Source organism: Gopherus evgoodei, chromosome 14, assembly GCF_007399415.2.
Source record: "Gopherus evgoodei ecotype Sinaloan lineage chromosome 14, rGopEvg1_v1.p, whole genome shotgun sequence".
NCBI lineage: Eukaryota > Metazoa > Chordata > Testudines > Testudinidae > Gopherus > Gopherus evgoodei.
The window spans coordinates 5,058,507-5,129,455 of NC_044335.1; the positions used below are offsets into that span (position 1 = coordinate 5,058,507).

The following is a 70,949-nucleotide window of genomic DNA, read 5'->3' on the forward strand; positions in this document are numbered from 1 at the left end:
AAAAGAGGCTTTGGGTCACACGTGCTGGATGAATGAAGTTTGGGGCTGTAGGCAAAATAGCTATCCCCTGTTTTTGGTTCCTCCTGGTAAGCAGAACATTGTACATACCTTGTAAATAAACAGGATTGCATCAAAGAAAATACCAAACTCCATCGTCAATTTTTGCTTCCTACTGGAATAACCTACAAAGTGCTGACTAGCAACTCAGGTCAAAATGGGGTAACAGTATATAAATAATGAATTGTGTGTGTATGTATATAATGCACTATGTGTGCCTGTGTGTATGTACCACTGGGTGTGCATGTGCATATCACTGTATGCATGCATGGGTGATTACTGTGTGCAAATGCACATAACACACTGTGTATATATGTGTATATATGTAACACTCTGTGTGCATATGTAACGTGTTGTGCATATGTAACACCCTGTGTATTTGTCTATGTATGTAACACTGTGTGTGCATGCAACATACTCTATGTCTATGTATGTAATATTGTGTACGTCTGTGTATGTAACACAATGTCTGTAACACTGTGCATGTCTATGTGCATTTAAAACTGTGTGTTACACACCCTGTGGGTCTATGTGTATGTGTCTGTGTAACACACTGTATGTATGTGACACTCTGTGTGTATGTATGTGACACTCTGTATGTATGTGACATACACAGTGTGTGTGTATATAACACAATGCATGTGTCTGTGTATGTAACACACAGTGTGTATGTGTAATGTGGGTGTTTATCTATGCATGTAATGCACTGTGTGTGTTGTGTAACATTGTAGGTGTATGTCTGTATGTGAAACACACTGTGTGTGTATGTAACACACAGTGTATGTGTGTAACACACTGTGAGTGTATGTCTAGGTATGTGACACACACTCTGTGTGTGTATATGTAACACATGGTGTGTATGTGTAATACACAGTGTGTGTATGTGTAACACTCTGGATGTATGTCTATGAATGTGACACTTTGTGTGTGTGTATGTAACACATCGGGTATGTGTGTGTAACACACTGTGGGTGTATGTCTAGGAATGTGACACACAGGGTGTGTGTGAAACCACTGTGGGTGTATGTCTAGGTATGTGACACAGACACAGTGTGTGTGTAACACACGTGGTGTGTAACACACTGTGGGTGTATGTCTAGGTATGTGACACACACAGTGTGTATGTGTAACACACTGGGTGTGTGTGTAGATCTGTGACACTGTGTGTGTGTAACACACGGGGTGTGTGTAACACACTGTGGGTGTATGTCTAGGTATGTGACACACAGTATGTGTGTGTATGTAACACACGGGGGTGTGTGTAAGACACAGGGTGTATGTGCAGGTCTGTGACACACAATGTGTGTGTAACATACGGGGTGTATGTATAGGTCTGTGACACACAGTGTGTGTGTGTAACACACTCTGGGTGTATGCGTAGGTCTGTGACACTGTGTGTGTGTAACACATGGGTGTATGTGTAGGTCTGTGACACAGTGTGTGTGTATGTAACACATGGGGTGTGTGTAACAAACGGGGTGTATGTGTAGGTCTGTGACACACAGTGTGTGTGTGTAACACACTGGGTGTATGTGTAGGTCTGTGACACACTGTGTGTGTAACACATGGGGTGTATCTGTAGGTCTGTGACACACACAGTGTGTGTGTGTAACACACTCTGGGTGGATGCCTAGGTCTGTGACACACACAGTGTGTGTGTATGTAACACACGGAGTGTGTGTGTAACACACTCTGGGTGTATGCCTAGGTCTGTGACACACACACTGTGTGTGTGTGTGTAACACATTCTGGGTGTATGCCTAGGTATGTGACACACTGTGTGTGTAACACACTCTGGGTGTATGCCTAGGTCTGTGACACACAGTGTGTGTGTATGTAACACACGGTGTGTGTGTGTAACACACTCTGGGTGTATGCCTAGGTCTGTGACACACTGTGTGTGTGTGTGTGTAAACACACTCTGGGTGGATGCCTAGGTCTGTGACACACTGTGTGTGTGTGTAACACACTCTGGGTGGATACCTAGGTCTGTGACACACAGTGTGTGTGTGTGTGTAACGCACTCTGGGTGGATGCCTAGGTCTGTGACACAGTGTGTGTGTGTGTGTGTGTGTGTGTGTGTGTGTGTGAGACACACTCTGGGTGGATGCCTAGGTCTGTGACACAGTGTGTGTGTGTGTGTGTGTGTGTAACACACTGTGGGTGGATGCCTAGGTCTGTGACACAGTGTGTGTGTGTGTAACACACTCTGGGTGGATGCCTAGGTCTGTGACACAGTGTGTGTGTGTGTGTGTGTGTAACACACTCTGGGTGGATGCCTAGGTCTGTGACACAGTGTGTGTGTGTGTGTGTAACACACTCTGGGCGGACGGTCTGTGACACACACCCCGCCTGAGGGGCCCTAAAAGCCGCCTCGCCCGCCCCGCCGCCACCGGGCCCTTCCGGCCGCGCTGCTCGCCTGGGTAGCGCCGCCCTCTCGCTCGGCTCTCCAACATGGCGGCCAGCAGCGCCTCAGCCTCCGCTTCCGCCGCGGCGCCCCCCGCGGGCTCCAACCCGGCCGGGCCCGGCGGGGCCTCGGGCCTCACCGCCTCCATCACAGGCACCATGAACAAGAAGAAGAAGCCGTTCCTGGGCATGCCGGCGCCGCTGGGCTACGTGCCGGGCCTGGGCCGCGGGTGAGCGAGAGGCGGCCTGGCCCCCCCCGCCTGCGCCCTCCCCCCGTGAGGCCCGGCCTGGGCCCGGGCTTTGGAGAGCCGGGACTCCCCGGCGCTGCGGGCGCAGTGTCCCGCTTTCCCCCGCCCCCAGCTCCTGTGTATGTGCCCCCCTTCCTGGCCGTGCAGGCCCCCCCCCCGTTTGTGGGCGGGAGGGAGCGGGCGCTGGGGCTGCAGGGCCTGGAGCACAGTGGGGCCAAGGGGAGCCCCCCTCCTGGCACCTTAAGGCTTGGCCCTATGAGAACTTGCACCCCTGAGGTGAAGTTAAACGGATTTGAATGGTGTCAGTGCTCCCCTGCCCCCAGAGGCGGTGGCTGTGTCGCTGGGAGAAGTCCCCCCATTCTGAACCGGGGGTTGGGTTGGTGTAACTACCTCGCTCGGGGCGGGGAGGGGATTTGTGTCGGAAATGGCTGGGCTTGGTATACTACCTTGCTCAGGGGGGTTGAAAAATCCACACTCTTGAGTGATCCAGTTAAACTGGCAGTGGGGCTGCGCTTCTGTCAACCTAGGGGGAGGTGGATTGCCTAAATCGGGGGTTCTCAAACTGGGGGTCCTGAGGTTATTACGTGGGAGCTGTCAATCTCCACCTTAAACCCCGCTTTGCCTCTGGCATTTATAATGGTGTTAAATATATAAAACAATTTTAATTTATAAAGGGGGGGGGTCTCACTCAGAGGCTTGCTATGTGAAAGGGGTCAACAGTACAAAAGTTTGAGGGCCACTGACCTAAATCAATGTAGCTAGGGTCCTCACTGCAGTGTTTCAAGTGTAGACAAGCCTTAAATCTGTTTAAACTGACATCCGAGGTTAAACTGGTGCAACTTTCCCATGTGGGCAAAGCCTCAGGAGCTCAGTGTGAGACACTTTAACTGCATTAGAGTTTATTGGGAGAGGGGGAAAAGGCTAGAGACATGGGGACTTAGGGCTTCTGAGCAGCCAACAGCCTCCCCCTTGCAGGTGTCCTGTTACACAAGATGGGGGCTCTCTCTCTCTCTCTCCATGCTCCCTTGCCCTCAGTCTTACATATTTTTAAAAAAGAGGTGGACCTGGAGGAGTGGGAGTGTTGGTATAATAGCTGGTGGGGAAACAGGGAGCAGGGCTGTATAAAAGCTGGGTCCATCCTGCATAAAATTGTCTCTTTAAGAGGACACTTGTTCCTGCATGACATCACATCATTTAACTATGAGGGCCGGGTAACATACCTGTGAATTACAAGTTTGTTCTAAATGATCTGGACAAACTGGAGAAATGGTCTGAAGCCGATAGGATGAAATTCAATAAGGACAAATGCAAAGTACCCCAGCTAGGAAGGAACAATCAGTTGCACCCATACAAAATAGTAAATGACTGCCTAGGAAAGAGTACTGCGGAAAGGGATCTGGGGTCATAGTGGACCACAATCTAAATATGAGTCAACAGTGTAATGCTGTTGCAAAAAGGAAAAAAAAAAAAGCAAACATAATTCTGGGATGTATTAGCAAGTGTTGTAAGCAAGACACGAGAAGTAATTCTTCTGCTCTACTCCATGCCATTTAGGATTCAGCTGGAGTATTGTGTCCAGTTCTGGGTGCCACAGTTCTGGAAAAATGTGGACAAATTGAAGAAAGTCCAGAGAAGAGCAACAAAGATGATTAAAGGTCTAGAAAACATGACCTGTGAAGGAAGATTGAAAAAAATTGGGTTTGTTTAGTCTGGAAAAGAGAAGACAGAGAGGGGACATGATAATACTTTTCATGTATATAAAAGGTTACAAAGAGGAGAGAGAAAAATTGTTGTTGTTAACCTCTGAGGATAGGACTAGAAGTAATGGGCTTAAATTGCAGCAAGGGAGGTTTAGGTTTGACATCAGGAAAAACTTTCTAACTGTCAGGATAGTTAAGCACTGGAATTAATTGCTGAGGGAGGTTGTGGAATCTCCATCACTGGAGATTTTTAAGAGCAGATTAGACAAACACCTGTCAGGGATGGTCTAGATAATACTTAGTCCTGCCATGAGTGCGGGAAACTGGACTAGATGACCTCTTGAGGCTCTTCCAGTACTATGATTCTAAGATTTGTAATGCCTAACTTTCAGGGTGATTAAAACATCTGTATATTGTAGCACTGTTGTTACAGGCTAAATGGTGGCTACTGGTCTCTCAATATAGTGCCACGGGTTTTACCACCCGTTCTGATATTGGCCCAGCTCGAGATGCCAATGACCCAGTGGATGATCGTCATGCTCCGCCAGGGAAGAGAACTGTTGGGGACCAGATGAAGAAAAACCAGGCTGATGATGATGATGAAGATCTGAATGATACCAATTATGATGAGGTGATACAGCTGTAACATTCCTGTTAGCTTTTTCCTCCTGGCTGAAGGAGATGTCTGTAATTCTGCTACCCTCCACCTCTGCGGACACACACTAACCCAGTGGTCCCCCACGTGTTTGTCTGGCCAGTGCCAAATGAAGGACTGTGGCGGCGGTGCATCCACGGAAATGCCGCTGAATTTCTGCGGCTTTTCGGAGGCGACACCTCTCGATTATGTCACATGTCGGCGGCAAACAGCGTCATCGAGAGGCATCACCGCAGAAATTCGGCTGCATTTTGGCGGATGCTCCACTGCACACCGTGTAGGGGACCCCTATACTAACCAATCCCCTTCATCATGGCAGATCTCCAGTAGAGGAGACAAGGGCAGAGTTCCTTGTAGAGTCACATAACACTGTGTTTTGTTTGTATAGATGCCACAGCGTGTTTTGTGGTTTTTGTTTTGATGTTTGTATATTATGGTTTAATGGTCCATACCATGCCCTGAGTACCTTGGGAGGGATCTCTAAATAAAACATTAGTCTCAGTACTTTGTGGGATGCATCTTTCATCTGCCTCCAGAAATGAAATCTAAGCTCTGTTGCCCTTTGACATGTCATTGTCTTTATTTGGACTGTATAGTCTCTTGAGTTGAAGGAAATGGTTTTACCTTATGGGAATTTTTGTTTACTAAAAGGTTTTGCTGTTGAAATTCATACAGTATGGGCAAGGGAAGGGTTGCTTTTATTTAGGGTTTTGTTAGTTGGATGCTCTTATTAGAAGCGGCTTACTGAGGTCTTTTCCTTATCCCAAATGATGTTGATAACTGTGCTAGATATATAATAGCATCTTTAAACTGAAGTTACTGTTTTAAAAATTCTCAGTTTAACGGCTATGCTGGGAGCCTGTTCTCAAGTGGTCCATATGAAAAAGATGATGAGGAAGCTGATGCTATTTATGCAGCTTTGGATAAGAGAATGGATGAACGGAGAAAAGAGAGAAGGTATAATTATTGCACTGTCAAGAGAGGCATTATTGCTGATTTTAGTGGGGGGTGAGTCTGGGAGTCAGAACTTGTGACTTCTGTTTCCAGCTCTTCCACTCTCTCAATCTGTGTTCTCGGGCAAATCTCTAAAAGGCAAAATTTTCAAATGCCGGCATTGATTTTGGATAGCCAGTGTAAGAGATGCTGGGTCTGATTTTCAGAAGTGCTTGACTTTTTGCATGACAACTTGAACGAATGTTAATACTGACTAGCTTCTCTTACATATGGTTGAAGTGGCTGAGGTTTGGTGATTTAGAGAGATGCTAATCCAAAACTAATATAATTGAACTTAAATTCATCACGCAACAAGTGAGCTATTGTTAGAGAAGTCTTCTAATCTGGATATTTTGTATATTTGTTAACAAATATTACTAAAAACAGAGTATTTGATCAAATCCATAGAGCACTGGGGATTAAGACTAAACATGGATGCAAAATTCAATTTTTATTCTATAGTATTATTGCTTGAGGATCCTGAAATATGCCTTATTTGACTAGATATTTAATATTCTTCTGTAAATAGATAAATAACTTCAACTTGCTATATGCAGTATGTGTAACTGTTCTCTGATATAGGCTTATGCCTTAAGAGCTCTGACCAAACAGGTTTCTTCTATAATAATGGTACTGGATTTAGTGTTTCTGTGAGCTTGACTTGAGCACTCTTTATTTTCTAGAGAACAGCGGGAGAAAGAGGAGATTGAAAAGTACCGTATGGAACGTCCCAAAATTCAGCAGCAGTTCTCAGATTTAAAAGTAAGGCGATAACTGTCCTGCACATGAAGAAAATAGCCCATTTTAAGAGTGAAGAGATGGACATGACTTTGGGCATTTATTTGCACAGTTTCTATTCTATAGTATTTTCTATACAGGAATTTAAGAATGTTATGCATGTCCCCTGCCTTCAGACTAGAATTGATTTCCACTGAATAATAGACAAGAACAGGTATGAAAGTAGTAGCTAGTGATGCAGAAACCAGTTTTGGGCTGATAATGTCTTAAGTATTGTAGTATGATTTTCAGCAAATGGTTTTGGATTGGGGACACTGGTTGTTGTTTTTTTTCTGGTCAGTATTGATTTAAACCAAAGTACTGTTGGTATATGCTGTTAACAGTAAATCAGTATGATTGGTAGTTTGTGTGTGTGTACTTTCAGGACTGGTAGGATTAAATACTTACCAGCCGTTTAGTTGTAGGTATATGTGGTCACTGCCATTCCTTCCTCTCTGCCAAATGGGCATATTAGGGTATTGAAATATACACACATTTCGGTGTCAGATCTTTTTGGCTCCACAGGTGTAAACAGGCCCTGAACCCTGAGAGTTGGTTAATCTGGTCTCCCAGCTGAGAAGCTGTGTCGCAATTCTGTTTTTTTAAAATGTTCATGATTGACATAACTGATATGCAATTAGTCAGATTAAACTACATATTCATAATACCCTGTTAAAATTTAAAAACAATTGCTACCAATTAACAAGGCAAAAGTATAAAAATATCTGGTCAAGATCCCAGTCTGTACAAGGAGGGTTCCTATTAAAAGTATACAGCTCCCCTGTGTACTGAAATTCTTTAGTGTTGACCTTTTATTTCAAAATGGGACCCAACTGACCCTGAATTCTCTGAAACCAACAGATTGATAGTCCACTAAAAATTGTAAATTTTAAAAACAAAGTTTTCTAAAATCAGTAATGACAGTTTTTGTTTGTGTAGAGGAAGCTAGCGGAAGTCACAGAGGAAGAGTGGCTGAGTATTCCAGAAGTTGGTGATGCTAGGAACAAGCGTCAGAGGAACCCACGTTATGAGAAACTGACTCCTGTTCCTGATAGTTTCTTTGCTAAACACTTACAGACTGGGGAGAATCACACTTCTGTGGACCCCCGGCAAACGGTGAGCATGAAAACAAACAAACATGGAGAGGTTACCACTTTTACCCATGGTAAATTGGAGAAAATGATTAATAGTAGCTAGAGACAAGCACTTGCTGTGAAATGTGCCTTATTCTTAGCCTAGAACATGTCCTGCAGTTCCATTTAAAATAAAGACAAAGGCACAAGGCTTAACCCTTTCTTAAGTGAATAGCATATGGAAAGACCTCGTTAGTACAAGAGCCTTAGAAGAGGTCGCTGTGTATTGCAGTCCCAGGCTTATTGGGAACTTCTGTTTTATTCAGCAAACTCTGGACTGAGCAGAATCTGAGCAACAATAATCAGACAGCCTTTTGTTTTAACAATGGAAGATTCTAAAAACCCTTTTGTTTTAGCTCCATTTGGCTAAGGAATGTCCATAGTTAATTTTGGTCAATGAACCAACGTATTCTTATTGACTGAAACTTTTCCAAATATGTAACACGAAGTGGAATCTAATTTCCCACGGTGGCTGATGTATTCAGTTTCTTCTAGAATTAAGACATTTCCCTTTCAGTTGACAGGTCAGTGGTTGAAGTTTTTTGGATCATTATTAATTGTTTAAAAGGGCGCAGAGTACTGCGATTGGCTGATAGAAGAGAAAACTTATTGGACTTAAATTGACACCAAATGGTTATATGACTTTATTGCTAATATTCTTTCAGTTAATATTTTCATGATCATCTTTTGACACTTCTTAATGAAATAAATCTGAGAACATACCTATTCTCATGTTTTATTGTTGAATAGTACCACTTGATGAGCCATAGGAAGTTATTCAACTCCCAATATAAGAACCACTGTTCATACTGTGACTTGGGAGGCAATTGTTCAACTTGTACTGGCAATACTCTGGGGAAGATTTTCAGACTCATAAACATCTAGCATGGGTGGGCAAACATTCTGGCCTGAAGGGTGCACCTGTGCATGGAAATTGTATGGTGGGCCATGAATGCCCGTTGGGGGAGAGGGACTCTGTGGGGTGTACTTGGGGGGGCTCTATAAGGGATGTTACCAATGTGCGGGGAGGGGGGCTCTACAGGGTGGTACTGGGGACTCCTAGGAGCCCTGCCGGCAGTGACACCAAGGCTGTCATACCTGGCATGGTCACAGGCAGAGGCACCCTAGTTGGGAAAGGTGTGGCCCCTGGGTGGTTTCGAGGCTCTCGAGGGTGGGACCGTAGGAGACCGGGAGGGGATTGGGCTTGCTGCTGCATGGGTGTGGGGGGGAGCTGCTGCGTAGGGGTGGGTTTCCAATCCTGGAAACAGCACAGTGAAGTTGCGCCTGCTCAGTGTGGCTCTGTGTGCCAGAAGATGGTGCTCATCAATGGAATTGTGAGTCGGGGGCTGGAGAGTGCCAGGCGGTGGAGTGAGGCAATCCCCCAACCCTGCTCACCAACGTGAGCTCGAGGGCCAAATAAAAATATCTGATGGGCCGGAAGTGGCCCACGGGCTGTAGTTTCCCCACCCCGATCTAGCACCTATTGAAACTCCATAAGCACTGAGCATCTAACTCCCTTGAGTTCTGTTGAAAATCCCAGCATAAACCTTAATAATATGTCTCATTTTTTGGCAGCAATTTGGTGGTCTGAACACTCCGTATCCAGGGGGTTTGAACACTCCATATCCAGGAGGAATGACCCCAGGGCTAATGACACCTGGGACAGGTGAACTGGATATGAGGAAGATTGGGCAGGCCAGGAATACCTTGATGGATATGAGACTGAGCCAGGTAAGACCACAGGAACACAATAACCCTGAAAGGTGTACCTGTTTTGTAGTGAAGCCTGTTTGCAAAACTATTGTTTTATTCTCGTTGGATAGTAAATAGTGAAAAAACCATTGAAAAGCACGGCAGTAAGAATTAAAAGAATACCCTACAGCTCTTAGCTACAGGCCTGTTCCAGAGGAATTCTCTGGGAGATGGGTTAGTGCATTTTGGACCATCACAGAGGAGTTGAGCTTGCCAGTCATGGCAGAAATGGACATCAGACCTAAAGAGTCTGTTTTTAGTTTGGCGTGATGGTGGTTCCTCTTTTTTTAATTAGTGAACCATTCAGTACACAACACTTTTTCTGAAATGGTATCATGGAGTTCTATATTTATTTCAGTGTTTTCAAAAGCAAATTTTGCTCTGGTTCAGAAGTGAGAAGATGACCAGCACTACACTCTCCCATGGGATCTGAAAGTCAAGCTGTGCGCTTTTTGACTCTGTGGTGTATATTTGCAAATATTAAAGATTTGTCAGGCTAAATTGCACCCTTTGTTTCTGCTTGTCCAACCTATTATCTGAGAGGGATTGCTCAGTATAACTAAAGGCAAAATTTGGCCAGATGTTTGGAACTTAACTAACAGTCCTGTTGATTCAGGTGAGAGAACAGAATCGGTATTCCTTTCCTATATCTGTGTTAGTTCTGCAGTGCTGTCACAGAAGTAAAAAATGCACTGTCATTAACATAATTTATGATTAAATACATACACAGATTATTTGTTTTTACATAGTCATAGAATGTTGAATAAATAGCTACATTAAAGGCAAATGCCCATTAGAGACATACTCATGGGGATGTTTCTGCAGACAATATTACAAAATCTTTTTTCTTTCTCTGATTGTCCCTTCTCCCCAGTAAAATCAAATATTTAATTGTTACTTTACTCTTCAACTAAATTCCTTAGTTAATCCTTTCGGAGATTTCCTTAAGCAAGCCAGCTTCATGTTATCTTTAACTGCAAGTTGGTACCAGGGCCATTGCTTGTAAAATCAACAGTTCTTATGTGTTTGCCAAGTTTTTAAAACATAAAATTAGAGTGTATATATATTAACAAATGACAGTTCATAGACCGTTCATGACTGTCAGCGTTGTTAGTACCTGCAGCAAGTTATCGTGTCTTTGACAATTGTCTTGCCTGAAACCCAGTCAATAGGACAGGTGATGTCAGATGCCCTTAATGTCTCCAAACTGAAGTTCTTAATGTCTAATGTGATCAGCTCACTGAAGAAATTAATGGGATTTTTTTGTAAGTCAGCACGTACAGGCTAATTCTGCCTGCTTTTTCACATGTAGAGAGGTATTTTCTGATTGTAACAGGGTCTAGCTAAAAAGCATCCTCCGTGGACAGGCTCCATCCTGCTTCACAGATATTTTTTTTCTCTACTCAGTCCTCCCCTCCCTGCTCCTTTACAAAGTTACTAGTGTTGGTACAGAAGCTGTCTACTCTGCAGCTACCATTTGGAACACCCTTTTTGGATCTTTTTACTTCAGTAACTTTCTCTTTAATTTCTAATCTCATTTGCATACATTTTTCTCTTTTTGATTAAGCCTCTTAATTTCCCTCTCCGTTTTCTTAAACTCCGATAATGTGGCTTAATTGTGTAAATCATTTTGGGATACGTTGTGTAGGAAAGGTGCTCTGCATTGCCATTTGTTTTAGAAAAACAATCAAAAAACTGTGAGTATAATCAAAGTTTTCCAGTTTACTCCATTTTGGTTTTCATACCAGATGACCATGTAAGTTAAGAGAAAACAGTTTTTGTTTGTTTTCACTCTTAATGTATTTTTCATTGCCAAAACTGTAGTGCTCTGATGGGTAATTTCAGCAGCTTTGGATTTACCTTCCCAGGTGTCTGACTCTGTGAGTGGCCAGACTGTGGTGGACCCGAAGGGATATCTGACAGACTTGAATTCTATGATACCTACACATGGAGGAGATATCAAGTAAGTCTAGTTTGGGGTGAATTGGTTTGGCATTTATTAATGGTTGACCCTTCTGCATGTAAATGGAAGTTTATATTTCTAATGTATCTGGCCAGAATGGCTTCCAGGTGACCTTTGTACATGTCTGAAGGATTCCACTCATCTTTACTAATATGTTGTATTGTGAAAATTTGCTAGATTGATGGCATTGGAGACTGAAGTACCATAGGCCAGGTTCTGCAAGTTCTCCCTCACCAGCGTACCTAGATTCTGGGCCTGGATGAGCTGTCTCTGTGACTGAGGGAGTACAGTTTCTTTACACATTCAGTTCTTGTGTAGATTGCCAACAAGCATGCCAGATGTGCTGGCTGCTTTGTGATGCAGTTACTATCTGCTAGGAAATAACCCAATACATTTCACGCATGCTACTGATCAGTGACTGCCCTTAGTCAATACTGACCTCGATTTGGCCTGGTGACTTTGTGAAAATACCTGTAGCCCAGTCCTCTCTCACATCTGTATTTAGTCATTTAAAAAGACTTACTTAGAATTAAGGTAGCATAAGTCCATTTTCTGAGTGTCAGCACTAAAAATCCAGGAAGTTGCCAAGTGAAACCAACATTTACATGTGCAAGAACCTCAGCTCCTTTGCCTTAAATGTCCTAAGCCTTACTAACCAAAAATGCTTACACACTTGTCAATTCCACAACAAGCTTTCACTTTCAGCATGCAACAATCCACAGTGCACACGTGCAGCTCCTCAGAATGTCACTTAAATATACACAACCTTCATATTGACCTCAGTTACATTAAAATATATTCTCCATAGTGGTAGTATATAATGTATTATCTAAAAATGTCTGAGGTCCGAGTTAATGTGCATCTGAGTGTGATTGTGAGGAACTGGGTGTGGGGAGCTTATTGGTGAAGGAGAACTGTTCCTTAGCTTACTAAAAGCTTTGTTGTTTGTATTTTCACCTTTACCAGTGACATCAAGAAAGCTCGTTTACTTCTGAAGTCTGTGCGGGAGACCAACCCTCATCATCCACCAGCTTGGATAGCTTCAGCCCGACTGGAAGAGGTCACTGGCAAACTGCAAGTAGCTCGAAACCTCATCATGAAAGGGACAGAAATGTGCCCCAAGGTAAGAGTTGTTTTGCCTCCGTGTTGATTATTGCAAAAATTTGTGAAAAGAATGTAGCCAGTTCTCTTACTAAAAGCATATTTTCCTCCATTGAGCTGCTCAGTATAGATTAATACTGTATAACCTCTCCTGTAACATATCAGAGGAGCTGGAACAGTGTTTATCCAAAAGCTCTAGTTTAAGCTTGTTATGGGACTTTTGCCACTGTTTGCTCTGATGGAAAGGGTGTCAATTTCACTGTTTGCTGACCCACAGAGTGAAGATGTTTGGTTAGAAGCTGCCCGGCTGCAGCCTGGAGATACGGCTAAGGCTGTGGTGGCCCAGGCAGTCCGCCACCTTCCACAGTCTGTCCGGATTTATATCAGAGCAGCAGAACTGGAGACGGATATACGAGCAAAGAAACGTGTCCTTAGGAAAGGTGAGACCTTCTACAGGGTTATAACAACTAACCCTTCAATTTCCTGCAAGCGTTCTTCTAAAAAAATAATTGAACATAAACTCTTTAGGGCATGGCCTGGGGTTTTAAATGTTGTTCTTCTTGTCATCAGCAAGAACATATTCTTTCACACTATGTGTGATTAAATGGAGGAAATCATTCCTACAGGGACTTGTTGAGGCTAAGAACTTAACAGGATCAAAATGGGATTGGATATAGAGTTATAGTTTTGACAACAAAAAATTTGAAAGGGATATTAAGCCTTGTGCTTCAGGACTTAAGCCAGTCCCTAAGGGTACGTCTACACTACCCACCGGATCGGTGGGTCGTGATCAATCCCCGATTGCTCTGCTGTCGACTCCAGAACTCCAACTTGGCGAGAGGCGGAAAAGGAGTCGACGGAGCGGCAGCGGTCGACTCGCTGCTGTCCTCACAGCCAGGGAAATTGATCTAAGAAACGCCAACTTCAGGTACACTATTCGCATAGCTGAAGTTGCGTATCTCAGGTTGACCGCCCCTCCTCCCCCATGTAGACCTAGCCTAAGTATTAGGGGTTTACAGGCGGTGGGGTATTGTACTTTTCTCTGAAGGAGAGGATCCAGAGATTGGATTGGATAGATCTCCAGTATGGAAATTCCTATGTTCCTATGACAAATAGTTTTTCTCTACATTATTTACTCAAACGCTTGCATCTTTTATGCTGTTGCCATCACAGCTCTCGGCCATCTGAAGTGTACTGCCTCCTTCAAACTCATAATGCCTATTCATTAACTAGCACACAACAGCATGGTTGGCACTTCTGTCTCATGACTGATTTATCCTGGTGTGCTGAAATTAGAGGTCTTGCCCATGGCACCGCAACATTAATTCTTTGGCTGCTTGAAGTCAGTGTGCCAGTCCCATTTCAGAAGAGATTAAAACTACCTCCTTGTCAAGTTGCTGAATCCTAGCATTTTAATTCTATAATAAACACTTGGAGTTACTGTAGTTTTCAAGGTGTCTAGGGAAAAGGATAAGGATTTAATGTCTTTGAAGATCTTTAATATGCATCAATCCACAATATTAAATGACTGCATAGCATTTAGTATGATTACGGCAAGGATTAGGACCAAAGGAAGTAAATTGCCTCCTATCTGACTGTTGCAGCTTGGTTATCTGTGATGAAATGACACTTGTGTTGTACTTGTCAGCATTTGAATAAAAGATTTGCGCTTCAGCTTCAGTTGTTGTTCAGTTGTTGAACTTGCAAGAGTTCAGATATTTATTTTGTGTGTGGCTTTTTAATTATGGGTTAGATACGGCAAAAGAATTCTGCAATGTGATGCTAAGCACAGCTGCTGCTGTTAAACTGTGTGTGCCTATAAAAGTTGCAATAAGTATTAAATAGAAAAACAGATGTTGGTCATATGAGAAAGTGATAGATTTCTGGATGTGACTTGTAGCTGGATTATAATGATGATTTACAGCATGTTAAGTACAAAAGTTATTTTTTCCATCTGATGTTTAAATTATTAGAGATATTGTATGTTCTGTGGGCAGTTTTCAGTTCAGAATATTATCTGGTAAAAAGTTTGGTGTATAGCTGTTTATGTTGATGGAAAAGAATATAAATTTATCATGCTACTTCTAATTTCAACATGTTACTATCAACTTCATGATGTTCCTAGGCTACTGCTTCCTATGGTGCAGCACAAAACTGAGGCCTGGGGGCATTTGGATCAGGAATCATGTGAGGCCTTTCAATTTTAACCAGTATTTACCAGAAAATTATCAGGGCTAAGTGCCAAGTAGCAGCACTGAAATATGATCCTGTAATGTGCTTCTCTTTTGTTTTGGTGGGTTGTATGCTCCTATCACCCAGCAAACACTCTAGAGCTTCTAATGCTTTTATCCTCTCTAGTGAGGCAGCAAACTGAGTGCTGGAATCCATTTTGAGGTGTAGAAATTAATGCTGTGTCTGTGAAGACATGCTCTTTCCTGCCGCGTAGCACTTAAAGCTGTCAAAGGCTGACATTACTCATTTAGAACGCTTTAAGAAAAGCTCCTGCCACTATAAACTTAATGAAGAACAGTTAACGTCCAGCTAGTCAGAATAACATAATTTTCTGTATGTATTTCCTTCTGGTTTTGAGTCTGAGAGAAGCTCAGGATAACAATCTTTGTCTTCCCTGGACCTTTGTTGGAACAATTAAAGGGACACTATTAACTTGAAACCTGCTCAACTTCAAAAACTGAAGTTTTAAAAGTAATTTCAGATGTTACACTTTCCTTGGAATCATCTTTCATTTTTTTTGTGGTTTTACAATCACATTTTCCTGTTTTAAAAATGTTTCTCTTCCCTGTTGCTATAACATTCCCATAAAAGCACAGACTAATCAGATAGGCAAAACAATGAAACTGAATGTACACGAAGTGCATCAGGTAAAGAACACCTGAAAAGTAGAGAAATATTCTGTTGTAATCTTTTGGTGTTGCTTGTAATAATAAAAGAACACCCTCTGTCATATCCATTTTTGTGAGAATTAATCCCTATATGCCTGTTTTTATACCCGAGTGAAAGATGCAGTAACAAAATGCCTGTCCTAAGGAGCTAAAACATTTATAATGTTCTGAAATTGATTTGAATGCTACTTAGACCTGTAATATCTAACAGCTCTAAAATCTCAAACTGGGCACAGTCAAGATTAAGTGGAAAAGCCTTTAACTTGCACAACAGTTGTCTGAAAATCACTTTTGTTTGGCTTGGATTGGGGAAACAGTGCTTTATGGCTTCTTTGCTTTCCTGATTTTTGTGTTCTGACAACCGTTGAAGCAGTTTCTGAAAGAATTAACACAGATATTACCAGTTAAGACTTTTGCAGCCTGTGGAATTTTATTTTGCTTCAATTCTTCCATCGTGTACTGGCTGAAGAGAAACAAGAGGACCTTCTGATTTGGACAAACTACTTTTTCTCTCTCTCCAACTTCACTTTTATTTTTCAGTGAGCAAAACTGTTTTAATGATTTTTTTTTTAAGACTTCCTCAATGAAAGAAAAGCAATAGCTATGTTTGCAGAAGTGATTATTGGTAGTACAGCATTCTCTCTCTTGTAAAAGCCTTTACCAAGATTCATATTATTATTTCACCTTTCTAGCCCTTGAGCATGTTCCGAACTCAGTACGTTTGTGGAAGGCAGCAGTGGAGTTAGAAGAACCTGAAGATGCTAGGATAATGCTGAGCCGAGCAGTGGAATGCTGCCCAACCAGCGTGGAAGTAAGTTATCAAATCTCTCTCTGCTTCAGGTTAAGGATATTCCTATAGAAAGGGTCTGATGTTTACAAGGTTTGAAAAGCAAAATTGACAGTAAAGTGCAATGTGCAGATTTACCAGGCGTTTTAACTGACCAGCAAGACAGTTTGGCAGTATCTTTCTGGGTTAATTTGCATGCCTCAGGTGATGGTTTTCAGCATGTTTTTACATGTCATTTTGTTGTGTACTTGTTACTGTAATTGTACATCTAAATTGGGTAATTGTACCCATAAATGGCTAGTTACTTTGCTTGCATGGTTACTTAATTTGCACATGCATTTATGATAATTGCACAAACACACACACACTACTTAGGCCACTGTTTTATTCACTTTAAAAACATTGAACCATATATTGAGCTATAAATCCAACTGACAACACAACAGAAAATATTACTGCAGAATTCCAACAGACAACGTATTCACACATTTGGAGTAAAAGGTATTGAATTTTCAAGGCCAGTGGTAAACTGATTATTTTACTACTTATATATTGGCATCTCGAAGCCTACTTATAGTGTGAGATGGGCAGAGTCTACCAAAGAGTATATATCTGCATGGTGCAAAGCCTTCTCTCTCTCCTGTTGACTGGGCAGATACTGCTGTATGAAGTGTTGTCGTCTCCTTGTTTTAACATTTAACTTGTTGCTGTCCAGCTATGGCTTGCTTTGGCAAGGCTGGAGACTTATGAAAATGCTCGCAAAGTCTTAAACAAAGCCCGTGAGAACATTCCAACAGACCGTCACATTTGGATAACTGCTGCCAAACTGGAGGAAGCCAATGGAAACACTCAGATGGTGGAGAAAATCATTGACAGAGCTATCACGTCCCTCCGGGCAAATGGGGTAGAAATCAACAGGGAGCAGTGGATCCAGGTACTTGTGTGTGCTTCCCTTTTTAAAAAACCCTGCTATGCATGCTAGTATTGGACTACAGTCATACATTTCAGATTGTTCATTCTCTTCCCGCTCTGAAGCCTACTGATGCAAAATAATATGGAACTTAACATTTCTGATATCGTTTATCAACCAGTCTCCCATGTCTGAGTCACTTCTGATCAGTAACTATGTGAGCTAGAAGAAACCAGATTAGTGCCGTGATTAAGTGATATGTCTGGGAGTAACCTGCAATCTAGCTGGAGAACGTACTTTACTGTAGTCAGATTTACATCTTTTTTTTTTTTTTTTAAACTGTGCTACTTCAAGCAGCTGCTGTATGGGGGCGTTACGGGCACAAGCCTCAAGCTGTGCTTTTGGGTATTACCTACTCCTGGATTTATTGATTTAAAAGCCATCTGCTCACCAAAAGGAGGCCTTTTCCGACAACACATTACAAAAAATGGGTGTAATTGATTGCATGTGGACAGCAAAAAGTAGTGGGGTGATTTTGTGCAGTGTCCACATCTGACTGTTTTGGGTAACAATGATGCCTGCAAAGCCCCTGGATTGGCAGTAGGCTCTGCAATGTACCTCTCAATTGGTTTAATGTTCTAATCCTCTGTTTAAAAAGTTGGACTTGAAAGGCAGAAAATTATTTTAAAATAACGTATAAAATATTTTATTGGCCTAAGGCACTTGGTGGAGTGCATGAAGGCAGCAAAGTATTTTCATATGTTCTTGTTCTGAATGCAAATTAAAATTCAAGTAAGGCAGTGTCTGAGCCTATCCCTATTAACGTTAATCTCATGTATGCACTGAAACAAGGTGGGTGAGGTAATATATTTTATTGGATCAACTTCTGTTGGTGAAAGAGACAAGCTTTTGAGCTGCACAGAGCTTTTCTTCACATCTGCATTGCACAATTGGCACACCAGTAAAAAGAATATCAGTTAGGAAACTATATTTTTCAATTATAAAATTACCATTTTCATTAAAACCAGATACAACTTCATTTATAGCAATGGGAACCAATCTAATGAGGGTTGAAATTAAACTTCCATTATAAACCTTGCTGTCCTCCTTTCTCAAACTTCTGTAGTGCTGGAATTTTCCATGCTGGATATCCTGTCAGAAGTAGAATTTATTTTGCAGGTTTCAACAAAATCTTTTTTGAGTTGTGTATATTAAAACAAACCTTTTCCCCTGTGTATTCTGATAAATGTGCCAAATGTTCTTAACTTGGTGGTGGCTGATGGTTTTATTTAAACATTGAGATCTGAGAATCAAGCCAAACGTAAAGGAAGTTCAGTAATTTTGAGGTCATGAGCATTGATGCCACCATCCTCCATATGTGTATTTGTTTTCACACACAGGAATTTTGTTAGGTTTCATGGCTCAGTCTGTCTTGGAGCATTTCTTATCTTCTCATGCTCTCTCTCCCCACTTCCCTTCATAGTTTTCAGCATTTTATTTTGGAAAAATCCACAGGTGGCTCAGTCCAAAGGGAATCAGTGAAATGGAGAGAGGGGACCCTTCCAGGCTGGAGAGGTCATGCTTTGTCAGTCAGTCTCCTGCTCAAAGGATGCAATAGAATGTGCTGTCTCCTTTGCTGGCTTTTCACACTGGAATAACAGATTGTTTTAATGTTGTTCTTATTGTCTCTAGGATGCTGAGGAGTGTGATAAAGCTGGGAGTGTGGCTACATGTCAGGCTATTATGCGAGCCGTGATTGGGATTGGGATTGAAGAGGAAGATCGGAAACATACCTGGATGGAAGATGCAGATAGTGTATGTCTGATTAGGACCCTTCTGTTTTCTTTTAATTATAGTAGGGGAAAGGGACTGACAATTGGGAAGTTAGATCTGTTTTTTGTGAAAATAAAGGGTTGATATTACTGGCCAGATGCCAACAGACTCTGTGCAAGCTTGTCTCTGAGTTCTGTCAGCACTTCTCAGTTTTGAGTTGCTGCAACCTTCCTGTTCTAGAGATGTTCTAGAGACTGCTAGTTGCGCAGAAATTTTGCAGTTGTTTTTGTAATATGAGTAGATATTGTAGGCCAAGGTGGCAATTTTCAAAGGAGCCTAAGGGAATTAGGTGGCAGACTTCCTTAGGCTCCTTTGAAAATTCTAGCTCAAATGTTTACATAATCTAACTGGATTTCTTTGTCAATCTGGAACAGACCAAATATGCACTGACAACTAAATTACCAGTATTACTTTTATAAAACTTCCAAAGCTACATTTTCAATATGTTGACCTGGAATTGAGCCTACAGACCATAAGTGCATATGTAATCATGCTCACGAGTGAGTTCTGTAGGTAAGCAATGCATATGCAAGCATACAGGACCAATTTTAAAATCACCGGATTTTAAAAATCACCTAAATGACTTAAGAGTACAAGCCCAATTGAAAATCAATGGCATGCGTTTTCCTGAGACTCCTAGGTGCTTGTGAGAATCCCACCATTGCATTTTATTTAGAGTAAAACATTATTCCGAATCCACTATATATTTAATTTCTGCTAAGTGATTGCTATTCAGATGTTTGTCCTGTTGCTATTATATGTACTTGGTAAATACCACTCACCGGAATTCTTGTAAAACCTTGAGCTCTGTGTCACCATTGATACGTACATCATTCTAGTCTGCACTTTATATCTCTAGGCCCTGTACTGACTTTCTTTGGATTTTCTCCCCTCCTTTCATTTTTCTCTAGTGTGTTGCTCACAATGCCCTAGAGTGTGCTCGGGCAATTTATGCTTATGCCTTACAAGTTTTCCCAAGCAAGAAAAGTGTTTGGTTGCGAGCAGCCTACTTTGAAAAGAACCATGGAACCAGGTACATGTGCTGCATAATTCTCGCGCTACCAAAAGGGAGTTCTTACGGTTGTAAAGTGTGCGGGTTGGGGTTGGTGTAGGCAGAGAAGCTAATAAATTGACCATAAACTATTGAATAATAGGATTTAGAAAGTCTCTGAGCTGGTGAAAACCCATTGGTGTTTGTTTTTTTTTATGCAGAGCTGATTTTAATTTCTTATGGTGGTAGACAGCACCTACTACTCGTGTGATGTCATTAAAAATCCTCTTGGTGAATGGGGCTACTTGGTATGTGGGAGGGATATGGAGGTGGTGTTAAACCTCTTGGGAATGGGACATCCGAGAAATGGTGGGAAAGTAGGATGGTAAGTCACTGGTTTCATTTAAACTTCTCTAGGTACGCTGGTTCATCAGTCAGCCAGTGTGTGTGTAGGGAGGCCCTCAGTCAGGTTTTAATTAAAAATGTTACTAATTTATATCAGATAAATGTTCTGATTAAGATCACTCTTGAACTTAAGCTTGAAAACAAAAGAAAAGCCAAACTGCAGATTGTGTATCTTAAAGCTTGTGCTGTGTCACATGCATCTAATATTTTCTCCTTAGAAAGCTTGGAAGAGGGGCTAAACTTGTAAGGGCCTATGGCCGCAATCCTACAGACACACTTGCAAATAATCCTGTTAAAGCCAATGAGACTACTCAGATGTAATTGATGGTGAGATCTGGGACTTAGCTTGTAATGTTCGAGCACTTTCTCAACATGATTTTTTTTTTTTCCTCCACTGTTGTCAATAGCCTTTCAAGTTTCCTGGTGGTGACTGACTTTTAGCCCCTCATTTCACTTGTAAAATACATTTTTACTGAAAACACAGACTCTTATAGACTCATAGACTCTAGGACTGGAAGGGACCTTGAGAGGTCATCGAGTCCAGTCCCCTGCCCTCATGGCAGGACCAAATACTGTCTAGACCATCCCTAATAGACATTTATCTAACCTACTCTTAAATATCTCCAGAGATATTTATCAGTGTGATCCAGGCTACTTCAGCTGATAATGCTTGAAAAGACTTCTTCCACAGTTGCCACCATATCTAGTATGGTTTATTGTTCGGCTGAACAGCACTTTCCAAGACACACAAGCTGTATGTGAGGTCTCTCCATAAACACTTGTTTCACATGATGGTGTCTTAACAACGATTCACTTTTTGTAGAGCCCTTTTCAAAATTTGATTTTAGAAACTTCATGGAAAAAGAACCCACTCCCATCTCCTTATGACATGATTTATCAAAGTTTATAGCATTGGACTTTGCAACAATAACTATTTATAACATCGAGTAATAATGGAAATAGGGTTTAGCAGTTCAGATTCATAGATGTGCCTTCATGTTACCGTAGCTCACATTTTCTCATTTCAGGGAATCGCTGGAGGCTCTCTTGCAGAGAGCTGTGGCTCACTGTCCTAAAGCAGAAGTGCTGTGGCTCATGGGAGCCAAATCAAAGTGGCTGGCTGGAGATGTGCCTGCAGCCAGAAGCATTTTGGCCCTGGCTTTCCAGGTGGGTGTAGTCGTCATTTGAGAGACTTGAGCACATGGCAGATGCATAAATTAATTACTGCCAGGATGGAAGAGAGCAAAGCAAATGATGAGGTCCTTTCTAGAGAGAGCTCTGAGCTCCCACAGCAGCAAAGTTAGCCTTTCAAAATGGCAAAACTCCCATTCCTTTTTGGTTCTGTTTCCCAGATAGAATAGAGAAGCGGGCTGGAAGCAACCCTGTAGACTGCAACCTTTCAGAATTGCCACTCCCAGCCCAATTTCTCCAATTAGCAGTCTCCCCTCTATCAGCAGGTTCCTCTGGATGAATTAGTCTACTTCCTCTGTTCATTGAAACGTAGAGGTTTGGATTCCAGAACCAGGATCACACCCACACATAGTGCGGTGCCCTCCTGTTTGCCCCCTGTAATTGTCTGTAGCCTGGACCAGTATAATCCGCCTACTGCAAAATGAAGGAAGTGATATCCTCCAGACACTGAAAGGAGTGAGGAGCTCCATAATGCTGATGAGGAGGAGAGTGGGGCCTCCAAAGCAGAGTGGTAGTAAAACTGAATGACAGCAGAGACTCGTGCTTACTTCAGGTGACTGATTTTTGATTCCACAGCCAGGTTCTGGGAATTTTAAATTAAATTGTTCTTAGAGCTCTGAACCTTTCCCAGCATTAATGCCCTGAAGTTACTTGTATTGCAGGAGCACTTACAGACCCCAGTCGGGGATCAAGGGTTCATTTTGCCAAGCACTGTCTACAACGGTAATAAAACAGTCCCTGCCTCAGCTTCATAATCTTTTCACTACTTGAATTGACGGTTCAGAAGAGAGTTCAAGGACCAACTCTTCTGAGCAGTTTAGAAATGAAATGTCCAATTCCTAAACTGGCGTAGATCCTTGGATCCTGGGTCTGTTTGGGAGAACTCTGTGTAACCTTAAAAGGCCATGGATGATTGGGAAGAGCTTGACCTGAGATTGACAAGGGCCTGATTACAGTTTAAATCTGAACCAAACAAAGCATTAAATCTTCTGATGTATCAGAGTATATATTTGTCACTCTCTTCTCCTAGGCCAACCCCAACAGTGAAGAGATCTGGCTGGCTGCTGTGAAGCTGGAGTCCGAAAACAACGAATATGAAAGAGCGAGGAGATTACTGGCAAAAGCACGTAGCAGTGCCCCCACAGCCAGAGTAAGAACATGTGATGGGTGGTACGATAGTCTTCTTTTGGTGTGGGGGAGAGGGGAGGGAAGAAGAGGGAGTTCCTTCACTTTCATGGCCCAAGAGACTTTCCAGATGGCATCCTGCTATTTGTTTTTTGCAGGGTCATGGCTGATTTGTTAAAGTGCTTCCCCAGCGCATTGCAACATGAAGTAAATTATTATGGAGAAAAAAAGACTAGGATCAAATAAAACTTTAGATTGTTATACAGATGGGAAAAGTCAAGAAATTCCTAGTTCCAGCTGACAGTTTATGTAATAGTCATGTTACATAAAGCATGTCTTGCATTTAATTTCTCGCTTTTAAAAATGAAACTATCCTATTTGTAGGGAAGACTTTCTAATGCATATTTTTTTGAGTTCCTAGTACAGGCATGTTATCTCAAAGGTCAGACTCTTCTTGTTTGTGATATAAAACTACATTGGTGTGTCAATACGTAGGCTGTAGCTAGCAATATTATTTATAGTCAAAAGTTATTTTGCCAATTTTCAACTGGGCCATTTTAAAACACCCTCCCATCCTACCCCTCAAACAAAATAGATCTAGTCTACGTAATGGGGAAAATAAAGCAAAACTAATTAAAAAAATTTACCTCTCATCCTTGATCTTTTAAACATTCCTCTCTACCTGGCAGTCAGGGTTGTGACACTTCTGTATGTCAGATTCGATGCTGTTGCTCCTTGAATGGGCTATTGGGGGTGTTCAAAGATGTGGGAAGCTAATAGTATCTAAGTATCCTGCAATCTGTATTTGATTTTTGGTTTTAGTCTGTCACAATCTGGACCAGCAAGAAGCACATTATCTCTCAATAATGGCCTTTCTAAATAGTAAAGGAAAGAATTGAAAGCAGTATCTGGTAGTCCTTAGCCTTCTAGTTCAGAGCTTTGGAGTGTGGGGAAGGAGGAAAAGAGGTCCTGGGATCCACCTTTACAAGTGTAGTAGAGACCTGAAAAAGGAAAGTGGGGTGTGGTAGGAAAGCCAGTGAGCAAATTCATGTTCATGTGCTCTTGTACTACCTAAATATTTTTGCCTGGAGTACTTCTTTAATATCACTATCTGCACTCTGCTTATAGTTGGGGCAAAGGTTAAGTTTGGTCATGTTGTTCCAACTCCTGGATAATTTTGTGTTGATCTCTAGCTGTTGCTGACTCCCAGAATTTTTTTAGCCTCAATTGTCTTGTTTTCAGAAATCTGTTCCTAGTCTGCACATGTAATAGCTGTATATTTGTGGAACAAGGAATCCACTGCATTGATGTGTTACTGGATCAATAACTGCGAATGATAAAGCACTTTCTTGTCTGGTCTTAGGTCTTTATGAAATCTGTGAAATTGGAATGGGTGCTTGGGAACATTGCTGCTGCCCAGGAGCTCTGCGAGGAAGCCCTGAAGCACTATGAAGACTTCCCCAAGCTGTGGATGATGAAAGGGCAGATCGAGGAGCAAGATGAGCTAATAGAAAAAGCCCGGGAAGCCTATAATCAAGGGGTAAGGATGGAATGATTCCATCTCTGCTTCATGCCTTCAGTATAGGGAAATCATGTATTGACTGTCTTCCTCAAAGCAAAAGCCATAACTCATAGGAATCTGTCCCTGGCAGACTGGTAGGCTGGATGCTGGCATCTTGCTAAAAGGGTAGAATGATCACGTAGAAATGGCTAGGTGGTAAGGATGAACAAAGGATGAACATCTAAACTAGAGTCTCTGGATAGAATTTATCCTCCACTAGAGTAACATTCATTCCAAGTTACATATATTTGGTGCATTCAGATTTGTCTGCGTAAAATGAGAGGCTAATCTCCTCTTTGTCACGCATTCATGCTCTGTAGTATAAACATCAAACCACACATCCAAGTAGATTGAGTGTGGTTATGCTATAACCGAGTTACCTATTCTTTCGGTTGTATTGACAATGTTAAGAGGAAACTGGCCATATGCTTGTCTTGATTGAGGGGCCGGGAGGGGGGAGAATTCAAGCTCCCCTTTAAAATATTTACTTTTTCTATTTAATATTCTAATGGCTACCAAAGAAGAAAAAGTGCCCATTGGTAGGTTTTACGGGGAACAAAGTGCAAGGAGAGAGCTTATGTAATCCAAAGAGATAGATTAGCCACCAGAAAGGTGCATGCTGCCATATACTTCAAATATATTTGGGGCATGTCTTGGGAGTGATGTGGAATAAGAGAGTGAATGCTCTTAAAATTAGCCATGAAACTGACATGGAGACGTGTTAGTAATTGGAGGCTAAAAGTGGCTTAAAGTCCCTTAATGTCAAAGGAAACCTAAATTTGGATGCCATGTTCTCCTCTGCTGGTGCAGCGCTTTATGTTCCATCTCAAGGCAGCACAGATTTTAAATACACCCATTAGTCAAGGTGTGTTTCCTCATAACACTGAAGGGGCTCAGTAATACACAATGCATTGCGCTTTTTTCCCCTGGAACTTCAGGAGACAAGACAAAACTATTTTTCACAGGGATTCCTATCATAAAACTCACCAAAAAAGGTGTAAAAAATATCAAGTGACATCAGTGACTCCCATTTCCCCCTTCTTCACACACTCCACAGAGATAGAATTTCATTGGGGATTAGCGTCTCTGGAAGTTGCTCTGCAGCTTTAGTATAAAAAGCAGTCAGTATTATAAACTCCCTGTCATCATCTCTCCCTGTTGCTCCAAACCCTGGCTTGTTTGCTTTCTTTTGAACAGTTGAAGAAGTGCCCCCATTCCACACCCCTGTGGCTCTTGCTGTCCAGGCTGGAGGAAAAAGTTGGGCAACTGACCAGAGCAAGAGCCATCTTGGAGAAGTCTCGCTTGAAGAATCCAAAGAATCCAGACCTTTGGTGAGTAGTGTAGAGCTGAACTGAGTACACATGAACAATAAGGGCAATGTATTCTTTATGCTAACCACCTTGCACCCTTCCCCAACCTCCTGCCATCCGAGCATGGATTCTCTATTATCGCATATAGCCAGAAGGAAAATCCTGGGTATTTCACGCTTTGGGGACAACAATTCCCTTCTGAATACCTGCAGTCTCCTGGGGGGCTCTTCTAGGACACAGCTGCCATCATGTTAACTTGTTTTGGGAATGCAGTTGGTTGCCAACTGTTTTCTTGTAATGGAAACTGCAGATTAATCTAAACTACCTTTCTGAAACCAGGTCTTTCCATTTCCGTGTTAATTCAGTCTCCTCTAAATGCTTTTATCTAAGATGACTATTACAAAATAAAGGTCACAATTGTCTTTTAACCCATGGGATGGAAAAATTATAAAAGCCATTGATTCTTCCATGATTTCCTGCTGAACACATTTAGTCCAATGAGCTTATGAGAGTGAGCAAAATTAGTCTCCTGGAAGCTGTGCAGATAGCACTAGTAGCTGTGTTCTTAACAAGTCCCCTGTCCTTCAAATGAAACATCTCACAAGTTTCTTGCTTTCTTAGCTTCTGAATTGAGATGTTGACAATGGTGTCTTTTCCACACCAGGTTAGAGTCTGTGCGATTAGAATACAGAGCTGGACTAAAAAACATTGCTAATACGCTGATGGCCAAGGCATTGCAGGAATGTCCCAACTCGGGTAAGAAGTAGCTGATTTTTCTGAAATGCAGTTATTTTTGCTTGGTGGATAAGAGGGCTCCTCATCTCTCTAAGATGTTTCTGCTAGCCACGTCATCTTATGTACTGGATAGATTATGATATGCTGTAGGACAGTGGTTCTCAAACTGGGGGTCAGGACCCCTCAGGATGTTGTGAGGTTATTACATGGGGGGTCGCGAACTGTCAGCCTCCATCCCAAACCCCGCTTTGCCTCCAGCATTTATAATGGTGTTAAATATATTTTAAAGTGTTTTTAATTTATACGGTGGGGGTCACACTCAGAGGCTTGCTATGCGAAAGGGGTCACCGGTACAGAAGTTTGAGAACCATTGGTCTAGGAAGTGTTAATTTCCTTATGCAAAAGAAGTGCTGCAAATCTGTTAGAGGTCCTAGATGCTCTTGACTCTTGCCTGAAGAGAAGGGCATGGATTGTTCACAGGTGGTTCAGGTTTCCTGTAGAGTTGCTTGGATTGTGTTATCAGGCCTGTGCCTAGTATGTGGTTCCTGGTTTCCTGAGAGAGTATCTGGGTCATGGGTGACTTTTTTTTCTTCTCTGAGAACTAAACTGATGGCTTCTATTTAAAAGAAGTGATGGGTTCTGGGGTTGAATGAAAGCACTCTGGGTTAACAGAGATCATTTGTGAAATAGAACTGTTTAGCACGGTATGATTTAGTGGAAGAATTATGAGATTTCTTTGCATCTTCCATGACTAGATGTGCACTCTTAAGAATTCCTTATGTTGGAGCTTGTCGACACCTTGACAACACTTCCATGGGATAGGTAAATATTATCCCCGTTTTACAGATGGGGAAAACTGATTGTGCGCAAGTGACTTGCCCAGGATAACACAGCAGATCTGTGTTGGAGCCAGGACTAGAATGCAGGTGTTCCAGTTCCCACCCTCCCACTAGGTCAGGGGTTTCTAAACTTTTTTGTAGCATGAGCCACAAATAAATATTTCGTCCAGAACCTCCTTCCCTGCCATTCATGATTGCTGAGTTCCCCTCCTAGTCACAATTGTATAACAGGCTTGTAGCAACTACATAGCTAAATAATATTGAGAAAGAAAAGATTTTTATTTTAAGGATCTTTTTTTCCCCCTATTGTGGAATACCACAATAATCATAAAACACATGCTCAGGTCAGGTCATGGACTTTTCTACACTGGTACAAATATACCCTGCAAATAAAGAGAAGTCTTGAAAGACACAAAGGGAAAATTCTTGCTCTAAACTATCAGTGAAATCAGAACACAGAGAGAGAGAGAGAGTGTGTGTGCGTGTGTGCACGTGCGTACACACACACGGTTAAGGATACGATTATGTCACGGAGGTCGCGGAAGGCATGGAATCTCTGACTTCCAGACACCTCTGACATTGGGGGCCCTGCAGCTGATTAACCGCTGCCAGAAGCAGGGGACCCGCTGCAGCAGCCCAGCCTCTGCAGTCAGCAGTGGGACTCCCCACAGCTCCCAGCCACCATGGCGACCCCAGAGCTCCCCAGCCACTACTGCTGACGGGGACTCCTGCAGCTCCCGGGCAGGGGGCAGGGTGCTGGACCCTTCCCCCTCCCCATTTTGTCAGGGATGTTTTGAGTAAAAGTCAGAGACAGGTCACGGCTTCCATGAATTGTTGTTTGTTGCCCGTGACCTGTCCCTGACTTACTAAAAATATCTATGACCGAATCATAGCCTTACCTATGGTGCATACATGGCTGCTGCTTACAGGAAGCTATTGCTCTTACCCCGCTGATGGAATCCTTGCAGATATAAGACTGCTAAAGATTTCCACAGCTCTAGAGTGTTCCACAGGTGTGGCTGGCTGACAAGTGAAACAGAAGATGTCATGCTACTTTGAGCAGATTTCCTTTTCAGCTTTTTGGCAATGAAAAAAATTATCTGGAGATGTGTAACCTTAGACTTCTGTGGGCATTTAGAGCAGTTTTTCTGGGCCTCCTGTGACTGGCCTGTTTGGCAGCGGGGTACAGTAAGGATCATTGGGAGGACTCCAGTGTTCCTTATCAGACTCTTCCAACTGCTTCCAGGTGGTACGTTTTACAGCTTCTTAATGTTTTTCCTCTTGAGAGTAGTTTCCTGGCGTGTTCGCTTTGAAGAGATGAGAATTGATAGTTCTTAGATAGATGTAGTGTGTCCCGTACAATTAAAATTACACACCGAACAATTTCACTCCTGGCTATCTGAGAGATTTGGTTACCTTTTTGGTCCTGGTCGTTCTCTATGGGCTTGTCTAGCTATAGCGTAGCTATGCTGGCAGAGCCCTGTAGTGCAGATGCAGTATAAGCTGACAGTAGTTCTTCTGCAGGCATAGCTGCACCATCTCTCTTTCTTTTGTCAGCATAGTTGCATCTACACCAGGGTTTTGGTGGCATAACTGTGTTGGCTATTGAGTGTGATTTCCGCCCTCCCCCGGACTCCTAGCCAACAACTACGCTGGTAAAACTTTGTAGTATAGACCAGGCTCAAGTTTGTCTACCGCCAGTCTGTCAATAATGACCTTGGGTGGTCTATTATTTTCATACTAAGTGCCCCCTTCGTAGCAGGCTACTAGAAATGTATATATTTTCAAGGAATTTTAGCTTTGCTTCTAATAATTTGTTGGCAGTGATCTTGGGAACTATACTGGGCGCATGAGGAGAACTGTGGAAGTTTCACTAGACCATTTATCCCTTCATGCTAACCACTGGAGAGTTGATGAGTGTACCCCATCTTGTGGCACTCAAGAATGAACTGAATTAGTATGTAGGCAATGTGTGATATTTGTCTGTACAATTAAAACATTTACCTGCACTTGTGGGATAACAGTGTTCAAACATTGCTTACAGATGCATCCATAGATAGCCACCACATAACACCAGTCATTTGTGTTGCATGATGCAGAGTCTCCAGAAGAGGTTTGAGGATAGTTCTATATTGCAGTGTTCCCATTGTGTGATGGTCTTGGTTGAAAGTCTTTGGGTCGGCACACACCTAGTGTATGAAGTACCAAAAAAAAAAAAAAGGAAGTTAAGAGTGTGTATGGCTCAGACCAAGTGTAGAAGTGCCTCATAGCTGGAGTTTCAGTATTCAGGAAATAGCAGCTGATACTGCAGAGCACAAAACAAAGAAACATTCAGTACAAAGTTAGTGAGAGCTATTTGAGCATTAGGTTGGTCCATCACAGGATGATTATGAAGCACAAATATTATGCGACTGTGAAAGAGGATAATGCAATCCTAGGATGCATCCGGCAAGGTATTTCCAATAGAAATAGGGAAGCGTTATTACCATTATACAAGGCACTGGTGAGATCTCTTCTGGACTACTGTGTGCAGTTCTGGTCTCCCATCTTTAAGAAAGACTAATTTAAACTGAAACAGGTGCAGAAAAGGGCTGCTAAAATGATCAGAGGAATGAATAACCTATTTTACAAGAGGAGACTTAAGGAGCTTGGCTTGAGTATCTAACAAAACGAAGTAAAGGGGGAGATGATATTGATCTCTATAAATACATCAGAGGGATAAACACCAGGAAAGGAGAGGAACTATTTAAGTTAAGGGCCACCATTGGCACTAGAACAAATGAATATAAACTGGCCATCAATAAGTTCAGGCTTGAAATTAGATGAAGATTTCTAACCATCAGAAGAGTGAAGTTCTGGCACAGCCTTCCACGGGAAATAGTGGGAGCAAAAAAAACTAACTTATTTTAAGACTGAACTTGCTAAGTTTATGGAGGGGATGGTATGATTGCCTGCAATGGTCTCTGGCCCATCCGTGATTACTATTAGCAAATATCTCTACTGGCCAAAGATGAGACACTAGAGGGGGAGGACTCTGAGTTAGAAAGAATTCTTTCCCAGGTGTCTGGCTGGTGGTTCTTGCCCACATGCTCAGTGTTTCATTTAGTGCCATATGTGAGGTCAGGAAAGAATTTTTCCCCAGGTCAGATTGGCATAGACTCTGAGGGAGTTTGCTTTTCTCTTCAGAGTAAGGCATGGGTCATTGGCCTGTTCTGAACAAAGTGGTGGATTCTCTGTAGCTTGAAGTCTTTAAATCAAGATTTGAGGACTTCAGTAACTCAGCCAGAGGTTGTGGTCATACTACAGGAGTGGGTGGGTGAGGTTCTGTGGCCTGCAGTATGCAGGAGGTCAGACTAGATCATTATGATGGTCCCTTCTGGCCAGAACATGTGAGGCAGTAATGACGCACTCCATTCTGGATTTAAGCACCTACCATGCTCATTATTCTTGGTAATGTGGCCTTTTAATCTCTGATTTAACAAAAATTGGAATCTTCCTATTTGGTTTTCAGGAATCCTATGGTCAGAAGCAATTTTCCTTGAGGCAAGACCACAGCGAAAGACAAAAAGTGTGGATGCCCTGAAGAAGTGTGAGCACGACCCTCACGTCCTGTTGGCTGTAGCCAAGTGAGTAGCTATTCCTATTTTTAATGAAGTAAAGGTAGACATTTTGTCTCTGAACACAAATTAAGGTCAATACACCATGAAAACATTGCTGCAGATCAGTATCACGTGGTCTTGCTTCAATAGAGTATTGATATGCCTCAAATCCAGGAACAACTGATGCATCTGTATAGTTGCCTCTGAGCATCAGCGCATATCACCTTCTTTCTCTTGATTGAACACAAGCTGTCTGCCTTTTCTCAGAGTACTAATGTCAGCTGGGAAGTGTAGGAGTGCAATGGGGAACACTGTGGATTCATGCTGAGATCTGTTCTAGTGTTAGGTTTAGGTACACTGAAAACATCACTAGCATGGGATCCATTGGTACATAACTTTGACACAGACTTGAAATCAAGTTGTAATTGCTTTTCCTTTTGGGGATATGTTGTTCATGCCCATGGAAGAGTAGGGCTGCTTGTGCTGGCCGCTGTGCCAGTTTAATGTGGACAAGTGCTATTTAAATTCCCTGTCTCTTTCCTCTTAGTCCCCAAATTCTGCCAGTGGCCCATAATCTTGACCCAGCATACTCTGCATTTCCAGTTCTGCTGCTTCCATCATCCCATGCTGTTTCATTTTGGGGATTTCCTGAGTATAAGTTGCCGGTCATGCTGAATTTTCTTCTGTGAAGCAGGCAAATGTCCATTTAGGAATTGAAACAAGACTAAAATGTCATTTTCTCTTGTTGCCTAGACCAAATTTTAAGTTATCTAATGTTGAAGGGCGAGTACTTAAATCCACTGTGCTTCATGGCTTTTTTCCTGTTCTTTTATGTTAAGGGCCTCCATTCAAGTGCAGGGCTGACTTTAGTGCTATAGTGATTGGAACCAGCTGTTTTTTCTTTTGTAAATACCAGAAGAGTTTAACAGAGGAAGCGTGTAAAACAGTGCCCAAATCTTACACAACTTTTCTTGTAAGCCAAAGCAAATTATACAGGATTCATTCCAGTTACTATGGCACTAGGGTCTGCCAGACAATGACAGCTGACTTCTTCAGTTTTGTCAGCAAAGGAGAAGAATTTTAACTTTCGCTTTAGGGAAACTGGTTCCAGGTCCCTTCTGGTACAGCCTCAGACTATTTAGTAGCTAAACTAAACCCAGCGCAAGTTGCTTCTGCCTCTCATAATGAGTCTTCTGTATGTGTCTCTGATACCTTGGGCTGTAACATGATTGTGAAGAGCTTTTCTTAAAAGGAAATGTTACTGCAAATTGTTACTTTGCAGGTGTTTTGTCTGTTTCCTATCAATGTTCATGCTCTTTAAATCACAGTTTATCTAACACCGAACAATCAAGAGTATCATAAGGCTTAAAAAACGATCGTGTTATCAAACCATAAAATTATACGACTTAACAGCTTAGCCAGTCACACAGCCTCCTATTCATAAAGACCGCTAGTTTTAATTGAACTGTATTTGACGTACAGAAACCAAACCCATAAAATATGACACAGTTGATTAGTTCTTGGGGGGAGAAGTTTTGAAATTCATGAGCAAATTTTAGAAATGGCGACAGGCAATGTGAGTGCAAAAGTTGGGGTTTAAACATCTAAATCCCACTCCTACCCTTTTGCATTGAAACAGATTTTCAATGTACATCTGTTTCAGTACGTTTTAGTATTTCAGTATATACGTGCACTTGTACTGATGGCTCTGCTACACAGTACGATGAGTTCTGATTCAGATCCTGGCCTTTGTAAATCTGGACACATTTCTATAGGAACAGGACTTAAATAAGCTCCAAATATCTAAAGATTGTAGACAGCTTGTTAGATAGCTACAAGATCTTAAAACATTAAGAACATGGGGGTGGGACATAAGATTGCCTGCATGATCCTCTCATTTTATGAATTTGGTGCAGCATGGTTGACTGACAGTAAGCAAATGAGGGGGGAAGATTCTGTCTGGGTTTCAAGAAGTACACCTGTACCCTGATATAGCGCTGTCCTCGGGAGCCAAAAAATCTTACTGCGTTATAGGTGAGACTGCGTTATATTGAACTTGCTTTGATCCACTGGAGTGCACAGCCCTGCCCTCCTGGAGCGCTGCTTTACCGTGTTCTGTCCGAATTCGTGTTATGTTGGGTCGTGTTATATCAGGGTGGAGGTGTAATAACATTCTTTCTTCAGAACATCTGACTCTCCCCCCGCTCCCTTCCTTGGTTGGGGGCTAATTTAGCCTTTTAGGCTCAGTCAGCAATCGGCAAGGAAACAGTGGATGTTTCATTTACCTCTGTAGTCCCTCTTACACCTTTCCAGGCAGAAGGATCTCTTTTGCAAAACTACCCCCTCTGTGCTGGGAGAGCCAAGAGCTGAACTTTTCAAGCAGTGTCAGGTGACCCGTTGTCTCTGCAAGTAGAGAGTGATCTGCCAACTGCTCACTTCTGCTTTTCTCCCTTTCCTTCCCGCAACAGGTTGTTCTGGAGCGAGCGTAAAATAACCAAGGCCCGAGAATGGTTCCATCGAACGGTGAAGATAGATTCAGACCTGGGGGATGCTTGGGCTTTCTTCTACAAATTTGAGCTCCAGCATGGCACTGAGGTAACAGAGTGTCTCTCTCTCTCTAGATAGAAGCCGTGACCTCCTGGGGAGTGGTCCAGCATCCCCACCCCACCTTCCGCTGGCTAACAGGACTGTTTTTGAAACCCATCATCACCATTCATTAATCAGCAGCAGAAATCACTTCTCAGCCATTAAGAGCACCCTGTTCCTAGCAGAGAGTATGTTTCCTCTGCAGTACACTGGACCTGAGGAGTGGGAGGCTGACTGCCTTTGCTAACTAGATAATTATGAGCAGTGTGACTTAAAACATGGTGTTTTTAAAACCAGCATTGTTAATAGATGGAATTACCTTTTAGATTTCAGCTTCAGAAATTGCCAGCTGATTGCCTTAACGAATGGAAAATGTAAACCTACAAATGATTTAATCACTTTCTGAATCCAGAACCCTTCAGAGCTGCTGTCTCAAAGCTCTAAACAAAAAAGATTCTGTATCTTAGCAGACAACTTTGTGTGGCTGGGAAACAATTGTGTGCATTCCTAGTGTTTGATTATAGATCAGAGCAACCGTCAGCCTAGCGTACCCCATCTGTGTTCTCTCTGTGGTTCTGCAGAAAATGGTCATTGTCAAGCCAAATGCCATATTGGACACCCACTGCCATTGCATGTCTATTCTTAAACTGAAGTGTGTAGTTTCAGTTTTTGAAGCAGAGGATGGGGCACTCTTCAGGATCAGTTAGCAGTGCATGTAACGCTTGCCACAGCTCTGGTACATTTAGGCAGAATGTGCACTTTTCTCTACATGCATGCTCTGGTGTTCCTTAATCAATTCCACTCGATATCACAGCATGGAAAAATAATATGGATTTTTTAAATTAGAAACTGCTACCCCAATAATAGATGCAGTAAAATGTGCACTGTTGAGCACTGACCCCAAGCACACTAACTTGGTAATACAAAGATGGTATTTCCACTCAGTCCACCAGGAGTGAATCTCACAAAAACCACCACCACAAGGAACTCAACACAGTTGGCAGCCTGTCTTTGCCATCCACAGTTACAGTAGCTGATACAAAAATGTATGAGATCAACCTTCATTCTTCAAGGCGTAAGCCATCCGCTAACTGCTTGGGGTTAGTAAGAAGTTTCCCTGTAGGTGTTGCTGGATAATTGCCCCTTATGAGGGTTTTTATCCCATTCCCTGAAATATCTGAGTTGCAGTTGGAAATAACATACCGGATCCGATGGACCATTGTTCTAATCCAGTGTAGCAGTTCCTATGTAATGCTCATAAGAAGCCTGGTACTGAGCTGATGTGAGACTTCTTAACTTCAGTGAGATGAGTCCCCCTCGATATGCTTGATGTGTCTAGGCAACACAAGGAAAGCCTCCACCACAGTTGCTTTGATTCTGCCTGTACTGTGACTAGGGAAACAGTTTCATTATCTGGCAGCCTAGAATGTACTAAGACTAAGCTACAGAACACCATATTAGATTCATAACTGCAAAATGTCTGTTTTTCTGTGTTCTCTCAAAACAAATATTAGATTCTGTTGAAGAGCAACTATAGACTCATAGACTCTAGGACTGGAAGGGACCTCGAGAGGTCATCGAGTCCAGTCCCCTGCCCTCATGGCAGGACCAAATACTGTCTAGACCATCCCTAATAGATATTTATCTAACCTACTCTTAAATATCTCCAGAGATGGAGATTCCACAACTTCCCTAGGCAATCTATTCCAGTGTTTAACTACCCTGACATTTAGGAACTTTTTCCTAATGTCCAACCTAAATCTCCCTTGCTGCAGTTTAAGCCCATTGCTGCTGCTTCTATCATTGGAGGCTAAGGTGAACAAGTTTTCTCCCTCCTCCTGATGACACCCTTTTAGATACCTGAAAACTGCTATCATGTCCCCTCTCAGTCTTCTCTTTTCCAAATTAAACAAACCCAATTCCTTCAGCCTTCCTTCATAGGTCATGTTCTCAAGACCTTTAATCATTCTTGTTCTTCTTCTCTGGACCCTCTCCAATTTTTCCACATCTTTCTTGAAATGCGGTGCCCAGAACTGGACACAATACTCCAGTTGAGGCCTGACCAGCGCAGAGTAAAGCGGAAGAATGACTTCTCGTGTCTTGTTTTCAACACGCCTGTTAATGCATCCCAGAATCACGTTTGCTTTTTTTGCAACAGTATCACACTGTTGACTCAAATTAAGCTTGTGGTCTACTATGACCCCTAGATCTCTTTCTGCCATACTCCTTCCTAGACAGTCTCTTCCCATTCTGTATGTGTGAAACTGATTGTTCCTTCCTAAGTGGAGCACTTTGCATTTATCTTTATTGAACTTCATCCTGTTTACCTCAGACCATTTCTCCAATTTGTCCAGATCATTTTGAATTTTGACCCTGTCCTCCAAAGCAGTTGCAATCCCTCCCAGTTTGTATGGGAGGGATTGTATGTAAAGAATGTGGGGAAAGGTAGACGGTGGAAAATCAAACATAATTTGGCAGCCCATTGGGCTGCTTTGCAAAGCAGAACAGTTGCCACTGCTGCCAAGCTTTAACCTTCATTTATTCGTAACCCTGATTTCCACCACCTTTTTTTTTTTTTTTTAAATGGTCTGTATAAGCGCTTAACTTTCAGCATAATGTACCAAAGCATTAGAAGGAATGGTAGAATCTGAAGACTGTCTTACTCAGCTAGGGGAAAGAATTGTGGAATTAAGATAGTCCCAACCTGTTGTTTTTTCTTCTTCTGTAGGAGCAGCAGGAAGAGGTGAAGAAGCGCTGTGAGAATGCTGAGCCCCGCCATGGAGAGTTGTGGTGTGAAGTGTCCAAGGACATAGAGAACTGGCAGAAAAAAATTGGAGAGATCCTAGTAGTTGTGGCAGCCAAAATTAAAAATGCCTTCTAGAATATGCTGTGTTCAGCTGCATCAATCACCTCTGCAGGACATGGCCCCTTTGCTATACATGTTTCCAACAACTTCAACCCTGCCAGCGACGCAATCGCTTAGAGCAAACAAAGGAAGTTGGTGGAATAAATGAAGACCACTGGTTTTCCAAAGAAAATATTATGATGAGGAGACAGTCCCTTCCGCTCCTGCAGTAGTGCTTGAGACTGTATGTTGCAGTCTGTGGTGTGGCATAATCAGATGCGTTTGTGTTGTAATGTCTTCTGTGAACATTTGCTGGCAGGTGTTGGTGCTGAGTCATTTTGCGTGGGTTTGATGGGCCTTCTCATTTGGATGTCTGAACCCATTCTGTAAATTCAAACCTTAATTATTACTTGATTGCTTTCTGATGATGTGCAGCTTCTCTGGTGTCTTCCCTGGCACAAGTTCTCTTCCTGTCAACCAGGCCTTCAGTTTCTTGGTGTTTGGCCCTTTTAATGGTGACTCTTTGTCAACAAAGCTGTCTCCTTGATATTTAAGCATGCAGAGGCTTAAAGAACGAGGAACCAAAGAACAATTATCGCTGAAAGACATGCCTGGAATGTTGGGGTGGAAGGAAGGGCGTGGTGGCAGAAACGGAAGGCAAAACTGTATGTTTGGTGTGACAAAGCTAGACTGGAACTGCCTCCTCAACTTTTGGGATAGAATCCTGGTCAGATTTTTGTGGAAAACTAGTCTTAATTGAGCATTTTGTGAAATCCAATAACCAGAACCTATTTTTAGTGATATTTTCTCTAATTTTTAAATGTATAATATAAGCATATTATTTTAATAGAATAATTTTCATTTTAATACTACCGCAGTAGTGTTAAAACAACATGGTAAAAATAATTCGAGGCTCTTTAAAGGAAAAATCCTTATTCTTAGAACCATTAAGAAGCCATGTGCTTTAACAACTGAAGCTGATCTCCAGGATGGATGGATATGAAAAGCTTCTCCAAACTCAGATGGAGAAACTAGCTTGTTGCTGGGATGATCTTGGAGCACATCTCTGTGTCTGCAGTCCCTTGTCTAAGGTTCATGAGTAAAGTTGTCTAAAGCTATGGGCAGTGCCATTTTTTGACCCAAAGGGGTGACTTTCATTCTCTTGATCCTCCTTTGAGTGAAAAGAAATCTCCTCCAGAGAGATTGTATCTATTTTATTCTTCACCAACTGAAAGATACAAATGTCTCCAACTTCGTTTAATAGCATTTGTATACTAGGATATAGTGATTTTTTTTAAGTATGTATCATAGAATGTATGAAGAAAACCCGTCACTTGCCTGGAAAACTGTACAGATGTAATGGGATGCTATAAAATACAACTGTCTTGTGTTTCGCTTTGAATTCTATTTGACCTCCATCTCCTCCATTGCAGTGACTGTTGCATGTCAAAGAGTAAATGCAGGGTGGTTGGATCTGACGAGTGGGTGGGTACCTTATGAAAGGCCAGCTACTCCTTGCAAAGATGCCCGTGTGAGGAATGTATCTTGTCTGCCAAGCTTTCTCATATTCTTTTGCTTTAAGTGCCACATTGTTTAAGGAATGGCCACTTGTGATGAAAGTTTTTCTTCCTGATTTATAAATGCAAAATGAAGCCAGGTGTTCTCTCTCAGGTAGCTGGTGAGAACATGTGCAGTTGCACCTTCATTAAGAAAAGTATATCTCATTAGTGTGCTGGGGGCTTGTAAGCTTTCAAAGGCTCAGGCCTGCAGCTGTTAGGGCAAGAAGCATGGAGAGGGAAGACCTCCCCTATCCCAAGAGATTCTCCATCACTAACAGTGACTTTCTTTCTGTTGCTGGAGCATGGGGACTGATGCAGAGGGAGAATGAAGATTCTGTGCATGGGGGATGCAGGGGTTGAGTCTGGGTTAACCGTACTGAGAGGGGACAGGGGTTCTAGTTTGTTGGGGTGGGGAAGATATAGATAAGGGGATAGTTTAACTAGGATTCCCAGAGTTGAGTCAAACTAATAATGGTTCTGCATGGGATCAGCTTCAAAAAATGTGTTAACAAATTAGACAAGGTGGGTGAGATCTTTTATTGGACCAACTTTTGTTGATGAGAGAGAAGCTTAAAGCAACAGAAGTTGGTGCAATAACAGATACTACCTCACCCACCGTGTGTCTCTAATATCCTGGGACCAATATGGCTACTGCATAGATTCACAAATGGCATTTACATACTGTATTGAGTACCTATGGAGCCTATCCTGACCTATCCTCTGCTTACAGGTGATGTCCCTTCCCTGTCTTTTCATCTGTCCTTTCTCTCTTTAGATTGTAAGATCTTTGGAGAGGGAACTGTTCCTCTTGGTTGGGAAGTGCCACAGTACTGGAAATGTGCTAGACAATCTACATACAATAGTACTCAGGGCATGGTTCACCTAGGTACAGAGGGCCTGTAAAGCCCTCTATGGCTCTCGAGTCCTGCAGTGAGGCTGTGTTGGACGGAACGCAGTGGGGTTTTTACACTCTGCTTTGGAATGGGCTGAGGAAGGGCTGTTGGATCCAATACCTGGGAAAATCCAAAATAGAGGAGAGGGGTTTGGAGGGTTGGGATGCTGCCCATTGGTTGAGGGCTGAATTCCGTCCTCCCCTGCACTTGCTTTGTTCCCAACACAAAGTCCATTCATTCAGACTTTGTATGAGATTGGAGTGAACTTTATTTAAAGAGCTTAAAATGTAGCAACATACTAATGCAAAAATTCACCATCAGGGTAAATGTACTCTCTGAGGCACAGAATGGGGTATTGAAAGCATCAGGATGTGAGGGCTATGTACCAGCAAGTGGATTTGTTTCCTTTAGAGCATGAAATTCCTCTTGCCACCCAGTATTTCTACCTTTCACCTTCTTTCAAAATCTCATAATTTTTTTTTTTATGGACCCTTCCCTTTACCAGCTTAATGTTTTTAGATATCTTTAACATTTTGCAAATGGATTTTTGAACCTGTAAATTTTATTTATATGCACATAGAGCACAATAAACATGTCCGGATCCAGCCTTCAGTGGGATGTCCTTGAGTATACATAGTTCCTCCTGCTTCAACCAATGATCTAGCAGACTATTCCCCTCTCAGATCCCTCTGGAAGGCTCAGTTCTGCCAAGATGTCTAAGAATTGAATTGGGTTATTCAGGTACCCTACTAAAAGCCACACATTTTTGCTTCATGGTTCTGTGCCCTCTCCTTTGCCAAGTAACTCATTCCTTGTTTGTTGTTCCATTAATGTTTGTTACATCGTGTATGAACTTAGACTGTAAACTTGGGGCATGGGCTGTGTCTTATTAATACCTTGATGCCTCGCATGCTTTTGGTTGCTGTCAAATCTTTAGATTAGAATTTGTTCTGTAAAAATCACGGTGAAATAATTGAAATTAGGTTTAGCTGACATCACACTCCAAATAAGATTGAGCTCATTCATCTGAGACCACCAAGGGTACCTTTTTAACCTCTCTTTATTTGTGTGTGTGTGTGTATATAGTGCTCAAGTGTCTTAACCCTTTCACACTGAGTTCTATAAATTGATGTCTAGCAACATGATTTTATAGTACAAAGTGCAGTTATGAGCACTAAAGCATGTTAATTCCATTTTCGATCCACTTTCAGAAATTGCTAATGATTAAAACATGTTGCTAGTAAAAACTGAAAGCACAAGGTCTGGCTTGCCATCTGGGGTTACAGCAGTTAGCCCCACAGCAATAATTCGCAGCCCCAAAAGGTGGTTCTGTGAGAGGAAGAATGGAGCCAATACCTTATTTCCAAAGCAGAACTCTCAAGCGTGTGTTCTTGCTTATGTTTCAGCATGTTCAGACCTCTGGCAGCTTGGCCTGGGCATGGCTGTCTTCAGCAGTAGTAGCTCCATAGTGTTTTGGAAGCCTTACCTGACCTGTGCATGCCTGATGGAGCAGGCACTGTGTGCTTCAGTTTGAGACTGGCTTTCAGGAGACCTTCTGGAGGTGGTTGTGGTGTTTGAAACATTTAGGAAGGGAGACGGTTATTTATTACCTGTAGCCTAGTAGCCCTGTCCTGGCCTCCGCAATGTACATACATGGAACAAGGTTTGACATTTCAGTTGAAACCCAGAAGGCACTTGCCCTTGTTGCTCCATAGACAGGTCGAAAAGCACCTTCTTCAGACAGGTACTTCATGAGCACCCCAAAAATCCCACCCTCTGCCCAATGGCACTTTGTGCTGTAGAACAGAGCAATCAGACCTGACCCTCCACTCCCAGGCAGAGACTCTCTTCTCCATCTCCTCTATAAAATCCTACCCCCCCTCAAGGCTTTAAGAGGCTGCTTCACTCCCGCCCCCTTTTCCCTTCCTCCAGCTGTGGGAGGGCAGGTGCAGGTCTCCGGCTGGGATAACCTGGTCAGGCAGGATTGGGGGGGGGGGTGGGACTAGAGCCGCGAGCGCTTTATCCCCTCCCACTCCTACTATTAGATCCTGGAGCCAAGTTCAAATGCTGGGACCCAGCTGGGGCAGGAGAGGGAGCGGCAGGGGCGCCGGTTGAGACGGGTCCCCTGCACCGGGCATCCTGGAGCTCGGAGGGTCTGCAAGGGACCATGCAGCTGGGCGCCTCGCCTCCCTCCGCGGGCACTTGCAGATGTGGGGATCGGCACCGCGAGCGATAAATGGTGAGTGTCCCCGGGGAGGGGGTTGATCCCAGCCAGCGGCAGCTGACAGCTGGAAGTTTGCGCTGGGGGAAGGGGGCTGAGAGGCTATTTGGGGTCCACGTGGTGTCCCCCCCAGAGAAGAAGCACCGATTCCAGCTAGATCCAAGAGAAGGAACTGGAAAGTCCCACTCAGCACCGGCCCCCAGGGACTGTGAGAAACCCCGCTCGCCCCGGGCCAGGCTTTCCTGTAAATGTTCCCGCTTTTCAACAGCGGCTGCTTGTTTCTGGAAAGGGAGGGACCCCCCAGGAGGGACCCCCCCCCACACACAGACCCGGTCCTGGTGCGGGCTCATGGCTGGAGCCCGTTCGTTGTGGGTGGGGGTCCACTGGGGGCTCGTCCAGCCCTGTGCAGCAGCCGGCTGGTGTGATCGGGGGCAGCCGAGCCAGAGAGACGCGTTTGCCGGGGAGAGAAAATCCTAGCCCTGCAGTGCACACAGATCGGTGCATTGGCGGAGGGGGAAAGCTTTGGCCTTAATTAGCAGTGTGTTGAAATCCATTTCCTTCGGGCTTGTCTGCATGTGCCTCTGCGAGGTGTAAGGCAGAGCCAGCCAGACCCCTTCTGCCCTCCAAGCTACCCCAAGCCACAGGGGTCGCGCCCCGCGGCAGATTTAGCGGGGCAGTGCAATCCAGGACACTGTGTGTGGGGACCAAAGTGGTTTCTGCTGGAGCAGATTCTGTGCCTCAGTCGGTGAGCGCTGAGTTTAGAGCATGTGCCACCAGGAAGTGCTCTGTCAATACTGGTGATTTCCCTTATCTGTCAGTGTTTGCTAGAGGATTAAAGCCAGGAAAGAAAAGATTAGCCCCTGGCCTCCCCATATGCAAAGCACAGTTTAACACCCTGAGTTTTTGTACCCAGCTGCCTGTACAGTTCGCAGACCTGTTCTTAACCTTACAAGTAACTCCTGGTCCTTCCATGGAGGGAGGTGACTTCTAAACCCAGAATGAGCGTTTCCTGGATGCTACTAACAAACATTAAGTGATGCCAATTTTTGACATTTTGTTTGTGTGTAAGGGGGGCAGGGGCCAAAGCCTTCAGACTGTCTTGGAGAGAGTTAGTAATCCCCAGGCATGTGGATTAACTATAATAACTTTTTCCACCTCTGAACAGTGCCAATTGCTAAGAGAAAACAGTTCTCCTGATTTGTTCATTCAAGTCTTCCTTCCACAAGCGTGTATCTCTCACGGGCACCCCTCCACCAGGCTGGTCACGTGAGTTGTGAGAATCGTGGGTCACGGCCTGTGAGAGTGTAGCCAGCCTGTCTTGTTAAGAGCAGACTGTGTTTCTTCACATATTAAGGACTGAAAATGTAGTACCCATCCCAGCTGCTTGGAAATGGTGCAAGTGTTGCTCTATTCCGGAATTTGATATTTATGGAAAGAGTCCTTTACTTAATAGCTCAAGTGAAATTGCCAGGCCTTCTGTCCTCTGTGGGGAAGCCTTCCTGATTAGCAACCCTTAGACTTTGGCCGGTGTCGGTGTGGAAAGGGATATTCCGTTTGCAGTGAAGCTGGCATTTTGATGAATGGTTTTGAGCATTATTTATATCTTCTGTGCTGTTTTGAAATTTGCTCTGGAGCAATATCTCCCCTCTCTTGGAGAAATGTATAGAGAAAACAAAGCTGTGCAACTGACCTCTCTGAGAAGATTCTGCCACACCCAAAGAGAAATTCCACTCCCTTCGCTGGGGCAGAAGGAAGTAAACCTACACCATCCCTTGACGCGTCTGAGGTTCATTGATTTTTCAAAGACAGGACAAGCACTAAGATAAAATTTATTTACTTCATCCACTCAACAGTCTCAGATATCAAAGCTTTGGCTTCAGGGCTATGCCGTGGCTGGCTTCAGTACTGCGTGGAAAGCATGAAGCCTGAAGGTTTGACTAGGGATCCGTGCTGCACCAGCGCAAGCAGAGAGCTGCGTAGGCTATTTCCACACCCCCCCCCCCATTAGCCATCAAGAGCATCTGTTTGGTTCCTGTGTGAGACCACTGAGCACCTGGATTAAAGGAGCTTTTTGAAAAGCTGGAGCAAGTGCAGAACTACCCAGTGCAGAACAACTGCACAAGAGACCACGTCTCCCTGGATTTTATTGCTCCTGTATTTTATATTCAGCATCTTTTTAAGATGTGACAAAATAGGCTTCCCACACAGCAGCCATTCTTCTGCCTATTCAGGCATCCTCTGTCCCTATGCACCATCATGACAGCTGCCCCCAGTTTTGTTTGGACACACAAAATCACCTCTCCAAGGACAGAGATGCTCTTGCCATTAATTCTAAATGAAGTCTTTGGATTTGACCGTGAAATGGCCTGGGACCATCCTACCTAAGACTGCATTTCTCCCATGCTGCCAGAGCAGCAAACTGGGGTGAAACTGAAGCTCCTTTGCTGTAAAAGGAGAAGGAAGTGCTGGCAGCGTGTTCTCCAGGTGGGCCTCTCAGCTTTGGAGTTTCCTCTCCCCTGGTCTGATAAAGGCCAAATCTGTCAGGAATGTTGCACAACCTGGTTAGCAGACCCGGGGACATGTATTCCTGAAGGATACCTTATTTATACTGCAGTCCAGTGCACTCTTAATACTTTCCACTTCTTATATAGGAGCTCCCCATATGCACTTCTGGAGTCTGGGTCCATGCTGACCCCGCCCTGTACAGCTGACCATTCTGCTTTTAAACCACACAAGCGAAACCAGCTTCCTTTCAGCCTACAAGGCAAAGGGCAGATAGGTCTCCAGTGCCTGGCACTAGTGTACAATGCTGAAGCTGAGTTGTTCTTTCCCATCTAGATTCTCCCCAGGACTCTCCTTTGTGCTGTTCTGCTGCTGCTGCTGCTTGTATCGGTGCTGAGCAAGGGCAAGGCCAAGTGCAGCATTGTGGAAATCCTGCGGCAATACCAAGCCGTGATCTTTGATGAGCTCCAGAACCTGGTGAGTGGAGCGGACAATCCCTGGCAGGCGGGTGGGTATAAAAATGTCACTATCTGGCCATGTGGCACAGGTTGTCTTAGACGGCATCGGGCTTTTGGAGCAGGGACTGTGGCTTCGCTGATGTGGGTACAGCACCCAGCAGAATAGGGCGTCCATCCCACCTGGGCCTTTAGGCATTGGGGGGTATAACAGTGTTCCCTGCGAATGGGAAGCACGCGACTAGAGTGCTCCTGGAATTCAGCTGCCAAGGCAACAGCAAACTCCCCACCCCCATGAAAAGTTCCAGGAGACTTTTGTAAGGAGCACTCTCCCCCCCATCAAGCCAGCCATAGAGCCTCATGGGGTGCTGTGCTCAGTTCAGTGGGTCTCTTCTCCCCAGCACATAGAGCTTGTGCTGTGCACAGAGCGCGGGATGGTAACTTCAGAGGAGCCGGGGAGAAAGGCCCAAAGCTGAGCAACTTGTTATCCTTTTATTTTACACAGAAAAACTTGACTCGATCTGCTGAAACCCCAAGGAGGGGGAGAGCTGGCCCAGCCTGCCTCTCTAACAAGGTAAATGGTTTCTCTGCAATGTGCTTTTGTGTGGGGGGTGGAGAGTGTACACCAGCATCCTGTACTAGATAAAATCAGGATTGCTCAACTGTGTGTCATCAGCCCTGTACTGCTAGCTTACAGCCAGTACTTCCCTTTAGCTGAAAGGGATGGTATGATGGGATATCCTAATTTTGGCAATTAATTTAGCAATGGATCTTTGATTATCAGCAGGTAAGTATGCCCAGTGGTCTGTGATGGGATGTTAGATGGATTGGGATCTGAATTACTATAGAGAATTCTTTCCTGAGTGCTGGCTGGTGAGTCTTGACCACATGCTCAGGGTTTAACTGATCGCCATATTTGGGGTCGGGAAGGAATTTTCCTCCAGGGCTGATTGGCAGAGGCTCTGGAGGTTTTTCGCCTTCCTCTGCAGCATAGGGCACGGGTCACTTGCTGGAGGATTCTCTGCAGCTTGAGGTCTTCAAACCACAAAATGAGGACTTGAATAACTCAGACATAGGTTAGGGGTTTGTTACAGAAGTGGATGGGTGAGATTCTGTGGCCTGCATTGTGCAGGAGGTCAGACTAGATGATCATAATGGTCCCTTCTGACCTCCAAAGTCTGTGAGTCTATGAGCACTGGCTGTGTATGTGGAACAGGGTGACCTGAGTTCTCTTCCTGTTTTCACACAGGTTTGACCATTGAATGTGTGTGTGTGTGTGTGTGTGTGTGTGTGTGTGTGTGTGTGTGTGTGTGTGTGTGTGTGTGTGAGAAAGAGAGTGGATGGCTGAGACGTGAGTCTGTACAATATTGAGTCACACATCAGGACATCCTGCAATGCATGTAGGCAGGCCATTTGTCTGGTTTTAAGCTGCAGAGTCATCGTCTTGGTTGGTTTGTTCCCTGTCGGGGACTGAGACAAAACTAGAGGTGGTTTTGTCCAGTATTGGAAAGGGGATGACATCTGGGAGAGTGCACTGCTCCACCCCTCTTGCTGTGACCTCGCATGCCCGGTGCATGCAAGGTCACGTGGCAAGGCTGGAACGGCACGCTCTTCAAAATGGTGTCATCTGTGCAATGTGACCTCATGCACACCATGAGTTCAAGGTCCCCCAAGCAGGGGTGGAGCGGGCCACTCTTCAAAATGACATCTGCAGCGTGACTTCCTATGCCCCACGTGCACAAGGTTGTGCTGGTGGGGTGGGCCCATGCCATTCCAGAACTAACAGCAAGCCAGGTGTTGTAGGAATGCGTGACTGGCCACCCAAACTGCCCAGCAGTTACTAACCTTCATGCCATGGCCACTCAGCATTTCATGGCAGTAGAGACACTGCCAAATTGTGACTGACGCTCGCTCTCGAGCCAGTTCAACACACTCCCCTAGCTAGACAAAGCCCAGACACAAGTGTGTGAGACTCATAGAAGTTCCAGTCTCACTCTTGACCCTGGTGTGACAACTCCATAGCCAGTGTTGTCACTGTGCTATAAACCAGGGCATCTCAGAGCTTCGTGGCTACAGCAGGGGACTCCGAACTGCAAATTGCTATTGGAGCAGTTACAGTTCCATCCAGGAGGAGGCAGTAGAGCACAGACACACTAACCAGTTCATTGTGATATGTGCTCCTTTCATTAGGGTGACCAGACAGCAAGTGTGAAAAATCGGGACGGGGGTGGGGGGTAATAGATGCCTATATAAGACAAAGCCCCAAATATCGAGACTGTCCCTATAAAATCGGGACATCTGGTCACCCTACCTTTCACACGGTTTATTGCTAACACCTGAAGATTTTTCTGTTTGCTCTGTTCTGAGTTCCTGCCCGGTAGCTTTTGTGTAGCTAAAAAGCCCTCAGTTATTAGCTACACAAATGCTGTGAGGCAGGAACTCAGAACAGAGCAAACAGCAAAATCCTCAATTTGCTGTTTGTTGTAGCTAATAACTGAGGGCTTTTTCTTTTGTATTCAAACAAGGGGAAGTGTGTGTGGGGGGGATCATCAAAAAAGGGGTGCCCATGCCCTGCCCTTTGAGGGAAAGGCTGCAGGTCTCTTTAGTAGCTGGGGTGGAGCCTGCTAGGCAGCAACAGTGCTAACGTGGCAGTGCAGGTGGATGGGCGGCAGGTAACACTTGTATCACTTCCATGGTGACACTGCCTGTGGCCACAACCTCATGCCTTGTTCCCCAAGCGGTCAGCAGAACAGCTTCCCTAAGCTGTATTCTAGTGGGCATTACTGTATAGAGTGGGAGAAGGGGATTTTTTTTTTTGGCAGGGTTGGGCGACGACTATATTTTAGGGCATTATTTATTCCAGTGATCTAAGACGCTGGGCCCTCAAACTTGTATTAAGCAAGCACTGGCTCCTCTACTTAATCATAGTGTTTTCTGCTTCAGTTGGTTCTGCACATCTGGATTTTGCATCCTTCTTTGTTCAGGAGCAGAAAATCCTGCTGTCTATCTCCACCATGAGCATGTCTCTCAGGGACATGGTCAGAGGCTCCTGGAGGAATCCTGAAGTAGTGGCTGTGATGCAGGTGGTCAGCAACACAGAGTCTGTGACCAAACAGAACTGCAAGAAAATCCACAAGGTCGGGGCTTGCTTTTCTCTTCTGCCACGCAGCTGGCATGGTGCAAAAAAATAGCAGCCATTTGTTAAGAAGTTTAAGTGTTGTAACCTTGTTGGTCCCAGGATATTAGAGAGACAAGGTGGGTGAGGTAATATCTTTTATGGGACTAACTTCTGGTGGTGAAAGAGACAAGTTTTTGAGCTGTTCTTCAGGTCTGTGCAAGCTCGAAGGTGTGTCTCTTTCACCACCAGACGTTGGTCCAATCAAAGATATTACCTCACCCGCCTTGTCTTTGTTGAGCAGCACATGCAGGCCTGGGGCAAGATCCAGGGTCTCCCCAGAAATGATGCCTTTGAACGGTCACTGAGCTGTTCTGTTGTCTGAAATGAATTCCCTTAGCCTTATCCTGCGGGAGAGCCCTGGGGAAACCCCAAGCTGATAGCCACCCTCTCCCTCTCTGGCACTAGTGCTGGGTTCATTAATGGATACTCTTCACCTGGGAGAGTCATGGGGGAAAGCCCAAGCTGAGGGAATCTATTCGGATGTTTGATGCCCTTGTGCAGGACTCTGCCGATGAGCTCAGGTTACCTGGCACAGTCTCGGGAAATGCCTGGCTCCGCCCCTCCTCCACCCAGTTTGGCAGAGAAACTATTTTATTTAGTGTTGTCTCATTGGGGAATGTGGCTGACTGGTCTGAATAGCTGATCGGAATGCCTATGAATGGAGACTGATACCTGGGGGACGGAACCATTTCAAGTCATCTGGGGAACAGATCTTGTGTCTTCTCCACTTACCAAGTGACTTTCATCCATACTAGATGTGTGTGGTCTGCATTAATTAGCCAATATCTAATGCTGGGATTATTTATGAGGATTCTAGGCTGTTGTTGAAATATATATATAATGGATAGATAGATATAGATATATAGGAGAAACCCCTCCATGCCCTATCCCCCCCCATTGGAAGTTTTACCTTGGAATGTTTCACCAAGTTGGAATGCACCCACCCTCTCTGGAGGGTGATGCTTGATGGTACAACCTCACAGATGGCTTCTCTCCTGTACTGCCAGATGTGCATGTGCCCATTGGGGTGAGTGTCCTGGTATCCAGCAGAGTGCACGCAACCCACTGGGAAGTGTGTGTTACAGGTCCCACACCCTCGCCAGTGGGTTACACGCATGCTTGGGGACCCTCATTTTCCAGTGCTGTCCCCCTCCCCGTTGCTTTTCCCCACGTACTCCTGGGGTACGAACAGCCCTGAACTGGTCTCTGTCCTGTTCAGCATCTGTATCTAGGCCATGGTTTTCATTGCAGTGACTGTTTTTCTTTCTTTGCATGCTAACAGAAGAGTCTGTCAACAGTTACAGAGAAACCGCAACACAGAAGTCAGGGCAACAGGAGAAAGCAGCTGAAGATGATAGCGCGAACAGTGGAAAACTTGGTCACCTGCTGGGAGAAGTTGTTCTCTCTCCACTCAAAGGACTGGGACACATAGGGTCAGTAGGAAGCAGTGCATGGTGCTCTCTCCATGGGTGCTGAGCACCTGGGATTGTACCACCACCTCCATACTGGCCAGTAAGCAACACCGATTTCATGGAAACTCCTTGCCTTCTGATTTCTTGGTTCTACCGTTTGAAGCAGGCATTCCATTGCATCCCATTCTTCTCTGTTGGGATTGGAGAGGGACACATCTTCTGTTCATAGCCTGCTCTGCTACTGTTCCAGGTAGCAAATACTGAGGGTCAGATTCAGCCCTGAAATCAACTGAGTGGCATCAACAGAATTTGCTCCTTCATTCTCAATAAAACTTTGTTGGACATTTCCACAGAGGGGGCCTTGGCTCCAGCGAGTCTGTATGTTAGGAATTTGGAAGGACAGGGCAGTAAGCAGGCAGTGAAAGAAGAGCAATAGAGTAAGAGGAGGCTCCCGGATTATGAAAATGCTTCTTGTCTGTTAGGAAACCTCTTGCACTGTGTAGCACTGACAAACTTGTCGTCGGTGGGTGGGATTGAACCTGGGACTTCTGGCGCTTACCGCTTGAGCGTCTACCGCGTGAGCTAAAAGCCAGTTGCCTGTTAGCTGAGGCAGTAGAGCAGACTCGTTTTCTCTCCCTCTCGTTAAGTGGTCTCAGTGCCACTAGATGGGACAGGCCACCACACCCAGGAGATGCAGTTGTAACCCACACACCACTTGAAATGATGTCTGCTGCTTTCCTGGGGCTGTTCACTGAGATGCAATATTGTCTTCGTACCCCAGAAGTTGCTGGGAGAAAGCCATCTAGCCCCCGAAGGGCCGGTGCTTCAGGAAAGGCTGGGCATGGTAGCCATAGTGGCAAGTAGTCTAGGCAATCTTAGATCCCCCTGACATTCCATGGGTTTGAACTAGCTCCCGCTCCCTCTCCCTCCTTCTTCCAACCTGCACTCAACAGGCTGGCGCAGAGAATGAAATGGACTTTCTACAGCTGCTACCATCTCCTGGAAAAACCAGGACAAATAGACAATTGAGAACCACTTGTATCTCCTCCCGGGGCCGGGTTTCTTTTCCCATCATTCTTTGTGATGGACACTTGCAAGAGGACAAGGGAAAGCCAAAGTGCTGTAGGAGGTGGGGTTGATGATTCAGCAAGTGGTGCTCTTCCCTCTGGGTCAGGGCTGAACTGATGTTGCCTCGTGGTGCTAAGGGGAAGGCTGTGCTGCCTAGATGTAAAACCAGCCTTCAGTTGCTCATCTTTTATGCTATTGAAACTACTGTCCTCTTCCTACCAGCAAAACAAATCCCCTGCTTCTAGAAGAGAGGCACCAGAGCTCGCCCTTTAATCAGTTATAGAAAACCACTTGTTACTGGTAGGGCTCCAGCCCTGGAGGCAGAGCTGCTCCCATTAGCTTCACCAGAGGACACAACCTGCTGTGGATTCATGCTTGGTGGTGCATCAGGACATTCAGGGACACCCTCGCCAGTGGCTGCTGAGCAAAGTCTTGTATGTATGTCAGGTGGCACTGGGGCTTGGCTCCTGCTTGTGATGCTAGAGGGCAGTGCTTCAAATCACTCTGTGTCCATGGCCAGTGGAGTAAGAAGTGTTTGATCACAGTAGTTCCTTCTTTTTGGCCTATGAATCTCCTCTGTGCTCTTCATGGGATAATGCCATTGCTGTACTCTTCATCCTAACTGGTGGCAACCAAGCCCTTACATATGCAGGGGGCTGTTGGTCAAGGTATCTACAGGTCAGAAACACAACACCAAGGGCCAAATTCTCCCCTGGAATTAGGGAGTGCCACTCCATTGCAGTCAGTGGGCCCTTTTACAGCAGTGGTGAGTATGAGTCCAGGAGGAGCTGGTCTGAGATTCACTGAGCAGCTGCAGCTCTTCGAGCAGCGCCCAGCCAGCCTAGCGCAGACAAGTGAACGTCACAGGCGGTGAGCAGAGATCGGAAAGAAACGTCCTTTTACTTCCTGGCTGCCTGACATTTAAACATGAGCCTCCCCGAAGGAGCAGCATCGGAGAGGAGCACGTTTTCCACGCACCAAAACAAAACCTCGGTGAAAATCCTTCAGATCCATAAGCTTTGGAAATACATAAATCCCCAGTGTAGCCAATGTTGAAATCCCATAATGGTGATAATTAAAAAAGCCCACATGGTCGGGGAGTGGATAGTTTGTTTCATGAATAACAAATTTTCTCTTACCAACACACTGTGCCTGCTTTCAGTTCTTGGGTGTAACGCCCCATTGTTTGCAGCTTCTCAGAAGCTTGACAATAAAATTTCTTCTCTTACTGATTCTGGATATTTTATCTAGAAAATACAAATTCCCCCCTCTCTTCTAGAGTTTGTACAGCTGGAGTGGAAGTCCAGGCTTCGATGCCTTGGCTGCTATTTTTAGCTATGCCGGTTGAATTAAAGGAAGTGTAGGTCTGGCCTGTCTGAGCTGCAGTCACACCTTAGTGCCATCTTTTCCCGTCCTTGCTGAAAAATACCATCAATGGCTCTTCAGTCTGGGGACCAGATTTTATCACTAAACTAGAATTCCCTCTGCTGGCTGACGGAGGTGGTGCAGACTCAGCGGAGCATCCCATGCAACTCCCAGTTGTTCTGCGGTGCTGCTTGCGGGCACGCTTCCTCTGCTGCAAGAGTAACCCTCGGCAGCGACCTGTGTAGTACAGCTCTGGCTCTGCTTCACTACAGTGTCTCACAGGCATAAGGGAGTTTACCCTCACAACGCCCCTGGGAGCAGAGAAGTGCTGTTATCCCTGGAGTACAGATGGGGAACTGAGGCGCAGAGACCAGGGTATGTTTATACTGCAGAAAACACCCAACCAAACCCTGCAGCAGTGGGTCTCAGAGCCCGAGCCTACAGACGCAGGCCAACGCTAAGGCACTAACTAGCTGTGCAGGTGTTCCTGCTTGGGCTGGAGCTCGGGGTCTGAAAGCCCGCCACTCCTCAGGTTTCAGAGCCCCAGTGGGAACATCTACACAGCTATTTTTAGCACCATAGCTCAGAGACTCCCTGCTGTAGGGTTTCTCTTACAGTGGAGATGTCCCTGAAGTGGCAGGCCCGAGGTCACTCGCAGAGTTGGTAGCAGGTCCAGGAAGAGAAGCCAGATCTCCTGACTCCCGGTCCTTGTTTGAACTCCTGGATGATGAGGGAGAGGTGAGTGGCACTGCATTCAGAGAAGTGGCCTGTGCGCTCTGTGTGCCTCACAGGCCCATGAGCCCCCCACTCCAGAGCCACCATCGCTACGGGACAGCAAGCCGCATCCCATGCCTCTCACACCTCCCACACCTGTCCCTGCTGACACAGCCTCAATGGCTGCTGACGCTGGAGTTTCTAGAGCAGCTGTGGCAGTCTGGCTTAGTGGTTAGAACAGAGGGCTGGGCGGAATCACTCTGCCGGATTCTGTTCCTGACTCTGCAGCTGGCTGGCCTTGGGCAAGTCACCCAGCCTGTCAAGCTCAGTTTCTCTTGCTGTAAAGCAGGTATGATACTAATCGCAGGACTTGTCATACAAACTTGGAGCAGGGGCCGCTCTAGGCTGGTATCCTGTCTCTGACTCTGGCCAGAACCAGATGCTTCAGAGCAAGGTGCAAAGAACACTGCAGCAGGCAGGAATGGGAAAACCTGCCCATGGGGCAAGTTTCCTCCTAACCCCGGTTTGTTAGAGACTGACTCATGCACTGAAGGAGGAAGGTTTAGATCCCTTTCAAAACCCTGGGTGGTTTTTAGTCCTACTGTCCATTCCCTATCAATGCCCGATCCTGGTCTGAACCTTGCTAGGCATCTGGCCTCAGCGCTATCTTGTGGCGGGGGGTCCGCAGGCTAGTTATACCCCAGGTGAAATAAATCCCTTGATCAGTGTTTAGTGAACCTCTCCCAAACTGCCTCGGAGGGAACTGTAGAAATGCAAATGATTCTGCTGGTTTTCTTCCAGCAAGGATGGCATGTACCCTGAGCCAGCCTGTCAGGAGCAGGTGAATAAACGTGGAGCCCCCGTGTTTTTCCTGGAGAAGTGGCAGGTCAGAGAAGCAGCACCTAGCGATGGGTGGTCCATGTCCAGCATGCTGCTGCTCGTCCGCTTGGAACGGAGCCAGCCTCCCTTGTTCCTGGACACCTCCCTGCCCAAATGAGGAAGACTGGCTCAGGCAAGGGCTGTGACTATCCTCTCGAGCCAGCCCACACCGGAGTGACAGCCGCGAGCAGCTGAGGGACCCCGTGGGGCTGCTCATCATCGACCCAGCAAAGCCCCCTTCCTCACTGGCCCCCGTGTAAACCTGCCCACCCACCTGCTGCTAGGGGATTAATGGGCATGGCAGGCTTGGCCTCTGCCCTCTCCTGCCCCCAGTCACTGCCAATGCACCGGAGGATGTGTGATAACATGATGGCAATGGCTCCAGCTCGCCCCTCTGGGCCTGATCCTAAGACCCCTGCGGCTTCAGCAGGGAGCAGGTGAGTAGGGCCGGCTGGAGAGGAGCTCAGCTGGCAGCCATGTCCATCAGGCCTTGCCCTGTCCCTTCACTTTACCCTCATGTGTTCCTTGGCTTCCCCAACCCCTCTCTGTCTCTGCACTCCTGCCCCCTCCTTTTGCCCTGCCTCTGTGCAGTGCCCTGGCAACCCCACGTCCCTCCCACTCCCGAGCCGCAGGCTGCCTCAGTGGTTAAGGTTAGTACCCAAGCTAACTGTTGGGGAAGGGGCTCCTCCTTATGACCCCTCCCCTTCAAGAGACTGCGATCTCCCTCCTATGCACTTTCCCTGCCCCCTGCAAGCAGGGAGAGCATTGGCTAGTGGTTAAAGCAGTGAACAGGGCCAGAAGGCATCTCCCCCCAATTCTGCCACTGGCCCTCATTGTAACCCTGGGCAAATTCCTGCCTCGCTCCCTGCCTGGATTTTCCTAGCTGTGAAATGGGGATAATCTCTCTCTATTTAACACTTGGGCAAGGAGTCCCCAGAGGCCCTGCTCAAGATCCCACGTGGGCTGGGTGCCGCACAAGCACAGAAGGACCTGGCCCGTGCCCCAGAGAGCTTCCCCTTCCTGCTGAGCCAGCTAACTGTTTGCAAAGTGCTCGCAGCCCCTCTGTGAGAGGACTTTTCCTCCCGAGGCCTGAGTCCAGCTCCCAGCACCAGGAGCCAAACGCTGCCCCCAGCGGAACCTGTTCAGCGCCACTGAGGCTGGTAAGCTAGCGTGGGGGCAGAGAGGGCAGAACTGGCTTCTCTTAATCCTGCTGGTCACTCTCCTTCCCAGGCCCGCTCCCCGCTGGGGGCTTTCTGCAGCCGTCACACTGGGGCCAGGCCTGTGCATGGAGCAAGGCAGGAAACTGGCATCCAGAGCCACGGCCTGTCCGGCTCTGCGTCGGCCGGGGGACGGCCGTGGTCCATCCGCATCCTTTGCAGCGCACCCGTCCATCAAAGGGCACTTGGGCTTGAGACCCGAGCCCAGCCAAGGCCCTTGGCCAGGCTCAGCCTGAGAACAAAGGTAAGACAACAGCGGGGGTGGAGCACAGAACCTGGCCCGGGCGTTTGCATGACGCTAGGTGGCAGGAAAGGGCTGTGCAGCAAGGCTGGGCTAGAGACATCCTGGAAAGACTGTGGAGCCCAGCGGCCAGGGACCTTGAGGCTTGACCCACGGTAGCTATGCCACGCAGCGTGGCTGGTGACCACGATGTGGGGCTGCCAGAAGCATTGCTGAAGGGTGGAACTCGGATTCCTGGGGAGGATCCCAGCCTGCCACCCCTACCCTTCCCGCCCCTTATGTTCTTGGTTGGGGGAAATCACTCGGAGTGAAGTTAGTGCGATTTCACCAGAGATGGGGACGGAGGGTCCTTGTGGGCCCGTCGTGCCCTCGCTGCCCGAGGCTCGGTCCCCAGCAAGACCCAGCGCTTCCTTGTTTCACTGGCTACAGGCTGCCACGCCGTTGTAACCGGGGAGGAAGTGTCCCTGCAGCAATCTGAGGGGCATTGCCGATGGGAGCCTTCCGAAAGCCTGACCCCAGCCCCAGAAAGGCTTAAAAATCAAGAGATCTAAAAAAAAAGGGGGGCTTCTTTTTGTCTTGCCTTCTGGTTCCTGAGCCTTTAGGGCGCCCTTGGCTCATGTTTGCAGGCAATGGCTAGAAACTGACTTTTAAAAGAAAAAAAAGAGAGAGGCAGGTGAGTGTCGCCCACAATCACCTGCCTCCAGGAGTTGGGGCTTTAAGGAAAATCAGTTAGCGCCAGGCTTGTGACAAAAGCACGAGAGGACAGCACTGCTAAGTTGCCCCTTCCCCACCCTGGCCCAGTGGCATTAGCAGAAAGTGCTGCGGGACTGCTGGAGGAAAGAGATCTTTACTGGCACAGCAGCAACCCCTGGCTGGCAGTAGCCTGGGGAATGGTTTGTGGTCCTAGCTCCCTCTTGACACCTGACCCTCTGTCTCCAGCCCCGCTCCTCATACTGTGCCCTTTCTGCCTGCCTGTGCTTTCCCTGTCCCGGTCTATGGCGGCTGGGTCCGTTTTCTTTCCTCACAGTCGGGGGTTCCCACCTGGTGGAAGCTGCAGCCTCTGCAAGGATGTCAGACTCGGGCCCTGGAGCTGGGGTGGAGTTTGTGCCCACTGGTGTGCGAATCCCATGCAGGGAACCTGTGCCCCTCCCTGTAACTCCTAGAGCCTCCTTCAGCAGCACAGCTCCTTCCTGTACGTGCCCCCAGACAGGCCTGGCATCTCAGCGGGGAGCAGCGCTTCACCCTGTGCCCCCCTCCATCCCAAAGTCAGCTGGGAGGCGGCAGGGATGGGCAGAGTTTGCAGCTTGGCTCCCCAGAGCCAGTAGCTTGTGCAGAGAACAAACACCAGCTTGTTTTGCTGCACCTCATTCTATCAGCTCTGCAGGGGGCTTTGCATTGAAACCATTGTTTGGGTTTGGGCTTTTTTCCCTAAACAAAAGATCAAATATGAAGAGCATTTTAATTGTTAAATGGGGGACCAGCTACGCCTCCCTCCAGCAACCATCCCCCTGAGAGTCCCAAAATAGCAAAGATTTCGCCAATTTGCATCCAGGTTTTATAACTATCAGGGTAGGGGTGGGGAGAGAGACGCCCCCTCCTTAATTGCCCCCAGTCTCCGCCATGAGCCTTTGCAGTGCACCAGGGGAAGCATGAGTCACGCAGACCCCCCAGAGCTAACGTTTCCCCTGTTTGTTCTCAGCAGTGGTCGGCTGAGGATGGGATGAGGTTTGCTGCAGAGTGTGCCCAGGACACCCGTGCTGTCCCCGTCTCTGCTGCAGGGCCAGTGGAAAAGCCAAGGGATTGCGTAGCAGCCCAGTGACGTGCTCAAGGCTGCCCTGCAGGAGCTCTTTTAGGCAAGGTGCTTTGCCAGTGCTGCCCCATGCATTGCTGCAGCTAGCTGCGTTTCGGCCTGCAGGCAGGGCCAGGCCTGAGACTCTGCTTGGGCTGGTAGGACTGGCTGGCCATTGGTTTGAGTGTCTGTCATTTGGGCTGCAGGGGCAGATGAGTTGCCTAGGACCTGGCAGGGGGGAGTGTTTGCTTAGGGGTTGTACGTACAGGGGACAGCAGCGTGTTACCTTTTCACAAATCCCACCAGTCTCTGAGAGGTATTAGTGCTCTGGACCACAGCCCGCCACCTTCTACGGGGAGTCCAGACGTGGCCGGGGGGCCTTCATCTGCCAGCTCCCAGCGTGATGTGTCCCGGACTGTGACTTGCATTGTCCGAATGTCTCGCTCGGTTCTTCACGGGAGCCATGGAGCAAAGTCCCCCCCGAGCTGGCAGCACAGTCCCAGAGAAAGGACTGGGCAGACTGGGCCATTCTCTTGGCTCAGGGCGCATAACATGGAGCTGCCGTGAAACTCTCAGGCTGCTGCCTGGCCTGGAAGCTGCAGGCCAGACCTTGCTTTGCCTAGACGAGCCTGAACTCTGATCCAGGCATGTGGGTGTCGCTTGGCTGTCACGACTCAGGCCCTGCCTCAGAGACTTGGGATAGCTGCAGACCGATCAGGAAGCAGGGTGGGAGCAGCAGCAGCTCACGCTGGCAGCAGAAGGCTGCGTTATCCAGGGGGAACGCGACAGAGCCAGGACAGGTACATTGATGTGGGAAGCGAGGTGTGGAACATACTGGCCATGGGTGTGTGGGAACAGGTCTCCTTCCAGTGGCTACCTGAGACCATGGCACCACCAGTGACTAGGGCTTTAAAACGATTGCAAGAAAGAATAGCTAATAATCCCCACCAAAGCCCTGTGCCTCTCCAGTCCGGCCCGGTCCTCTCGCTGCTCCCCAAAGCCATGCGGCTGCGGTTACGCCATCTCCTGCCGGCTGGGAGCAGGGTGCGCAGGGCTGGGTGGAGCCTGAAGCAAGCCGGGGGGGAGGGGGTCAGAACCAGCACCGGCAGGCGGAGTGTTACGGACCATCAGGGAGGGATGAGTGAATGGAAAGGAAGGAAAATGCTAAAGGGAGGGAGGGGAAAAGGGAGGTTGGAGCGATGGTGGAATTGTAGCAAAACAGCCGGAAAAAGGAAACTGGCCTGAAAAGGAAAATAAAAATAGCCGGCAGGCAAGGCCAAGTGCAGGAGCGAGGGCGCGCACTCCCTGCCCTGTGGCTGTGGCTCCTGGCAAGTGGCCCCAATCCCAGCCCCCCGGACGGCTCCTCGCAGCTCCTTGCCCTCCCCCTTGCAGGGCTAGGCGGTTGGTTGGCACCCAGCATGGTGCTCAGTTTTGGGGCACTGGCGCTTCGGAGGATTGTGCAGTCTCTGCCGGCTTGCTGTTGAGTGTGAAAAGCAAATGCATGGGTGGGGGAACGAGAGAGAGAGAGAGAGTGTGTGTATGTGTGTGTAATGTCTGGGATTGCCCACAGCGTGTTTTTCTATCTGTCTGTGTGCAGACAGGAGTGAGCAGTGGTACCTGCCTTTTCTATTCCATGCTTGTGTAAGAGCAGGTGTTTGTGTCCAGGTGTGTGGCCATGGTGTGCCTGCAGGCATGTGATGGGGTGCAGGGGGGTACATGTGTGTTGCAGAGGCCATCCCAGATGTGCTCCATGCACTTGAGATCCTCTGAATCCAAACTTCCTTCTCTGGGGCCCTTGTGTAATTATCACTCATTACACTGTCCTTCGGCTGCACCCAGGAAGCAGCTACAGCGGGGTGGGACCAGTGTGGTGTAGCTACTCCCCACGGATGCTCCAGGGGATTTATCCCAGAGCCCGTCTCCTAACTGGGTAGTTCAGGGAGTGGTTGAGTAGGTCATAGCATCTCAGCCTGGGAAGTCACAGCTCCCAAGGGGATTGGGGACAGATTTCAAGGGGGGCACCCTTTCCATGTTGCTAAATATAGGCCTGGCTGGATTGAGTGGGAGCTCGTGGGTGAGGTGCCCCAGAATGGAGAAGTCCAGTGATCTGTTCCTTCTGCAGAGCCCTGGGGCAATAGCCCAGCCCAGTTGGTGGCTAGACTGCCAGGGAGTTACAGCAGAGATATCCCAAACAGCATGGCTAGTCCCCAAAACTCTTAGACCAGAGTCAGGCCAGGAAGAGCACAACCTGGCCATCCTGTTATAGACCCATTCCTGGAGACTCCAAAACACCCCGAGGACATCTCAGGGCAGCTCAGGGGCTCGTGGAGCTGGAAAGCATGAGGGGGTTGGAGCTGGGGAGGGAGAGTGACAGCAGCAGTTAAGACAACTGTTTCTAATGGCCAAAAAGGTGGGGTTTGGGTTTGGGGTCTGATGGCGTCCAGACCAGCTGATCCTGTATGTGCCCATGTCCAATGACAAGCTAGGGACCCCTCGGATCGGCGCTGCAGCATTTCCTCCTCCAAGTATGTGATTTAATAACATCTTTCACATTTCTACAGCGCTGTTCACCCCAAGTGCTTCACAATGGCCATGGACTCTGCCCCACAAAAATGCAGCTGCCTCTGGGGTGGAGTTTTGGCTGAGCACAAACGCCCTTGGAGGCACATTTGCATACGGGGCAGACTCTTGGTTTCAAAGGTCTAACTCAAAAGACCTCCCTGGAGTAAACCACACAATGCTCCTTTTGTCAGCCTCCGAAGGACGGCTGGTTGACTTGACCCTGGCACTTGTACCTGTAGTTCCAGAGCACCTATGGGTGTTCCAGACCTGGAACGTGGCCTCCTGCACCCTCCATCCCATGCCAGCTTGAGCGAGGGGCACTAAGGAAGAAGGGAATTGGCCTGGCATGTTAAGTCTGTGTATGACAATGGGAACAGTGTGTTGTTCTCTCCCTGTCTCTGCGCAGCATCATAAAGTTGTTGAAAGCCCAGATTTACAGTGTGATAAACGCTAGGGGCTCTGGTTAATATTTTACGGCTTGATCCTTTGGAGAGCGGTTGTTTTTGGAGAGCTCTGCTATGCACCCATCTGCAGGCCCTCCCTGGCTCCAGCTAGAGGAGAGGAATTCCTCTGGGGGCAGGAACCCCCAGGAGTGGAAAACAGTGGGAAGACACAGACTGTCCCCATCCAATGCAACTGTGGAAATCCGCAATGCAAAGGGCCAGGTCATAAACCCTGGAGGACATATGTCCATCCCCACCAGCCCCGCCCTGCTGATATGTGCTCTTCACAGCTCCGGGCCGCACTAGAATAGCAGGGATCCCATTGGCCCGCATGGCGGTGCCTTGACAAAGCAATGTCAGGGCGTCTGGCTGTCTCTGGTGCGGGCTGCAGCTTAGGAGGGGGGTGCCTGAGCAGAGCTGCCTGGAGACACTCATAGTTTCTGCTAGCTCCATGCCAGGCTTTAGGCTGCGCTCTGAGCCCATGAGCAAGAAATACACCAAAAACCTCAGGCTAAATAATAATAAAGAGGCTCTCTGAGTGGGGGAAAACATCCCCCTTTCTATGGTCCTGCTGCCGGGTTTCCAGGCTCCTGCACGACAACAAATAGTCCTGCCATCTGCCAAGCAGATTGAGTGCCACAGAGCATGGGGGCCTCCCCGGCGTGCCTGCTCTGGGACTCTTTAGCAGGATGTCCTCAGTGGGGGATGCTCCTTTCAAGGGACCAGCCTTTCCCAACCCCACCAGAGAGGGGATTCCAGCCCAAGCAGCTGCTTCAGAAATCAAGTGATGCCAATGTCTCTGCAGCTCCAACCCCCATCTCTCCTGCCCCATCAAATTCTCTGTGGGCTGGTCCCAGGACACCTGGTTGCCTGGAGACAGACACCATGGGAGAGGAGCCAGAGGGTACATGCTCTGCTGGATAACAATTTCTCCAACGCCTAAGCTACTCCTCCTGTCACTCTGTGGGGTGTGGGTGGCTGGGTCTTCAGAGCTGCACAGCGTTCGTTAATGGTGCCACTGAAAATGGATGTCGTAAGTAGACCTGAGCCAATAACGGCTTTTTCAGTTCGGTGGCATTTTAAAACAACAACAACAAAGTGTTTCAAGAGTTTGGGTGGCTCAAAAAGTTGAAAAAAAAATCATTGCAGGCTGAACAAAGCATTTCATTTAGAGTTTGAGTATTTTTTTTACATTTTTAATTAAAAAAAAATAATTAAAGGACATTCCTAAACAGAAGGTTGTTTTGAATCAAAAAATTGAAACATTTTGTTCTGAAATGATTGAAACATCCCCTTTTGATTTTTTTTTCTGACCAAAACAATTTGGAGAAGTTGACACAAATTTGTGAAGTTTTGGAGCAGTCGAATCTGCATTTCTCAATGAAAAATGTTTCAATTGTAAAATGTTGCCCAGTTCTAGTCATCAAAGGGCCATGAGGATGCTGAACGCCATCTAACCCTGGCATACTCCATCTAACCCTGGCATACATTGATTTCTCTGGAGCAGTGGTGACCTGTGCCTGCCGTGGGGGGGTCAGGGGGGAGAGTGAGGGCAACTGGCTTCACCAGTGTTATTGAGAATGCTCAGGCCCTCAGTCCGTGTGAGCATGCTCAGTACAAACCAAACAGGAAATTGGAGGGGGGGACATGATCCCACACTCCCCTCAACGTCGCCTCCACTTGCGAGGGTCAAATTTTCAAAAGTGACTTAGGTACTTAAGCTCTTAAGTCTCTTTGCAAGCGAATGAGACTTAGGCTCCTAAGTCACTTAGACCCAGATCTTCCAATGGGAGTTAGGAGCCTAAAAACCTTTGAGGATTGGCCTGGGTCACTTTTGAAATGGTGACCCAGAGTCAGTGAGGTTCCTCTACACCCAGAGTGACAGTGTTTTAACTAAAGGTGTGATTTGAAACTAGGGTGACTAAACAGCAAGCGTGAAAAATCGGAACGTGGTGCGGGGTAATAGGCGCCTACATAAGACAAAGCCTGAAATATCAGGTCTGCCCATATAAAATCGGGACATCTGGTCACTCTATCTGAATCTGCTGAGTGAACCCAATGTAATGTTGTGTGTGGACACTGAATTTGATTGAAACTGGCTTGGAGTAGTTTATCTTGAGGCGAAGTGGAAACCCAGGTAACCGGTTTCAAACACACAGGAGTTTGCATCGATTTAACTAATCGGGTGTCAGTGTGTGTGTTGACGTGTCCTTAGGAGCAGATCAAGCTAAACCGCAACAAGCCGCTTGCACTGACATTCGGGTGCCCACACCAGATTGACAAACCGGATCTAGATTAAACTGGTGCAGTTTGAATGTTTACACAAAGGCTTGAGCCACTGGGCCTCGTATGGAGTTGACAGGCCATGGGAAGCAGGGAGCCCACAGTGCTCTGAGCTACACCTCTCCCAGCCCCCGTGGGTCAGTCACTCCACCCTGCAGCCTCCCCTTGGAGGGACCCAATGCTCTCGGAGAAGAGGATACGGAGGGACAATCCCTTGGGGTGAGTTTAACGCTATTTTATTCTAATAATTAACAAAACAAACACAGGGCACTCGAGCCTGTTTCTGATTATTTCAGGACCGACTCCTGAGCCTTGCTCTGTGTACTTCCTCTCCATGATGCTGCGCCAGGAGGAGGGGCGTGTAATCCATTAAGTGAGCTCTGCTGGCTCCAGGCCTGCAGCCGGACGGCCTGGGTTCCGGACCTCCAGCCACGCAGAGACCATGCTCCTAAAGCAAGGGCGGGGGGGGGGGGGGGCGGGATGCTCCCTGAATCCCAGGAGCCTTTGGGGTGGATGTTGGCCACTCATGGAGCCACTGCTCTGCCTTCCAATGGGCAGCCGCTCCCTTCCCTCCAGTCCAGTACAGTCCAGACGGTGATTTTCTCACTGGGCTTTCCAAGCTCCCCCCTTCCTGGGCTCCTGCCCTTGCAATGCACAGGGTGTCAAAGACAGCACACACCAAAGTGCACCACAGCGGGAGGAGCAGTCCGGGAGCAACCAGGAAGCAGCAGAGAAGCAGCCAGGTTTGCGCTGCTTTCCCAGCTCTCCTGCTCCAAGGACGGGGTTGCAGTTCACACGGATCTCTGCCGCAATGGTGTCTTTTTTCTGACATTTTTGTCTCCTCCCCCCTAACTTTTCACAGTCACGGGCAGGTAATAGGTATGGGATTCCCCTTGCAACGAGGGGGCAATCCCCTCTGCACGCCCTAAGGGATGTTTAACCTCATACTGGCCTGTTTCCAGCTCTCTCTGGGGCCAAGGGTTAGCTTTGTGTCCAGCAATCATCATCCTCTTTCTGTCTTGGGCCAGGCTTTGAACTGCTGCTCCACAGCCCCAGCAGAATAAAGGAGGAAACTTGCTCTCTGCTGAGAAGGGGCTGCAGTTGGGTCCACACAGTAGTGCAGAGATTTAGGCGCAGCAGAGTCCTGTCAGAGAGAAGGGGGACAGGCCTGTGCCTGTGCCCCTATAAAGAAGTCCCTACACCCCTCTTTGATATCTGCAGTGGAGAGCTAGCCACTGCTGTGCCCTACCTGACACATTCAGATTCCAGTGAAATCCCAGCAGCCCACCCAGGAGTTTACCAGGCAATATACTTTGACTCAGCAAATTGAAAGACAGAAAATGAAAGTTTGCCATCAGCACAAAAGCTTCCGGATAGCAGGAGCTCATAGGCAGAGAGCCTTCCACAAGGGAAGTCTTTGGAGGATCCATGGCTGGGGACATTTAAAAACAACACTGGGCAGAGGCGAGATATTTGTAACACATTTGCGCAGCGTGGGTCCTGTCTCACTCCAGCAGTCAGACCACAAAGAGATAACAGTTGGCTACTGATGCCAGCTAGTGGAGTTGCTCCTTTAGCACAAGCAGTAGAGGTCTATGCGCTGGTGCAGAATGTCCCAGGTTTAAAGCCTGCAGTAGGGGAGAGTCATTGCACATATATGAGCCAAACCTTAGATTAGTCTCATTAACCTTGTAGATTATCCTCCCTAGGAATCAATGGAGATGGGTCCTTTCCCCCATAAAGAAAAGAGGGGAGCTTGGTAGGCAAGAAAAGTAGAGGACTTAGACTTCATAATCTAAAGGAAACATGGTGCAGGGGCACTGTGAGGTGTTTTGGAGGAAGACAAGCGAATCTCACCAATTCATTGCTAGAGGATTTGAGAGATTGTTCGCCTGGCAGCCCTAAGAATACGTGAGCCATTGGTTTATAACCTGATGACTAGAAGCAAGGAGGATGTGCAGAAGCAGTGAGCAGCATTGTTCCTCCAGGTCTGCCCTAATACCTCTGGCTTTCTTCCCTTGCTTCCCACCCCTGGACTTGGCAAATCTACTGCCTCTGTCTGCTCAGTGCAGATGGGCCTGGGTATCTGGCTGCTTTCCCCAAGGCTTGGGGAAGGGGCTTGGTTGGGATCCAACTGCAGCGTGGGACCCAATCTGCCAACCCAAAGCCTCCCCACTGGAAAGCAAGAATGAGACAGAATCCAATCCAGGCCCACATGTGACACGGTTTTGATTTGAAAAGCCAAGTCGCCTTTTCTGTGGATTTAAGTCATTCCCACCTAAAGCAGAACAAGGGAATAGGATGGACACAATGCGAGGACACAGCATTATTTAGATACAGCCACGGGAGATATGCCTGGAGATATCAGAGGCCAAGTGGACACAGTGAAAGATTCTAGCCCATCTTTCTTCAGGGACCACAGTCACTGAATAATTCAAAGTGCCATGCACACACAGATGCCTGTTTGGGAGAGGATGTGGGGCTTTGATCTAGCTGGTGCTTGGAGAGGCGATCAAGTCAGGCCTGTGGCCCTGACAGAAGAGGATAGTTAAACCTTGTCCTTCATTGGCAGGTGAACTTCCTGAAGGAGGTTAACAGTGTCCGCGATCTCAGTCTTAAAATAAAGATCATCATCAAAACAGAGGTAATCAGATGGCGAGACCAGGAAGGGGCGTTTCAGAACCAGCCCACGGAGGTACCCTCCAAAGAGGGACACTGCAAAGGATGCCCCAAAACCTTCAGCCTGGTAGAGAACCTGCTTTGAGGTGCTCTGTCCCCATCTCTCCCCCAATGAGGCTGCATCCAAGCTGACATTGCCACCTGGCTGGGCATGCCAAGGGAAGACCTGGTAGAGGTGGGGACCATAGATCTCCGCAGAAGCAACCCAGATGGCCACCATCCCACCCATGATGCCAATGATGCCACACAGATCATGGAGGCTGTTGATGCAAAACTGTTGCTGGAGATGGAGTTTCCCAGTCTAGAAGGGAGTTGCAGACTTGAGACCCGGATGCATGCCAAAGAGGAGATGCTGCCCAGGGTGAAGGTAGCAGCCAGTGTGATCATCATGTTGGCCAACACCCCAATGACCATGTCCCCATGTAGCATTCTGCAGGTGGCACATACTCAACTTGTCCTGCTTTAAGAGGGCGGGAAGCTGCAAATGTGATCAGATGACTGGCGCTGACTGTGAGGAAGTTGTACAGCCCAGCCTGGTGCTAGGCATCCCCTGGCTGGGCAAGGACTGCCACAAAGATCGGCCAGAAGATCCAGAGAAACATGGATCCTACCAGGGACATGAGATTGGACTGGTAAGAAGGAATCTCTTGGGGGGTGCTCCTGCCACATCCCCGGGTGGCACAGAACAGCAGAGACAACAACTCCTGACTGCGAGGAAAGGCTAAAAAACCTGGTCACGGTTAGTCCTGAGAAAAGAAGACTGACGGGCGACCTGATAACAGTTTTCAAATGTGGTGAGGGCTGTAATAAAGAGGAGGGTGATCAATTGTTTTCCCTCTCCACTGAAGGGAGGACTAGAAGTCATGAGCTTAATCTGCAGCGAGGGAGATTTAGGTTAGAAATTAGGAAAAATTTTCTAGCTATGAGGTTAAACTCGGGGACAAATTACTAGGGAGGTTGTAGACTCTCCATCATTGGAGGTTTTTAAGAACAGGTTGGGCACACACCTGTCAGGGATGGTCCAGGCTTAGTTGGTCTTGCCTCAGCGCAGGGGATTGGAACTGATGACTTCTTGAGGTTTAGAAAACCTGACCTGGCCTGGGACAGGTTTGTAAAACCCAGGACGTCCCCAGCCAGATGAGGACGGCTGGCAGCTACACCGGATTCACCACTGCCTTGTGCAGTTACCTACGCTAGTGCAAAGCAGGTGTCAAATGCTTCCAGCTCGGGACACACTCACTCTGCGTAAGTGACTATCCAAGGCGCGAGGCAACGGTGAATCAGGCCCACTCATGGCAAACATTTGTGAGTCAGCCAGCATGGTATGGGGAGAGGCCCTTTCAGCACCTGCACTACCCCCCTGTAGCCACTGCAAACCCGTCATAATATCTACATGCCCTTGGACCCAAAGACTCCTTGACATGGAACTATTATTCAATCTGCACATGTTATTCTGATGTACTCAGTACAGTAGGAGCATAGGAACTGCCAACCTGGAGCAGCCCCAAGATCCTCTAGCCCAGTATCCTGTTTGTGACAGCAGCAAGTACCAGATGTTCCAGAGGAAAGCGTAAGAACCCTGCACCAGGCAGATGTCTGCTCCCACGTTAGTGCTCCTACTGAGGTCTAGTAGCGATAATAATAATAAATCAGTCATAGGAAGCGCTCCAAACAATTCCCCTGGGAGGGAGGGACGGTTTTTATTATACCCATTTTACCGATGGGGAAATTGAGACACACAAAAGTAAACTGGTGGCTTGGAAGCCACGGGCATGTCAGGATCTGAGTTCAGAAGCTCCGGGTTCCTTGCCCTGTGGTCAGTCCAGTAGATCCTGTGTCTCTCTCCATAACGTCAATGTGAATCAGTTCCAATACAGATGCCTAGAAATCAGAGCTGTACAGAATCTAGTGTGCCCGGCTACGTGACGAGTGCAGCTTGACTGTAAAGGGTTAAAACCATCACCAGTAACACCAGGAAGGGATCAGTCTGCTGAGTTCAATCAGCAACAGCTGCCAGCTGCCCTCATCCAGTCTGCACAAAGCACCTGTGGCATAAAGCTGGGCCTCAGACAAGAGGGGTGACCCAAACAGTAACGAGGGAGGAGCCCCCTGTGTGAGCCATTCAAAAAGAAATCCAAGTGATCCCTGCTCCTTGGGGCTAAGTCCCCACACGATGGTGGGAAGGGAATGGGGATCAAACTCAAGACACCTGTTTTAAGAAAAAAAAATCTTTATTGCATCTATAAAAGTGTTAAAGTCCCTATGAAGTCTGAAGTCCCAGCACAAGCAGCTACCAGCAATGTTCTGGCCACACCATTCCCAGTCCAAGGAGTGGGGGTCCCCCACTCCCAGCAGATCTGGGCTTGGAAGGGAGGTGTGTGCCTCTGTTCCCTCCACCCCCTATTGTAGTGTGTGAAGGGCTGAGAGCGGAGGGTGGCTTTGTTCCCTCTGTTGACAGTATTGTTGTTAGCAGCAGTGTTTCTTTGGCACCCAGGCAGCTGAGGCTGGGGGTGTCCCAGACAGATGAAGGAGGCATCTGGAGAGAGCTGAGGGCGAGGCAAAAGAGACATGAATTTCCCCCATCTCCCTTTAACTGCAGTGGGCAGTTGCTTTATGATGGAAGGGCTGGGGAACCGTCTCAGCACCATCCATGCTGGGAAGGAAAGAGGCATGCTAAGCAATTGCTTAGGCCCCCACAGCCCCGTAGCACTGGCATATGCGTGCCCAGTGGCTGGCAGGTGCTTCCTACCCCACCCTGCAGGGGACGCAGTTACTGGGCTTGCTCCATCGCTGCAGGACACCGAGAAGTAGGTGTCTGTCTGGTTTGTCTCCCCTGGCTAGGGAGTCACCCGTCTGCTGGGCTGGGAGCAAGTCTCCCTGCTACTCCTGTGACCAATCAGATGGGAAGGGCGCAGGGCTGCCACCCACCTGGCCAGTGCTACAGCAGGTCTGCTAGAGAAAAGCCCTGGGAGCTGGAACGTGGTGCTTAAAGCTTCAGCTGGAACAGTGGGTTCTGGGGGCCACCCAGGATCTGGGTCAATGGGGAGGGATGTTAGTACTTTTATTAAGTACATTTTATTTCAAGTGCTTAAGCACAAGTATATAGAGTCCTTCAAAATACCTGACTACATGAGAACTCCGCCCTTGAGACACCCCCCTCCCCAGCATGCCCCCTTTGCTTGGGCATACAAGGGGGTCCTTGGCAGGCAGCCTGGCAGCTGTCTCCTCCCACCTGAGTCTTTAGGGTCTTTTATGCTGCTCCATGCCTTTTATGTGCTGTAAAGAGGCTGGCGTGGGAGTGAGGAGCTCATCCTCAGGCTTGATTTGAAGACTTCAAGCGATGGAGAATCTGACGAAGTGGGTATTCACCCACGAAAACTTTGGCTCCGATACTTCTGTTAGTCTATAAGGTGCCACAGGACTCTGTCTCTAGGTAAGTTGTTGCAGTGGTGACAGACCCTCACCATTCGAAGTTTGCACCTTGTTTCTAGTCTTAATTTGTCTAGCTTCAGTTTCCAGCCACTGGCTCTTATGCTGCCTTGCCAATCATAGACTTTAAGGTCAGAAGGGACCAATATGATCATCTAGTCTGACCTCCTGCACAAAGCAGGCCACAGAACCCTACCCATCCACTTCTATAACAAACCCCTAACCTATGTCCGAGTTATTGAAGTCTTCAAATTGTGGTTTGAAGACCTCAAGCTGCAGAGAATCCACCAGCAAGTGACCCATGCCCCACGCTGCAGAGGAAGGCAAAAAACCTCCAGGGCTTCTGCCAATCTGCTCCAGAGGAAAATTCCTTCCTGACCCCAAATATGGCGATCAGCTAAACCCTGAGCATGTGGGCAAGACTCACCAGCCAGCATTGAGGAAAGACTAGAGACTCTCTGCTGTTAGAAATCTTCTCCCGCAGGTACATGCTGAGAGACTGGCCCAGCCACATCTGCATTTAAGCTGAATAGATGGAGCTTCCTCAGCCTCTCATTGTAAGGTAGGTTTTCCAGACTTCAAACCAGCCTTGTAGCTCTTTTCTAAACTCTTTCCAGGTTGCCTTTATAAAGTGCGGCCACAGCTCTCATGGCAGATCCAGGAGAATAGACGCAGCCGTCTTTGAAAATCCCTTGACATTGTAGGTCCTACATAAACAGTATCGGTTGCTGTCTTTTTTTTAATGCTTCATGGGTAATGTGGTCAATGGCAGCATGGTGAATAAACATATTTAAAAACAACTCGATATTTCAGACCCAAATAACTTTGTCTCTCGAGTTATTACAGTCATAAAATACTGACAAATTATGGGCTGGTGGCCAAACCTCCAACAAAACCCTGTAAAACCTGGGAGGGGAAATAAAGAAAGACGTCACATTCTCATTCCGCAGTTCAAATGCCCCACTCCATCTTGTTAGCACATTGTGTAACACAACATGTTGAGGCAGCAGGACCGCACACACACACTCACAAACAGCCCGTGGGGGGGGGGGGGAGAAAAGGAAACAATTCAAGCTTTGAATCTTTCTCTTAAAATGTTCTCATGGCTTCATTGGAACTTGCAGCCACAGACGCTTTGAAGCCCGTGGTATAAGGAGTGAAGCATCTGGAAAAATTAGGATTAATGAACACATAATTCCCAGGGCTAAAGCAGAGATTAATCCTGTGTTACCACTTGTGTGTTCCACTCATTCCCCAACTCATAAAGCTGAACTTATTAAATCGCCTTGAGCTGGGTTTTCCTCTTTCTCTCTCTCTCCTCCTGTTAATGCAAATGGAAGTGACTTACGCCAAATGCTTGTAACTACAACCAACTGTACACAGAAGTGTGTGTGTGGGCGGGTGTGTGACTGAGCATGAAGAGCCATGTCAGGGAATGACCATGTTCATCCCAGGAGTATACACGGGGTAAGGCTCAAGCCAGAGGAGGAACCAGCTTTTTGTTCTTTGTTTGCACAGTACTTAGCAAAATAGGGTCTAGTCTATGACTATATTTCCTATGCATTATAGTAATACTACTAAGAATTAATAATTGGAGAGGGTACAAGTCCTCTGTGTAGGACCAGCCTAATGTTGCTCTCCATTACACCCAGCACCCCCAGGGAGGTCAATGGGAGTTTTGCTTGTCGCCCTGAGATGTACGGTGTTTTGCAGCTGGCTAGCACCTGCTCCTATGGAAGTTTAGCCACTGACTTGAGCAGGGAGCAGGATTGAGCCCAATATGTGTTCTCTTGAAACATGGGGGACACCAACAGGTTAAAGACAAACTTTCTAGGCCTGAGTAAAGACTGGGAGTGGATGGGTCACTACAAAAACTAATTCCCCTCGCTGATACTCTCACCTTCTTGTCAACTGTTTGAAATGGGCCACCTTGATTACATTGGCCTCATTAGCACTACAAAAGTGATTTCCACTCCTTCTTGTCAACTGTTGAGAATAGCCCACTTCCACCTTAATTGAATTGGCTAGTTAGCACTGACCCCCACTTGGTAAGGCAACTCCCATCTTTTCATGTGCTGTGTATTTATACTTCCCAACTCTATTTTCCACTCCATGCATCTGATGAAGTGGGTTCTAGCCCACGAAAGCTTATGCCCAAATAAATTTGTTAGTCTCTAAGGTGCCACAAGGATTCCTCGTTGTTTTTGCTGATACAGACTAATACAGCTGCCCCTCTGAAACCTGTTTCCAATCCCTGCTTTGCAATTCTCTTTGCGGATGAAATCTAAATCTCCAGAGTCTGCTCTAGGTGGGCATTAATGACTCCCATCTCACTTTCCAGAACAGCAGCAGGATTGGTAACATTTCCACTCTCTACTCACCACTGCTGTGCAGAGTACTGTGCACTAGGTGGCTGCTGCCCTCTGCCTCAGAGGTAGCTGCATGTCTGTCGTTATCTATGTGTAGAGTTTGCAGAGCTGTGTGAAATCAGGCAGCTGGTGTATGCAGAACATTGTGCAAACATTCTCCTTGGTTATGATGCATGTGGGGGCTGCACTCCTTTAGTTTTGCTTTGGGGGTTGAAAAAAACCTGGAAACTCAAACTGAATATCAATCCAGCGTGTGAGCTTTGCTTAATGCTGAAGTGAAGCCATAAATCATCACAGGCTTGTCCAGATTGGGCCTGGGGTTACTTGAGTGGTGCCTTAGCAAAACCTCCTGATTCATCTGCACTGGGATTTCAGGTTGCAATGAAACCTGAAACTAGCTGCATTTTTCATGGTTTCGGTTTTACACACAACAGTCAAAGCTTGTGAAGTTCTTTCTGGATGAAAGACTCTCTAGAAATGTAAAATATTGTACCAAATTCCTAGTCACTTAGGACTTAACTGTTATCACCATGTGGCATACAAACGGAGCTATTAATGGCAACTAGGTTAGAACTCAAACATTAGTGCTCTGGAAGCACAAGTCTTCGCCACTTGGGCTAAAAGAGAATCTTCGTATCTGCTAACACTATAAGGCCTATGACACAATGCAGAACCGTTCAGATTCCATACAGTGGAGGGCAGGGTTACAAGTCAAGCCTAGTCATTCTAACGTTTTATAGCTTTGACTCAGAACCTTGCTCACAGAGTAGATTGAAACCTGAGCAAACACAACGGCAAGAAAAAAAGACAGTACTAGGGTGAGTTGGGGAAGGCTTGTTTTAAAAAAGCTTATTTTTATTTAATTAAAATAATGTAAAAGCATGAATTCACTTTATCTTTTGATTCATAGATAAATGACAGCTGCTCCTTTTACCACATTCCCAGTATGAACAAAACAAGAACTGTTCCCAGAACAGCTACTCCACAGAAGCACCATTTTGTCAATTTCAGAGATTTTAAGGCCGGAAGGTCCGTTTATGACCATCTAACCTGACCTCCTGTATAACACAAGCCATAATTTAACCCGGTGACTTCTGCATTGAGCTCAATATCTTGTGGTTGAGCTAGACCGTAGCTTTTGGAAAGACATCTTATGGCATCTAATCAAGACAAGTCTTGATGTAGAGACTCCAGCTGTTGGCGATTCCACCATAATCCTTGGTAAAATGAGCCAGTAAGTAATTACCCTTCCTGTTAAAGCTTTGTGCCTTCCTTCAATGGATCCGGGT

General features: G+C 46.3%; 2 protein-coding genes across 3 annotated transcripts; both read left to right on the forward strand.

The window, feature by feature from the left end:
- The first annotated feature begins 2,558 nt into the window (after positions 1-2,558).
- PRPF6 (pre-mRNA processing factor 6) lies at positions 2,559-37,804 on the forward strand. Its single transcript, XM_030532927.1, has 21 exons — positions 2,559-2,693; positions 4,877-5,042; positions 5,905-6,023; positions 6,743-6,821; positions 7,776-7,952; positions 9,545-9,700; positions 11,590-11,684; positions 12,651-12,807; positions 13,063-13,225; positions 16,378-16,496; positions 17,188-17,406; positions 19,075-19,197; positions 20,127-20,248; positions 21,640-21,778; positions 22,833-22,952; positions 24,291-24,467; positions 25,686-25,819; positions 26,463-26,554; positions 30,884-30,998; positions 33,440-33,566; positions 36,286-37,804. The coding sequence occupies exons 1-21, from the start codon at positions 2,623-2,625 to the stop codon at positions 36,436-36,438; spliced, it is 2,823 nt and encodes a 940-aa protein (XP_030388787.1). The 5' UTR covers positions 2,559-2,622; the 3' UTR covers positions 36,439-37,804.
- Positions 37,805-41,077: 3,273 nt separating this feature from the next.
- Positions 41,078-50,795, forward strand: C14H20orf204 (chromosome 14 C20orf204 homolog). 2 transcript variants are annotated; one of them, XM_030532929.1, is made up of 5 exons: positions 41,078-41,093; positions 43,914-44,054; positions 44,538-44,606; positions 47,017-47,169; positions 48,493-50,795. In XM_030532929.1, exons 1-5 carry the CDS (start codon positions 41,091-41,093, stop codon positions 48,640-48,642), a joined length of 516 nt encoding a protein of 171 aa, XP_030388789.1. In that variant the 5' UTR covers positions 41,078-41,090; the 3' UTR covers positions 48,643-50,795. The 2 variants fall into 2 exon arrangements, with proteins under 2 accessions (XP_030388789.1, XP_030388788.1); XM_030532928.1 differs by lacking the exon at positions 41,078-41,093 and adding an exon at positions 41,511-43,559.
- Positions 50,796-70,949: the final 20,154 nt, after the last annotated feature.

Coding starts and splice junctions, on each gene's coding strand:
- PRPF6 (XM_030532927.1), top strand. CDS start 2,623: ATGAACAAGAAGAAGAAGCCGTTCCTGGGCATGCCGGCGCCGCTGGGC. Junction 22,953..24,290: donor GCAGTGCCCCCACAGCCAGA/GTAAGAACATGT, acceptor GTCTGGTCTTAG/GTCTTTATGAAATCTGTGAA. Junction 26,555..30,883: donor GCAGGAATGTCCCAACTCGG/GTAAGAAGTAGC, acceptor TTTGGTTTTCAG/GAATCCTATGGTCAGAAGCA.
- C14H20orf204 (XM_030532928.1), top strand. CDS start 43,476: ATGCTGCCAGAGCAGCAAACTGGGGTGAAACTGAAGCTCCTTTGCTGT. Junction 44,607..47,016: donor CAGCCTGCCTCTCTAACAAG/GTAAATGGTTTC, acceptor TTCTTTGTTCAG/GAGCAGAAAATCCTGCTGTC. Junction 47,170..48,492: donor ACTGCAAGAAAATCCACAAG/GTCGGGGCTTGC, acceptor GCATGCTAACAG/AAGAGTCTGTCAACAGTTAC.